General features: G+C 35.6%; 8 protein-coding genes and 2 non-coding genes across 12 annotated transcripts in view; 5 read left to right on the forward strand and 5 right to left on the reverse strand.

The window, feature by feature from the left end:
* Positions 1 to 475: 475 nt before the first annotated feature.
* LOC108194731 (uncharacterized) lies at positions 476 to 1,705 on the forward strand. Its single transcript, XM_017361674.1, has one exon. It carries the CDS (start codon positions 476 to 478, stop codon positions 1,703 to 1,705), a length of 1,230 nt encoding a protein of 409 aa, XP_017217163.1.
* A 6,026-nt stretch (positions 1,706 to 7,731) lies between these two features.
* Positions 7,732 to 15,512, forward strand: LOC108195870 (protein ESSENTIAL FOR POTEXVIRUS ACCUMULATION 1). Of its 2 annotated transcripts, none has more exons than XM_017362875.2 (11): positions 7,732 to 8,114; positions 8,765 to 8,824; positions 8,938 to 9,011; positions 9,483 to 10,340; positions 10,440 to 10,533; positions 10,656 to 10,793; positions 10,870 to 11,664; positions 11,763 to 13,961; positions 14,044 to 14,113; positions 14,564 to 14,721; positions 14,913 to 15,512. In XM_017362875.2, exons 1-11 carry the CDS (start codon positions 8,039 to 8,041, stop codon positions 15,242 to 15,244), a joined length of 4,854 nt encoding a protein of 1,617 aa, XP_017218364.1. In that variant the 5' UTR covers positions 7,732 to 8,038; the 3' UTR covers positions 15,245 to 15,512. The 2 variants fall into 2 exon arrangements, with proteins under 2 accessions (XP_017218364.1, XP_017218365.1); XM_017362876.2 differs by having other exon boundaries at positions 7,886 to 8,114; positions 14,916 to 15,397.
* A 1,839-nt stretch (positions 15,513 to 17,351) lies between these two features.
* Positions 17,352 to 18,389, reverse strand: LOC108194732 (transcription factor PCF2). The gene has a single exon (XM_017361675.1). The coding sequence runs from the start codon at positions 18,387 to 18,389 to the stop codon at positions 17,352 to 17,354; it is 1,038 nt and encodes a 345-aa protein (XP_017217164.1).
* Positions 18,390 to 27,860: 9,471 nt separating this feature from the next.
* LOC135147935 (uncharacterized) lies at positions 27,861 to 31,501 on the reverse strand. Its single transcript, XM_064081992.1, has 4 exons — positions 30,018 to 31,501; positions 29,189 to 29,903; positions 28,362 to 28,891; positions 27,861 to 28,317 (listed from the first exon to the last, which is right to left on the reverse strand). The coding sequence occupies exons 1-4, from the start codon at positions 31,499 to 31,501 to the stop codon at positions 27,996 to 27,998; spliced, it is 3,051 nt and encodes a 1,016-aa protein (XP_063938062.1). The 3' UTR covers positions 27,861 to 27,995.
* Positions 31,502 to 45,093: 13,592 nt separating this feature from the next.
* On the reverse strand, positions 45,094 to 46,449 carry LOC108194733 (uncharacterized). Its single transcript, XM_017361676.2, has one exon. It carries the CDS (start codon positions 46,447 to 46,449, stop codon positions 45,094 to 45,096), a length of 1,356 nt encoding a protein of 451 aa, XP_017217165.2.
* On the forward strand, positions 46,115 to 46,221 carry LOC135148152 (small nucleolar RNA R71). The gene has a single exon (XR_010286044.1). It is a non-coding gene; the product is annotated as a small nucleolar RNA R71 (small nucleolar RNA).
* Positions 46,450 to 51,236: 4,787 nt separating the features above from the next.
* LOC135147615 (transcription factor TCP15-like) lies at positions 51,237 to 52,387 on the reverse strand. The gene has a single exon (XM_064080746.1). The coding sequence runs from the start codon at positions 52,340 to 52,342 to the stop codon at positions 51,308 to 51,310; it is 1,035 nt and encodes a 344-aa protein (XP_063936816.1). The 5' UTR covers positions 52,343 to 52,387; the 3' UTR covers positions 51,237 to 51,307.
* Positions 52,388 to 58,019: 5,632 nt separating this feature from the next.
* On the forward strand, positions 58,020 to 58,093 carry TRNAV-AAC (transfer RNA valine (anticodon AAC)). The gene has a single exon. It is a non-coding gene; the product is annotated as a tRNA-Val (tRNA).
* Positions 58,080 to 65,781, forward strand: LOC108196888 (peptidyl-prolyl cis-trans isomerase A1). The gene is made up of 7 exons (XM_017364367.2): positions 58,080 to 58,238; positions 58,362 to 58,571; positions 58,660 to 58,810; positions 58,903 to 58,991; positions 64,703 to 64,757; positions 65,170 to 65,255; positions 65,407 to 65,781. The coding sequence occupies exons 1-7, from the start codon at positions 58,215 to 58,217 to the stop codon at positions 65,557 to 65,559; spliced, it is 768 nt and encodes a 255-aa protein (XP_017219856.1). The 5' UTR covers positions 58,080 to 58,214; the 3' UTR covers positions 65,560 to 65,781.
* Positions 65,782 to 68,767: 2,986 nt separating this feature from the next.
* The window catches only part of LOC108196385 (ACT domain-containing protein ACR4), a 2,939-nt gene continuing 45 nt past the window's right edge, over positions 68,768 to 71,661 (reverse strand). Inside the window, exons 1-7 of one of the 2 annotated variants that reach the window (XM_064081319.1) lie at positions 71,508 to 71,661; positions 71,366 to 71,411; positions 71,144 to 71,258; positions 70,993 to 71,060; positions 69,863 to 70,474; positions 69,449 to 69,553; positions 68,768 to 69,357 (exon numbers count right to left, since the gene is read on the reverse strand). The exon at positions 71,508 to 71,661 is cut by the window's right edge and continues 45 nt beyond it. In XM_064081319.1, coding sequence (XP_063937389.1) covers positions 69,013 to 69,357; positions 69,449 to 69,553; positions 69,863 to 70,474; positions 70,993 to 71,060; positions 71,144 to 71,258; positions 71,366 to 71,411; positions 71,508 to 71,581 — 1,365 coding nt within the window. In that variant the 5' untranslated portion in view covers positions 71,582 to 71,661 and the 3' untranslated portion in view covers positions 68,768 to 69,012. The remainder of the gene's footprint in view (positions 69,358 to 69,448; positions 69,554 to 69,862; positions 70,475 to 70,992; positions 71,061 to 71,143; positions 71,259 to 71,365; positions 71,412 to 71,507) is intronic. The other variant, XM_017363648.2, reaches the window with a different exon arrangement.

Genomic DNA, 71,661 nt, shown 5'->3' on the forward strand with positions numbered 1-71,661 from the left:
ATTTTATTTTTAATAATACATTATTAATACATGTATATTAATATTCAAATCTACACATTCGGTTCGGTTCGGATTTATCGGTTGGTTTGGAGGTAAAAACCGAAACCAAACCGAAATAATTAGGTTTTTATAATTTGAAACCATAACCAAACCAAACCGTTATTAAACCGTTAAATTCGGTTTGGACGGATTGGATCGGCCGGTTTCGGTCGGTTTGGAGAATTTTTGCTCACCCCTACTACGAGCCATCCGCGCCAAAGCCCCAACGTCTAGAACATACGCGAGTCTACTGGAGTTCCAAATGCGTCTTCTGTTTCCCGAAACTTCTAGCACCTACCAATTCCTTCACCCAATTTCCGTCAATTCCTATAAATATCAGTTGCAAATTCTAATCCACATCAACAACACAATCAAAATATCAATCAGAGCGTGTACAACTTACTTTAAACATCATCTTCAACCTTTATCATCATCAATGGCAAGCCCATTTTACTCCGGCTACTGGAACCACCCTAATGAGCCACGCTATTCTCCTTCTTCTATTCCGCTCAAGCGCAAGCCTGAGACTGCGTCTCCCAAGGTCATTTCTATTCCTGTCCACTTTGTCGACTCGAAAAATAACCGAGTCAAGACTGGTTTGAACAGATCAGATGCTGCCTTGAGGATCCAGAAGGTGTTCAGAGGCTTTTTGCTTAGGAGAAGTGTCGACAGAATTGTTAAAATTAAAAACGAGGTCGAGGAAATAGAGAGGAGAATTGCGAAAAAAGAAACTGTGGAATTGATCCGTAAGGATTCCAAGGAGCGGCTGAGGATTAATGAGACGCTGATGGCTTTGCTATTCAAACTTGATTCGGTTCGCGGAATTGATTTTGGTGTCAGGGATTTGAGGAAACGCGTTATTAAGAAAGCTATTGCGTTACAGGAGAAAGTCGACGCACTTGTTGAGCTCCCATCGCAATCATCACACGAAGAAAATGAGGCCGTGGTGGATAAGGATGATTCTCCGGTTTGCGATGAGGAGATGCCAATTGAGAATCCTCCTGCTGCTATTTCAGCTGATATTATGCCAATTGAGAACGCTCCTGCTGCTATGTCGAACGATGATATGCCAATTGAGAATCATGTGATGCCAATTGAGAATCCTTCTGCTGCTATCTCGGCTGAAGATATGCCAATTGAGAATGATGTGATGCCAATTGAGGTCTCTCCTGCTGCTGCCTCGGTCGATAATATGCCAATTGAGAACGAGGAGATGCCAATCGAGGATGTGATCGACTCGATGGATCAGTCACAGGACTTTGAAGAGGAAGGCAATTGTGTTGTAAAGGAGGTTATTGAGGACTGCAACACAATGAACTCAAAAACTGAAATGCAGATGCAGATGCACGATGAAGAGGCGGATGATTGCAGCGAGGGAGTGCAACCACAGGCAGAGGAGGATACTGGAGAAGTCACGATGGGAGATCACGAGAAGACTGTGATTGAGGAGGCAGGAGAGAAGAAGAGCAACGAGGACTTGCAGAGTCAGATGATAAGGATGATGAGTGAGCTGGTTGAGAAGAATGAGCAACAAACTCGGATGATCAACTCCTTGACTCACAGGGTTGGACAGTTAGAGAAGGCCTTCTTGTGCGATAAGCTTCGCAGGAGTAACAAAAAGAAGAAGCGGCAGCACGATGCAGCTGCAGATGAAAAGCAGCCTTGAACTGCAGTAGTAATAGTTCTCTCATATGTTTTCTTTGTTTATGCTTTTTGGTCTAGTTTGCTGGTGGCTTGCTGCCATGTAATTCTGTCCTTGTTTTTTCTCATGTAAACTGCAGATTTGGGAGTTCATTCTATCAGGTTTGCCTTCAAAACATTTTCATAATCAACGTCTTTTTTCTGGCAGAATGTAACATAATTACAGAGAAAATGTTTATGCAAGTTTGTTTTGCAACGAGGCGAACAAAACAAATGAAATACTCGATACACGTACCATACAGCCGATAACATCAACTACAAAGGGGAAAGAAATTTATCAAAAAAAAAAAAAAGGGGAAAGAAACAAATCTGAGCAAGTCCAATAGGTTACTTATATGAGCTCCTAAACTCACATTTAGGTAATGAACCAAAAAAACTACTCCAACACTCTCCTAGTGAGCTCCTAAATCACTAGCACATGCTCCAATATGCTAGCCATTACCTATTTTTAAGTAACCTCTAGCCATTACCTATATATTATTTATGAATAAAAAAATGATCTCTCTCCTTCTTTCTTTGTCTTTTTCCTCGCATTCTCATTCTCATTCTCTCTCCCAAATTTATTATTAAAATAATCTTAGGAGAACAAATATAGGGATTGCTGTTGGAGTTGACACTAAAAATAGATTACTTAAATCACTAAGAATACCAACACTGTCACTACCTGCTAGCTGCTGCCATAATACTCCCTCTGTCCCCTTTATATGTACATTTTGATTTTGACCGGTTAAGTGGACTATATTTTGATTGAAATTTACTTGGATAGTATAAATGAAAATAAATATAAAAATTATATCATTAAAAAGTATTCCTTCTGCCTCGTAATAAGAGTCATTTTAACTTTTTACACGTAATTTAAGGTGTAAAAAAACACACCTCTACATATTATTCAAATTTTCTTTTTCTGAATAAAAATTTAATATATTTTTGTTCAGAATAAAAATTGAAAAATAATATGGAGATGTATGTTTTTTGCACCCCAAATTAGGTGTAAAAAATCAAAACGACTCTTATTATGGGACAGAAGGAGTATATTTAGTCTATTTTAATATGTAACCTTGAGATTTTGAGAATAATAAATAGATAATTTGTAATTTTAGTCAAAAATTGTTCAATTTCACTTTTTGAAAATCAAAATGGACAAGTAAAAAGGACGGATGAAATATCATTTATATAAGAAGGATATCAACATCATACTTTTGATTAAGAATGTCAAAATAATTGGGAACATCCAATATTCGTTTTAAATATATGTATTCATATCCGAAATATAATTTTCAATATTTATTTAATATATATGTATTCATATCCGAAATATAATGGATATTATCAGTATTTAAAATAAAATGGATGTTATTAATAACTGCATCCAAGAACTTTTTATACATACACAGATATACACGTATCTGTATTCGTTAATATTTGATTTCAAAAATAACAATCTATATATACTCTCTCTGCTGGGATATAATAGTCGACTGATCTTTTTTCGCGTACTTTTAAGAGTTTTGACCACACATTTATAAATATTAATTTTAAAATTTTCTTTTTGTGAATAAAAGTATGATATTAATATTTTTATTCACAAAAAAATAAACCTATATCCTTTGAAACTAGTATCATCACAATTGGCATTCACATAAACACTATTTATCGCCCAATGTTCAAAATTATTAGTTACATTGACTGATATTGGAGCAACAAATGCACCAAAAATATGAACAATATTTTGTTGTGAAAGGTGAACTCTTGCGGCATCTGTCGCCGTCCTAAAATCGGTGCAAGTCCCATAGATCTCTAAAATATCATATAAATCCTTCTCAGAAAAACTATAAAAACCCGTACCAAGACAAACAAAAATCTCAAAACAAAATACACTAACATCCCAAAAAGATGGGCACGACTAACAATCCCGATAACAACATACTCAGTACGATCTCAACCAAAAAGATTAGATCTAGGTTCCTTTGAAAAATGATAATTAAAGAGAATGGGAGTGCGGGTGGGCTTAATCAGTGAGGGGATGAAAATATGGAAAACAAAAGTAGCGACTAGAATTCTAATTACGAGATTTGACTCTTAAAACTAGGGATAGGCGGGGCACTTCGGGGTTAGGGAGTGCTATCCCCACCCCGATCCCCGAATTCAATACGCATCCCCGATCCCGCCCCGAACCCTGAACGAGGATTTTTTTCCTCCGCTCCGAACGGAGAACGGGGATCCCCGTTGGGATTCAGAGAATTTTATATTTTAATAAAAAATAATAACTTTAAAATATATAATATAATTTTTAATAAAAAACAAACTACTAACTCCTAATATCGGGGCGGGGAGACACGAAACCCCGCCCCGATCCCCGAATTTATTACAAAATTTTCCCCGTTACTCGCTCCGTCCCCGAAAAATTTCCCGAATCCCCGACCTGAACGGGGCGGGGATCGGATCTGGAGCGGGTGAGCCGGGGGTGAATGCCCATCCATACTCAAAATGGTTAGTTAATTTGTTGTGACCAACTTTTTAGTTAAGTTGAATTAGGATTAGATTTGAATTATTAATTTTGTATAATTGCAGTTTTCTTAGGAGTGACATGCTATTTTAGTTATGCTCCTAACTTATATAACATCCATCCTAATGATTATAATAATATATATAATTTTATGTTATATTTTAATAATTGGTTGATGTTAAAGAAATCTTTTAGTTAAATTAGATTATGATTAAATTTGACTTAGTTTTAAATAGTAGTAGTTTTTTTAGAAAAGATTTGTTATTTCAGTTATATTCCCGGCTTATATAAAATCCACCGGGATGATTATAAATATTATTTCACGTGTATATATTATTCTCTATTATATTTATACACACGTAGAAAAAACCTACAAATTGAGATACATATTGTGTAATTAAGATTAAATTCCGATATAACACGTGACACCTTTTAAAATAAAATATTATAAGTGATGTGAACTACATGTACATAAGTAAACTTTTACTCATATGAAATTGATTGTTACTATTTATTAAGGTATTCACTTGCCATGTTTTTTTATTAAAGTATTACTTCGTGTTTTTTATCTGTGTCCAAATATTAATCAATGTTCATGTATCCTCAATTTTTAATATTTTGATAGTTAAATATGAATCGTGCAAGGACACTTTGTATTCGAATCAAAGTAACATATATGAAAGAGTAACATATATGAAAAGACAGTAATCAGTTATAAGAGAAAAAAACATGTTAAGATATTTGTTTTGATGTATTTCTAATTCCATTTGGATAGATTGAAGATATGGGAAAAAATAAAAAATGAATTTCATATATATGATTCATCTCATAAGTATCTAATATATTAGCATTATATACAACCAAGTCCGATTCTCGCTCATTTGACTATTTTACCTTTGAATGAAGACGATTCCTTCTTTTCATTTGTTCTTTAAGTGTTTCTAATGTGTGCCAAGGCACACAATAAACACTAAATTTGACGAGTTTAGTGGATTTTTATTGGTGGAATTGATGTAAATGCAGGGGTCCATTCATATTTATGATTGGAAGATCAATATAAATGTACAAAACTCATGTAAGTTAATGCCTAAAATGTGTCCATGCACACATCATAGAGAACCGTGTTCTTTATATATAATTAGTTAGTACTTATCGTCAACCTTCTATTCATGTGGCAAGAGTAGTTTAATTTTAAAGCCCATTTATCTTCATTATTAACACAAGCCCATTTTAATATCATTTGTAATTTCAGTCACATTTTATCCACATATGACTATGTTTTTTTCCTTCAAGAAATATAGGCAAAAATTGACGTCATGGTCATAATTTTAACAAAGTACATGTAATGGTCAATTAAACAACTTTGGGATTCAATTTTTTCTTTTATGTTGATAATGGTAGCAACTTCAACAATCTACATACTTGCATACACATATGAAAATCACCATTAATATGATATTCTGTGACTTTGCACATGTTATTAGCCAAGCATGACAATATTGTTGTGTGATAGATGTTTGAAATCTGTTTAAATGATAGTACATGTTCATAAATGATAAAATATCTTTCTTTCTTCTCATCTCCGTGACTCCGTTATTACTCATCATCGGATAAAGAGTGAGTATAATATAATTCCAATATTTTTTAAGATATCAAGGATTGAGCCAAAAAGTCTATCACAAACCGTTAAAGTCAATAACACCATCAAATGACTTTCTCTATCATAATTTAAATAAAAAAATTAAAATATCACATCGTGAAAAGATGATTTTTTTTATCACTTAATTTTTTTAATACACAAAATTATATCCCAATATAATAACTAGTGGATCCACTAACACTATATAATTTTTAAAATTTCAAAATGAAACTTATTCTTCCGGTCACTAAAGTGTTGTCAAATGATTGGAAATAATAGTAAAAAGGTAGCGTAATACGTTAAACTCATAGTGCCAAAGAATCATACGTTATCTTTACGACAAACGCCAGAAAAGTTCATATAACAACAATGTTGAATGTGTTTTTGAAAAATACATAATATTTTACGTAAACATAAGAATATCTTACATAAATAAAAGAATATCATACGTTATATGGTGACAAAAAGGTCCGGTTTTTTTGGATTTGATATTTTAGGTATCTTTTAAAATTTATGATATAGCGGCCAAATACACAGTACGTCAAATTCAACAAAGATATCCAATCAAATTTGGAAAAGTGTATAATTATAAAAGGAAAGACTTAGGGGTAAAATTGAATATTTTTTATAAATTAGATGATACGTCGAGCATGCTAAGATTTTGTAAAAGAACCTTTTAGTTTAAATAAATGAAAATATTTGTAAATTTTATTACTTTAGTTTATTTGAATTCTTATAGTACTACGTAGATTTTATATCATAAATTTTGGAGGCATGTTTAATTTAAATTCTTATATAATAATAAATATTTATTTTTAATTGATTTAGCTTTACGAATAGTCTAATTAGACAAGTTGATATGACTTCAGTGTTAGAGTTATCCCTTTGTCATCACCAAGGTCTTGAGTTCGATTCTCGCCTATATCTAACATAATATAGAACATATATCACCAATTCTATAAGAATGAACAATTTCATAAAGTTAAAAAATCTATTAATTTTTAAATATAAGCGTAAATTATTAGATTTGAAATAATCTTTGATTGAATATGACTATATGTCTAAGATTAATTTAGAATACAATTTATTTAACGAGATTTTTCTCTTAAAAATCTCAATCAAATATGACAAAATTTTAATATACTTTTTAAACTTTAAATTGAATAAATCAAAATTTCTTAAATTCTCAAAGTTCATAAAAGCCTAAACTTAAATACACTTCTTAAAATATGACGATACACTTTTACATTATTCTTATAAATCATTCTTTATTTTCATAAGATTGGTCGTATTTTAACAAAATGAATTTTTAAAATTGAAATATATTTTTTAAAAATTTCAAATTAGCAAATCGCAGTTCAAACCGGTCAATTCCTTCGTCTTGTTTTTAATACAAAAATTCTTTACAAGTTAAAAAAAAGAGATTTCAAAACTTAATACCGTGTCGGGTGATATATATTATACTATCAAAACTAATCATGTTTGATTATTGTTTAGTAATTTATTAAATTGATTTTTTTTATATCTATAATTGTTATTAAAAGTTTACGTTTCGAATCACATCCATAACATATCAAAATATTTATATTATAAAATAATAAAAAACAACAAATAAGATTAGAATCATGGAATAACATATTAAAATTATTATGTATATATAAATTAATTTCTAAAAGTATAAATATGATATATTCCATATTTTATTTTAGTATTATTGATAAAAAACGAATAATTTTTGTACATAAAAATAATTAAAATGAATGAAAATGAGTGCATATCTTATTTGCAATGGGATACCTAAATAAATCTATAAAATGAAAAGGGGGCACAACACAATCGCATCGCTTGAGAAAATTTGGAAATTGTTGGTTCCGAGTCTGACCACCCAAACAAACAAAGCAAACAAACCCTCCTCACCCCTTTCTCTCTTCACCTCTTTCGCAAGTGCCCTCTCTCTCCCATAGCTCCCCCTCTCTCTTCTTTCAAACCCTAACATCTCTCTCTCCATCTCTCTCTCTCTCTCTCGCTATCTCTCTCACTATTCAAGCTCTCTCTCTCTCTCTCTGTCTCTCTCTCTCTCTCTCTCGTTATCTCGATTCTCGATTATTTATTTTCTCGATCTCACTCGCGAGTAATTGATTCTCGACCGTTCGATGGCTGAAAGAAAGCTCAATCTCCCCGACGATCTCCTCTCCTCCAAATCTGCCGATCAGTCCTGGATCCCTCACGGTATTCTCAATCTCATTCTTTTACGCCTTATCTTATTTTTGTTTTTCAATTCGATTCAAATTAATCTAGTTTTTTTGATAGATTTGATTATGTTATTGATTTTACTTGTCTGTTTATTGATCTGCTTGCATTTGACCTCTCTGAAGCTACTTGTGTTTATATTCAGATTACAACTCTACTAATTATAGATCAGAGAATTGTTTTTTGTCATCTTGACTTTAATCTCAACAATTTACTTCTGTGCATTTTGAGTTTGATTTACTTTCTTGTTTTTAAATCTATTCGATTCAGATAAGGTTGTAGTCTTCGAGTGTCGGAATTACTTTTGTTTTTATTGTCTCTCTCTTAGTCAGATATGTTTCTTGTACTTTTTTTCCTTTCATTTGTGCATCAGGTAGTAGTATGTTTGTTAAGGAAGTATGTTTCAACTGCTAAATGATTTTAATGTTGTAGCTTATAAGATCCTCTCCCTCACTAATATATTGTTATGTGACACCTGGTTGATAATCTTTTCAAATTACTTATATCTCCTTCACTTTGTTCATTTACCTTCGTATAATGGTTCATATAATGTTGCCTTTAATGCTCCATATGCTTTATTCCTGCTGGGAATCCGACTGAATTGTTTTTTTAAATTGACGAAATAACAGTTGAAGCTTCTGGAGGGAATGCAGATGAAAAGATGTTAGGGATGCTTGATGAATCAAAAGGTGAGTTGTAAACTGTTCTATTGTTATTGTATCTGTATGGTATGTATTCAGAGTTTTGAAGCAATTAATTTTGGTGCTATAACTGATGATTTTTTGCTATCATATGCCAACAGATCTATTGGTATCTGAAAGCAGCATTCCGTTGTCTCCCCAGTGGCTTTATGCTAAACCAAGCGACACCAAGATGGTCGGTACCTATTTTACATGAGCAATTATAACTTCTTGATTAGATTTAATGATTTGTATTCTAATGGGCACAATTAAAGTATCGTACGGTTTTGAAGCCGAGCGATTCAAATTATTATCTTTTCTACCTCCTGGTGAATATGATAATATTCAAAATATATGATAGTTTATACTATTTTTTAATATCCCTTGTGCCATGTTTCTAGTTTACAAGAGGTAATTCTTTTGTTGTTTCTCCTGCGTTGAGCCTTTAACTGACAGTTCCTGCGATGCTGCTTTTGATTTTTCCCCCCCTGTATGTTAATATATATTAGTTCTTGTGAAATCATCAAGCAGCAGTCCAAAGTTTGATCTTGGCCTTGTATGATAATCTGATTTTGGTCATTAGTGTATCATTTAAGTAATTACTTTAACTCTTTTGACATCACATTGCAAGAAACTGATCATGATCCCACAATTCATGTATTTACAGGAAATGCGGGCACCTAGCACTTTATCACTTGGAAATTCTGCTGATGCCAATCAAAAAGAAGCTTGGCGTCCAGAGGGAGCTGATGAAAAGAAGGATTGGAGAAGAATACCGACTGATGCTGATAGTGGGCGACGCTGGCGTGAGGAAGAAAGAGAGACCGGCTTGCTTGGTAGAAGAGATCGCAGGAAAACTGATCGTCGTGTAGAAAATGCTCCTGGACGAGAAAGCCCAGATAACAGAACTGTGCCTGCAGCTGATAGGTGGCATGATGTTAATAACCGTGGTGCCAGTCACGAAGCTAAGCGTGATGGCAAATGGTCATCAAGGTGGGGTCCTGATGACAAAGAGAAGGAAGCTCGAACTGAGAAAAGAGCAGATGCTGAGAAGGAAGATGTTCATGGTGACAATCAAATGAATGTAAATAACAACCGTGCAGTTTCTGAGCGTGATGCAGACGCGCGTGACAAGTGGAGGCCACGTCATAGAATGGAGGGAAACTCTAGTGGACCAGGTTCTTACCGTGCTGCACCGGGGTTTGGACCAGAAAGAGGACGAGTAGAGGGTTCAAATGTGGGGTTTGCAGTTGGACGTGGGAGGGCTAGTGCAGTTGTTCGCCCTCCCTCTTCTGGTCCCATTGGTGATGCAGATTTTGACAAGGAGAGAAGCGTACCTGGGAAACTAAGCTTTTCACGTGAGGCGTATTGCTATCCGAGAGCAAAGCTTCTTGATATATACCGTAGACACCAGCATGATCCGTCTTTTGCTACCATGCCTGACAGTTTGGAGGAAATACCTTCTGTAACACAACTAACTACTGTTGATCCACTAGCTTTTGTGGCTCCTAGCATAGAGGAGGAGGTAAGGAACATTAATCTATGGAAATTTCTTTGATTTGTGGCCATGCTTGTGCCTTTTGTATACCATTTACTGTTCTTAATAGTAATGAACTTGCTGCAGGCCATTGTTGCTGATATATGGAATGGAAAAGTTATCAATAGTGGCTCATCATATAATGCGTATAGAAAGGCTAAATCAAGTGAGAATTCTGGTGGTAAGTAAACTATATCCTTTGTTTCTGTATCTGAACATTCCTTACTGCCCATCCACATTATTTCTGTTTTGGTGGTTATAACATTTTTTCTCCAACATTTTCTGTTCTGAATATGTTTGCAGATGTAGTAGACTTGGAAGATACCACTAGTAAACAGGGTAGTTTGCCTGTGAGTATATCAGAGATGCTGGTCGATTCCTCGGAAAGATACCAAGATGATGATGTGAATCAGGCTGACGATGCTAGATTTTTTCCCAATGGTGAGTGCTATAACATTGAGCTTTAAATTTTGTGATATACAATTCATAACTTAGTAAAAAATGTGATTTGCTTCAGAGGGAGATGTTCATCATGATATGGCACGGAAGACTCCCATGACTCTCGAGGGGATAGGTTTGGATAAAATTACATCGAAAATGTCAATCAGTAATGATAGCAGTCGTGCTCAAGAATTGAGTGATGCTTACCAATTCGCTTCTCATATGAAAAATTCTGATTTAGCTTTCGCCAAGCATCCTCTTTTCGATGGAATTGAATCCAACTCTTCACTTAGCAATGTTACTACTCTTGCTGTTGATCTAAGCTCGTCACATGATGTTAAATCCTCAGAGCAGTATTATTTTGGCAACAAGCAAGTATCAGAAGAAAGACCAGACTATAGTGAATATCAGCTGGAGAGGATTACCCCACCGGAGGAGTTGAGCCTTTTCTATTGTGATCCTCAGGGAGAAATTCAGGGGCCTTTTCTTGGGGTAGATATAATTTCATGGTTCGAACAAGGTTTTTTTGGAGCAGACTTGCCTGTGCGCTTGGCAGATGCTTCTGAGGAGACACCTTTTCGACAATTGGGTGATGTCATGCCACACCTACAAGGTATGACCGAGTATGCCAGTAACCCAGATAGAAGCTCTAAAGTAGAAACCTCTGGAGCATTTGAGGGGATGTTGGATGCCAAGTTATCAGCTTCTCTTCCTGTACCTGAAATGATGGACAATCCACGATGGCAAATGTCTGATTTTGATGGTATCTCAGCAAATAATGTGCAGTCAAGAATGTCTGAGCATGAAGGTTTATTGGACGTTCCTTATTCTGAGGGTCAATCCTTTCAAGAATTTGTTGCTCAAGACGAAGGTTAGCATTATTTAATTGTTATTATTGTTTGTCAAGTCAATTAAGTAGCTTTTGTAGTAGATCTTGGGTCAAATATATTTTTCCTTTCATTCTCACAGAAATAGTTTTTCCCGGACGACCTGGAAGTAGTGGCAACCCTGGGAGAACATCCAGGGGTGCAGGTGATCTCCCTGCAAGTATGTTTGGTGAACCTTCTGCAAAGGAGTTGTTAGATTCTCGCATGCAGAGCTCCAAAAGTAACCAGTTGCATCCATTTGGGTTATTATGGTCTGAACTTGAAGGAACATATTCGAGGAATGATAATAACTCAAATATGCCTTTCAATGGTGGGATTCAAGATCAGCACATGAACTCTATTGGTCTAAGGGGTGCTTCTTTAGCTTCAGCAGATTCGACTCATGGTGCTGATTCATGGCCTGATGCTTATAGAAGCAACATGCCGTCTGAAGCAAACATGTATCACGACGTCATGGATGATATACAGTTGTCACGTTTTGATCAAGAATCAAAGCGCTTTGATTTAGCAGAAAATCTTTTACCTCAACAATTTCAGCAACATCATCTGCAACAACACAATATGTTATCTCATGGACACCTGAATGATCCGATCCTGGAGCGAGTTTCAAATAGGAACATGATGCACCAGCAGCAGTTGGCGAGTCAAACAGGACAAGATCTGGAACACCTTTTGGCACTGCAGCTTCAGCAGCAACGACAACTTCAGCTTCAACAACACCACCAGCTGCAGCAGCAACAACAGCAGCAAATTCTTCTAAAAGAACAGCAGCAGACACAAGCCCGACATCAACTCCTTGAACAATTGTTGCAGAATCAAATGGGTGAACCTGTTCGTGGGCAGTCTCGTCTTGATGCTGTAAGGTCTATTAATGCTGTAGATCAAGTTTTGTTAAATCAGCATATGGTAAATGAATTACAACGTCCCCATCACCTTTCAAGTAATGTGGATCCATCTATTGAGCATCTTATTCAAGCTAAATTCGGTCAAACAATGCATCATGGACATCAACAAAGTGATTTGATGGATCTTATATCGCGTTCAAAGCATGGGCAGATGCAGCCTATGGAACATCAAATCCTTCAAGAGCAGCTGAACGGACGGCAATTGGCAATGGGTTTGAGGCAGCGTGTGGAGATGGAGGAGAGACAGCGTGGTTCTGCCTGGCCTGTTGATGAGTCTATCCAGTTCCTCGGTAATTCTGGCGGTGGTGCTCATCGTTCGGGCTCTGCAGGAATTGGACAATTAGAATTTTACCAACAACAACAAAGACCATCTCCGGAGGAGCATATGAGCAACCTTGAACGGAATCTTTCATTGCAAGACCGAATTCAGCGAGGTCTTTATAATCCGAGCTTAATGCAATTTGAGAGGTCAATGTCTTTGCCTGGCGGTGGTCCTGGAATGAGCCTGGATATGATCAATTCAATGGCTCGTGGTCAAGGTTTGGGTATGCAGGAACCAAGTGCGCGAATGCAGCCTGCTGGCCAAGGTCCTGGGTTCTCTGGTGTCTACTCCCACCAATCTAGCCATCCTTCATCTGCAAATTTGTTCCACCCTTCTCATTTGGATGCCGTCGAGGGACAGTGGTCTGAGAATAATGGTCAACCACCTAGTGACTGGATGGATTCTAGGATTCAGCAATTACAAATTAATGAAAGGCACAAAAGGCAATCTGAAGCTGGAAGGGCTGCTGAAGACCCAAGTTTATGGATGTCGGCCGGAAGCAGCGATGATACATCAAAGAGGTTGCTTATGGAACTGCTTCAGCAGAAACCAGGTCACCAGCCTACTGAGCAATTAGATGCAACTGGGGTATCCTATGATAAAAGGCTACCACCTTCTAGTCACTCAAATCATTCATTTAATCTTCTGTCAGATCGAGAACCAGATCTGAATCAACCATTTGCCATGGGTTCTTATGGTTCTAATTCAGGTGGGCCACTGCATAACAAAGTAATTGAAGAGCAGGTTGGTCTGGAAACCACTGAAAGGTTCTTGCTTAGATCTAATTCTGGAGCATTAAATGATAGAGCTCAATACTTTTCTGGTATGAATGAGAACTCTCAGGCAATATACCCAAATGCAAACATGACTGGCAAGTCTTCTACCGATTTTTTAGATTTGGAGCGAAAAATGCATGGTTCTAAGAGTGAAGTTGGAACAAGGAAAATATCTGCATCAGAGTCTAGTGATGAATTTGTTCAGCATGAAGGGGTGGCTGCTAGCAATCGTGGTGATATGCCGAATAATGTCATGAGTAGGCATACTTCGCAAGCTGGTACTTGTAATCCCTCTTGATATGTACCTAGTGGTTTCCATCATTTTTCAAGCCTTAATTTCTTTGCTTAACTTTGTTCCAGGTGCGGCTGCTGGCATATATGATAACAAAATGCAGAGGAGCAGCTCTGTTGGAGAAGATGTTAAAGATAGGTAGGATATCTACCTGAAAAGTTCACTAGTTTAATATTTAAGAGTTTTCCTACAATATTACCCTTGCGACCTGGGCAAGTGAACACACAAAAGCAAAATGTGTTGATGAATAAACTTGTCGCCTGAATGCTCATATATAAAATCTAATCATAAAGGCATTTATTGAAGTATATATAAAATTGAAGCATATCTGTAGTTTACTTGTAAAAGTTGAGGTGTTGGGGAATATGTTTGAGGGACTGGTTTTATTTGTTCGCAAGCCTCAAACAAGGGATAACATGTGGAGGGATAACATGTGGATAAGCCATGTCTGAAAATTGAGCCAGAATCTTGTATCCTGTACTATGATTTAGGGCATTGGTTTATTCAGTTGTGCTTGTATATGCTCATTGGTCTAGTGCGTGCCCATTTTTTCCAACTAATAAAAAATTATTACTTCACTCTTTATAGGATGGCAGCTGTGCCCTTGAAAAGACAGGAAAATGTGTTGTCAAAACGACCGCCTGTTTCGAGGGCTGCTTCGTCTCAAGAAGGTTTATCTGAACTGGCTTCTGAAACTATTGTCAGAGGAAAGAATATACTGGGTGGTAGTACACTGCCATCTGAAGGTATGCTATAGTTGAATAATTTGTAAACATTTTACTAATATGGGAATCTATATTCCGGTTGTCAACTGGAGATGAGTTAGTTTCTGTACCGAAACTCAAAAAGGGGGCCCAGAAAACAAGTAATGACTAGGATAAGTGCGAAGTAGATTAATCATGTGGATTGGCTAACTAGAAACCAACTTTAAATTCAGCAGGTAGACGGGAGGCAGGGGGGAATCCACCTAACCAGACTGCTGAGATTCTGTCCTCCAAGAAAGATGTGCGCTACAGGAGAACCTCGTCTTGTGGGGATGCAGATGTATCCGAAACGACATCATTCAGTGACATGCTTAAAAGCAATGCGAAAAAGCCGCCACAACCAGAGAGTCATGCTGCTGCAGCTGCTACAGAATCCTCTGAAGGGGGGCGTAGCGGCAAGAAGAAAGGGAAGAAAGGGAGACAAATCGATCCTGCTCTTCTTGGTTTCAAGGTTACAAGCAACCGTATCATGATGGGGGAGATACAACATGCAGATGATTTGTAACTTCTGTTTTGTACAGTATGTAATCCCGGCTAGTCTATTTTGTTTTAGTTCTAAATCATAGATATTGTTTTCTTAGAGGATCTGGTATGAATTTGATGTAGTTAGAAAAAAGCACATGGGAAAGGGTGCTAATGTTATTATCATTTCATATCATATTGATGCTAGTTTAGAATAAAGTGAATAGAGTTATCATTACATGTACACAAGGTTTTGGACTCCTAAGTGGCTTTCAAGTGGCCTTGTTATCACTTGGCCTCTGTTTTCAGCATTATTTTGTCTAATTTTATTGGAATGTTGTGTTTGGTTGGGGTGAATGAAGATGGAGGTAATGGAATGAAATTTGAACTATACTGTAATTAGTTTAATAGTTTCGTTACGTTCACTGTTTCATTTTTATCACCTTTAACTAGAGTTCAAATCCTCCATTTTGCATAAAGAATGCTCCCTGTCTTCTTATACCTAATTTCTACTCAATTTTCATCATACAAAATTTATTTATTTTTTCAGTTTTTTCTTGCGTCCTATATTATTTCTTTTTATTTTCACTCCCTTCATTTTGTTCCATTTACTTCAAGTCTCCAACCAAACACAACACAAGATTGAATCCAGAAAGTTATTATGTCAGTTCGGTTTGTGTTAGAAATGTAATTTTTTTTAAAATGCTGGATTAAACAAGCAATAACTATTCATGAAGCGGGTACTTGTATTTACATATACATTTTCTTCAAAATATCGTTTAAATGTTCTCTTTATGAGAACAGACGATTGTAAATCACTGTTTGTTCGACTCGATCATTGGTGTAGATACCTATGGCTTTTTATTATTAGATTAACACTTTTGTTTCAAAAAAACTATGCAAGGTAATTTTGATCGTCAATGTTCAAAATTCCCATAGTCTTGGTATGTACTAGCCGATTTTTGATTCTAAACCCAGATTACAACGAGCTCATGTAAAAGATGGAGGTTTGGTGCTGAATTCTCTCATAGTACATTACTCAGCCCTCCGAGCTCCCTTTCTCCTCGATCCATTATTCAAAATGTAAGACATGCGCTAACAATTCGTCACGTCCCTGACATCCTTGTTATAAACCACTCCAGGTACGTCCGTGGCCTTTGTTATCTCTGATTGCATATTGGTTTGGGAAAGATAAGTGGTGCTACGTTTAAGTGCAGTTCCTTGTGACTAGAACAATTCACGTCAAAACAAGCTTATAAATTTCGATTCCAATCTCGATCAGAAACAATAGACATGGGGAGTCCTGAAAGCACACAACTTCTGAGACAAACACTCTTGCCACTGAAAGGTAATATTTTTACTTCATGCTGAAAAAAGGTAATATTATTACTTATATTCATTATTTCACACAAAATGAAAAGTACCATTACGATTACTACCATGTCTAGAAACTTTAACAGAATATAAAATCCAAACCAAATAGAAATAATTGTTGTTGGATATTTTAGTGTAATTGAATTAACTAGTTGATCAATGTGATCATAATATTACATCGGACAAGTCAGGAGAGTACGGAGTGTATGCTTAGTTTGAGTTTATTATGATTATTAGTGCTTATGAAGCATGTTCATCGGCATTAGACACATCTATTGGAAAAGTGTCTATTGGCATTAGATTTGTCCATTGACATTAGACACATCTATTGGGATAAGATGTGTCTATTGCCATTAGACAAATCTATTTGGATTAAGATGTGTCTATTGTCAAAAGACACATCCGTTGACATCTATATATAGATGTTGTATTGATCATTTCAAGAGCGATGGTTCATTTGAAATACACAACAATACACATTCTCTCTTCTTGCAGAATTTCTGACTTTATCCGATTGAATTATTTGGTGAACCACAAATAACTTCAATCTGAAAGTGTTCACACGACTTCAGAAAAATCCAAGTTATCACCAAATTCTACAACAATTGTGCATCTAACTTATGAGCTTGACCAGAATGGCAAAGAGCAAACCAAACAATTGGAAACTTTAAAAAGAAAATAACAAAACAACGACAACTTTTATTGATGGTTTTTCAAAATGCTATAATTTTTTTTGAGTTCAAACTAACATTCCACCATCTCTAAACTCCAAACAATTATATTGCATCATCACCCGTAGGGGGCACCACACTGGTTGATGAACTCGCAAACTGATCAACTTCAACTCCATCTGACTGTGCCAGGTTCTGCATTTCTGGCGGAACAACATTGAGATCCAATGCTGCAGAAGAACTCAATGGATCATTTCTTTCAACCTCTTCCCACACTTCTGGTGGAAAAACAAACGGGAACATCATTGTGGTAGAACCGCCCGAATCAGGATTCGCTCCATCTCCTCCTGCATGTAAAAAAGTAGGAAACTCCTGCGGATAGACGTTCGGGACCTCCATTGCTGATTGATTCAAAGGAATATTAATTTCAACATCGTTCACAGGTTGTGCATTATGCATTCTTGGAGAAATAACATCAGGAACCATCATTGCCGATGAATTCATTGGAGCATTCAATACAACTCTTTCTGCCCCTTGCATATCAAATGATTCTGGATGGTAAGCAATTGGAAGAGGCATAGTTGTTGATGAAGTTGGGGGAAGATTTGCTTCGAGTCCTTCCACATGCTGATAATTCTGCATCATAGGCGGATAAACATCGGACATCATTGTTACGGGGGGATTCATTGGATGATTCACTTCAATTCTCGATGGATCCACATTGGGAGCCACCGTTGTGGATGAACTTGGAGAAAAAACTGACGTTGATGATGATGCAACACCATACAAGCACGATATAGACTGAGCGGGCACCGTTCCTGTCCCAGTTGCCGCGATGATTGAGGGCTCAGCCTGGCGGAGGAGCCACTCAATGGTCTCTCCGTGCGTGCGATGGCAGAGTTCGCGAGTGAGTTGAAAAATGCGAGTAGCACATAATGTTGGTATGCGAACACGACAATCACGCCCGTGAACTTTTGGCTGGCGGTCCTGAGCAATGTTATTAGTAGTAGTTGAAACAAGGGAAATGTTTTGGGGCATTGAGGCCTTAAAAGAAGTAGTTGGCCTGGGGGAAAGAGGGGTGTGCTTTCTAGCTGAGGTGGACTGGCTACGACTAGGAGAGCTAATTGCCATTGATATGGTCATTGTTGGAGATAAATATGGAGATTTGTTAGCAACTTAGGATGTGTGTTTTTTGCGGAGGAAGATTAAATGGTATATATAGGATTGAACATTGGTATGGACACTCTTGAAATAAGTGAAACGTATGATACAAAGATATCATATGCTAATTATTTTACGGTATATTGGTCACGATATATTCCAAAATTATTACAATTGATGGCAGTTGTGGTTAACGTCCGTATCTTGTATTATCTTGAAATACAAAAATAAAAGTGATTTGCAGCTGTCACATTTATCTTGAAATACAAAAATAAAAGTGATTTGCAGCTGTCACTCTAAATGTGTATTCTAATTATAACAGTTCGTGACTTACAGCTAACATTTGAAAATTTTTCACACATAAATCTGATCCTTAATTGGTATATAATCTAATATATGTCAAATATATATATATATATATATATATATATATATATATATATATATATATATATATCAATAGAATCCAAATCAAGTAGAAATAAGTTTATATAAAAAAAAATTATATGACAAAAAAAAAGATCACAAATATTTAGTTCATATCTATCTTTACATAAGATATGCCTTCTTTGCGGAGGAATATATATATGATTGAATATTGTTATGTACACTCTTGAATTGAAATAAAATGAAACGTATAATATAAAGATATTATGTGCTAAATAATTTACAGCAGAGTCAGCATATATTCCAAAGGTATTAAAATTTATAGCAGTTGGAATACAAAAATGAAAGTGATTGGCAGCTGTCACTCTAAATGTGTATTCTAATTTGTGACTTACAACTGGCATTTCAAAAAATTTCATACATAAGTATGATCCTTAATTATCATATAATCATATAACATGTTCCAGAGAGAATCATTAGGGAGAGAACCCTTAAAACCATCTCTTTATTTCTAGTATTAGTTAGGGTTCTGCAGCAGAACTTCAAATGAAAAAAAGCATTAGTTAGGGTTCCGCAGTAGAACTTCAAATGAAAAAAATGTCTTATTTATGTATTATGTTTTAAAATTACTTTTGAACACACACAACGATGCAAAAAAAAGATTTAGATCCTGAAAATTTATGAAAACTATAGAGTTCTGCAGCACAACATATGAATCTATTTTTAGCATTGGTTCTCTCTTGAACGCGACCCTCTATAATATATATGGTCATATTCCACATAGAACCATTAGGTATAAAACTCTTATAACACTTACCTTAATTCTAGTATTAGTTACGGTTCTGCAGCAGAACTACACATGAAAAAAAATGTCTTCTTTATATATTATATTCTGAAATTACTTTTGAGCACACACAACGATGCAAAAAAAAACATGTATTTATATTTAGATCCCGAAAATATATGTAAAATATAGGGTTCTGCAGCAGAATGGTTCTATGGTTCTATTTCAAGTATTGGTTGTTTTTTGAGCGCCCCAATTTATTCAATCTATGATATATAATTTATCATTAAAATGTAATGAATCTATCGCGTTGGATTTTATTTGGCTTCTGTAATATTTGAATTGGGGCTGGTTGGATTTTAAAATCGAGTTGATAGACTTTATCAAAAATTACCAAATCTATATATTTAACATCCCGACTTTTCGTAATATTAATTCTAAATTCAAAACAAAAATATCACACAATTTATTAATCCAAATTTGTGTTATAAATATAACGATTACAAAGGCGCAACTATCAATCATTATAATAAGCTACATGAAATAAAATATGGGTCATGTTGAAGAGAGAATCATTAGATAGAGAACCAATATAACCCTTACCTTATTTCTAGTATTAGTTAGCATGGATGAGCGCGGGGGCACTTCGAGGTCGGGGAGTGCTATCCCCGCCCCCGATCCCGAATTCAATACCCATCCCCGCCCCCGCCCCAAACCCCGAACGGGTTTTATTTTCCTCCCCGATCCCTGCCCCGAACGAGGAGCGGGGATCCCCGCGGGGATTCGGGAAATTTTAGTTTTTAATAAAAAAATAATAACTTTATAATATATAATATATTTTTAATAAAAACAAACAAACTACTAACTCCTAATATACTAATAATATAATATTATTTTATATTTTCAATATCAAATCATATTAAAATTGATTTATAATATAAATAAACGACAATTTAAAATATATTATATCACAATATATTTATTATCAATCAATAAAAATAAAGATCATTTTTTTAATTATATTATAAAAATTATCTATTTTTGATAATATATTTAGTAATATATATATATATATATATATATATATATATTATAGTAAAGTTCTATGGAGACCACTTTTTTTGGAGACCGTGGAGACCGTTTATGTTCTGCAAGTAAAATATGCATAAAAATATTAAAAAACTCATAATTTTGCAAATCATGTTGTACAAAGATCATTATATCATTTAAAATCTTGAATATCATGTATGTTTTGCTTGTAGAATATTATATAATATTTTATCCTGCGGAATATGTTTAGTTTGCAGAACATTTGTTCAATTTGCAGAACATACACATTCTACTTATTAAACATAGATGTTCATCAATAATTTTAATGAATTGGTGATATTTCTTCACAAAATAATGTATTGTGCAGTATTTTGATTTGCAAAATTATGAGTTGTAGTAGTGTTTTTATGTAATATTTTACTTGCTGAACATAAGTGGTCTACACGGTCTCCAAATAAAATGGTCTCCATAGAACTTTACTCTCTCTCTCTCTCTCTCTCTCTCTCTCTCTCTCTATATATATATATATATATATATATATATATATATATATATATATTATATTTATGTATATACACAATCGGGGTCGAGGATCGGGGCGGGGAGATATCAATCCCGACCCCACTCCGATCCCTGAATTTTATTATAATACTTTCCCCGATCCATGCCCCGCCCCCGAAAAATTCCCCGAATCCCCGACCCGAACGGGCGGGGATCGGATCGGATCGGGATCGAGCGGGGCGGGGTGAATGTCCATCCCTATTAGTTAGGGTTCTATAGCAGAACTGCACATGAAAAAAAGTCTTATCTATGTATTATATTTTGAAATTACTTAGGAACAAACACAATGATGCAAAAAAACATGTATTTAGATTTAGATCCCGAAAATCTATGTAAAATAGGGTTTTGCAGCGGAACCTTAGTGGTTATATGGTTTTATTTTAAGCATTGGTTCTCCCTTGAGCGCGACCCATAAAATATAATCCACAAAGTCAAAATTATTAATCAATAAATAACTCTTACCATTGTATCATTATTCTGATTTCCACAATCTTATATCTTACCTTTTGCGACACTTTGCCAGTGACCGCCAATGACCGATATCTTATACTTTACGCCACACATTCCAAAGTGACCAGGATTTTATACTTTACGAGTTTACTTTATACTTTTTCGATCGGAATCTTATTCTTATACGATTGAGCTAGTTTACGTCCCTCGTCAAGTGAAATCGAAACTTGACAAGGTATTCTATGTGTTCCAAGAATGTGCGCAAACTAGTTCTATATAACACACTTTCCCGGATCTTATGCTTTATGTGACTAAGACCGGGGATTCACCCTAAGAATTTTCTTACCAATAACATATCAACAACATATTCTCGATAACTAAAATAAAGATTTGAGCACAAATAATCTAACAATATAAAGCACGTTTGCAACGAGAAGTTACATGCACAAATATTTGAGAACATGTAATCAAATCCAGCAGGTAGACGAGAAGCCAGGAGGAATCCACCTAACCAAACTGCTGAGATTCTGCCCTCGAAGAAAGATGTGCGCTATAGGAGAAGCTCGTCTTGTGGGGATGGAGATGTATCCAAAACAAAATCATTCAGTGACATGCTTGAAAGCAATGCGAAAAAGCCGCCACAACCAGAGAGTCATGCTGCTGCTGTTGGGTATCACCCCAATAGGAATAGAATTCTGATTTGAGTTAGAAATTAGAATTGGATTAAGATTATGATTAGGTATATTAGAGTTAGATTCTGATTTGTCTAAGTTTGATGGCTATATAGTCATATTGTTTGATAGGTATGCTTGAGTATAGGTAGGCTTGAGTATCCTAGTTTGTTGGATTGTATTATTGATAACGGTTTTGATTAATAATACAAGTGGGGACGTGGATTTTCACGTCATATAATTTTGTGTGTGTGCGCTTTGTATAAGAAGATTGATCTCGTATATTATTCCTAACAAGTGGTATCAAGAGCTCAGGTTCATGATAGATAAGATGGGAGGAAAATTCGAGATTGAATTGTTTGATGGCAGAAACAATTTTACTTTATGGCAGAGCACAGTGAAAGATTTGTTAATTCAACGAGGATTATATGCAACTCTCGAGGATAAGAAGACCGCTGATGTGGATAATACAAAGTGGGAAGATATGAAATTACGTGCTGCGTCAACTATCCGGTTGGCTCTTGCACCGGAAATCAAGTATGATGTTCTTGAGGAGAATAACCCTAAAAATTTGTGGGAGAAGTTGACAAAGACATATCACTCAAAGTCTTTGGCCAACAAGTTGTTTCTCAAGAAAGATTTGTTCGGACTTAAGATGGAAGAAAACGGAGATTTGAGAGATCATCTAAATCGTTTTAATGGGTTGATCAACCAGTTGAATAATTTGGATGAAAAATTAAAGGATGAGGACAAAGCCATTCTTTTACTTGTTTCCCTACCATATAAGTATAATAATGTGATTACTTCTTTAATGGTTGGGAAAACGAAGTTAACTTTGGATGAGACTACTGTTGTTATTCTTGAAGCTGAAAGATTGATGAAGCAAGGATCGGGTGATACATCGGACGGAAGTGCACTTATGATGGATGCATATAACAGGAAAAAGAAGTTTGATAAGAAACATAACCCTAATATCAAGTGCTTTTATTGTGAAGAATTGGGCCACCATCAATTCATATGTCCGAAAGCAAAAGAAGACCTAAAGGAGTTAAAGAAAATTCGAGAGAAGGGTAGTGCTTCGCTTGTTGAGACGGTTGATGATGCTCTTTTGGTTCAAGAAGACAAGGGATCAAAAGAAGTATGGATACTTGACTCGGGATGTTCTCATCACATATGTGCTAGGAGGGAGTGGTTCTCGTCCTATAAGGATTGTGAGGGAAAGATGATGGCTTTACCAAATGGTAAAACGATAAAAGTTACCGGCGTTGGTGAGATAACAATGAGACTTCATAATGGTCGTATTCAAAAATTAGCTTAAGTAAGGTATGTACCGGAGCTAAATCAAAATCTAATTTCATTGGGTAAATTAGTTGATTTAGGATGTACTGTTATGATGAAGAACGGTTGTTTGGAGGTCACCAAACAAGAATTGGTGATACTCAAAGGTTGGAAGGATAAGAGAAATCTTTTTATGCTAGATGGAGAGGTTGTTACTCAAGGGGAGGCATTGGCGGATGGACGTCAACGTCTTCATTGTGATCGTTAAAAGATTTTGAAACCGTATTGGGTTGAAGGGGAGGATTGTTGGGTATCAACCCAATAGGAATAGGATTCTGATTTGAGTTAGAAATTAGAATTGGATTAAAATTATGATTAGGTATATTAGAGTTAGATTCTGATTTTTCTAAGTTTGATGGCTATATAGTCATATTGTTTGATAGGTATGCTTGAGTATTGGTAGGCTTGAGTATCCTAGTTTGTTGGATTGTATTATTGATAACAGTTTTGATTAATAATACAAGTGGGGACGTGGATTTTCGCGTCATATAATTTTGTGTGTGGGCGCTTTGTATTAGAAGATTGATCTCGTATATTATTCCTAACAACTGCAGCTGCTACAGAATCCTCTGAAGTGGGGCATAGCGGCAAGAAGAAAGGGAAGAAAGGGAGACAAATCGATCCCGCTCTTCTTGGTTTCAAGGTTACAAGCAGGGCCGGCTCAATCAAATTTGGGGCCCTAAGCAAAACTTAAAAATGAGGCCCATTGTTGCGTAAAATACTAATGTGCAAGTGTACACAATCGCAAACAAGTAATATAGTAATAAATACCAGATATCGTTCCTCAATGACTATTTAAACGTATCAATCACAAATAAAATCTAACAGTCTAGCTATCGAACACACAATAAATTGGTGATGGTTTTTATACTAAAACTAAATTTAACCAACTAAAATTATACTAAAGAGCTTAAAGAGTTTCAAATATGAGAAGATAAGTCAGGATAATTATTTCCCCCTAACACAAGAATATCGGCAAAAGAGTCACGAAATATTGCAGCAAATCACAAATTACTAGCTAGAATTCAATGGTCATAGGCTTCTCTCGAAATCACTATGGTATAATTCCTACAATTAAACCAACATATGTCTATGCCAATTTAATATTCGGAATCCAAATAAGCATCAATTCACAAAGCTATGCATGGTCACAATATATGTCTATACCGTAACTAAATTATAATCAAAAGATATAATCATGCACCATTCAAGTCTTGTGTCAATTAATCATAACCCTCTCAGTATTATAATTAACTCAATAACCCACTACAGTTGATCAGACAATAGCAAGTATTAACATGAAAAACACTTGAATGAGTAAACCACAAAATTGCATACAATACTATTTAACAAAACACCAAAATCCTCATGCTAGGGTTCCATAAAAATCCCAACTTTATACAATTAGTTCATACTCAACATCTCAAAATCAACCAACGATGAAAAGAACATGTTCATAAGAATAAGAGTTAGGGAGAGAAATCTAAACAAAAAGATGAAGAAACAAATCCACTGAATGTCTTCAATGGCTGAAATCTCTTCCGTCTTGCTTCTTCTTTTCTCTCTATGCTTGTGCCTCCCTTCTCTATCTCGTACCGTGTCTCTTTCTAATTAGGTCTCAATACCAAACCCTAATATCTATATTAAAAGTATTTTTAATGAATTAATGAAAATACAAGGAGATTTCCGAATCAGAATAGAATTCCAAAAGAGGAAATTCGCTGTTGACTTTTTGACTCTGATTCTGGGCTGATTAGACTGGGATAAAAATGCAACTCCACCTCTGAATTAAAGGCCTTGTTCTAAGCTTCGCGTGGGCTCTTGAATCACCTGATTTGAACTTCTAGAACTCCAGATATGGCCCAAACAGTGAATGCTGCGCAGCTAGCTTCAAAATCCGAATTTTATTCGAATTAAACTCCAATTCTTTCTATTTAAACTCCAATCCATATTTGATTAGAATTCCTTGCATCCTACAATAAAACATTAATATTTATTAAATAAAAATCAAATTAAATACAAATAACTAAAATATAGGGACAATATTAAGATAAAATGCACGCTTATCACATCCCCACACTTAGCATTTTGCACGTCCTCGGGCAAAGAAAAAAAATAAAAAACTATGTCTAAACTAACTAGTACCACTTCCGTAGGTGATCACGATTGCATTTGGAATATGCAATAAGCCCTTTAAACCCCTAGACAGCTCTAGTGGACGAGTAAGGTCTCGTGAGGGTTTGTAGTGAATATACCCACAAAATCCATTTTTTTTGTGTGCCAAGTCTCAAATATGCAACATACATGAATGCAAACTATATGAATATATCACAACTTCAATCATGCAAGTATCAACCTTGTTAACATATAATCCTCAGAAAATGCAACAGTCAATGTATTCATCTATCTCACATATTAGTCATGCTACTCTTTCATTGCAAGTGCGGAGTGCATCGTGTGTGGTCAACATGCTCCTTAGTGAAACAAAATAGAGACCAACAAACTTCAACAGAGTCTTAACCATAAGTCGTTAATCAGAATAATGCTTAAACACTCCGTTACATTAGTGTCAAATCTCGCTTAGGGTCACCTAGGAACTTCTATGCATCTCTTATATTTTTTTTCACTTCCTATTATTTGGTGTGTATGTGCTCGGTCTAAGGTCGGGACGCTTCTCAGGGTAAGTGAGTTACGACCACCATAAGACTTCACCAACCAAATTGTTCACACATGCGAATTAGGTGGCTTATTTGACCGTGCAATGGTTGAGATCCCTAAAGATTTATGCACTAATACCCATTTAACGAGTGTTAGGTCAGCAATCCCAAACCATAAAAGGCTTTAGGTTACTAGGCACAAAATCCCCTCAGACTTAATTACTCAAGTATTAATGAGCCCAACCTAGTCAATTATACCACCATTTTTTTTTTGTGAACTTTATTGCTACTATTTTTTTTCTTTTTCTTTTTTTCTTTTCCTTTTCTTTTCCTTTTCTTCTGTTTAGAAAGTCATGTATATCCCAAAGTTCCCCCTTAAGAATTATAGACTCTAAGCTCCAAAGAGAATAATCAAAATTCTACGCCCGGCTCATAGCTAAAACTCAAGAAATAAGCTGGTCTAAAATCTTGTCTCTAGAGCATTATATAGTATAATTAAATCCGCACAAACAACTTCTAAGCAAGCACAACATCACATATAATCAAGATTACTGACCAAGACATTATGCAATATAAATAATCATAGGATGTCAACATGATATAACAAACTTTCATGGAATTATGAAAATGCAACCAAAAAAGAAAGAAAAATGCTCTACTAAAAAAAATATGCATCTATATGCTCTACAATTAATGAAACTAATATGAATTTCTAAAAATGAGACAAGGCAATATAAAATTAATATAAAAAAATTAAAAAAAATCTAACTATTTTTTTTTTGTTTTAATTTGAAAACCCCTCCCCACACTTAAGTGGTTCATTGCCCTCGATGAATTAATAAATATATTATAATATAATAGAATAGAATTATAATAGTAATAATTAATAATAATAATCTAAAAAAAAGAAGAAAAAAAATTAAGAAAGAAAACTCCCCTTGAAAATTGCCGCTTGAAGATGATTTGTTTGTGACTGAGTTATTCAGCTGGCTTACTAAATAGGAAAGGGTGCATTTCTCATACAACTGCTCTGGTTGGAAGAGTGGTCCACGTTGTGCACTTGTATCATCTAAAGGTTGTGTGTTTGATTCCCAGCTATGACTTTCCTTTGAGTAATGCGCTCGTGAAGAGGAGTTAGCGCCCTGAAGCAGAACAGACTCAAAATGGATGGATGGACTGAAACGCGGGTCAATAATGGGCCTGGACTAGATGGGCCGCGCAGCCCAAGTGGAGCAGAGTAATGCGCTCGTGAAGAGGAGTTAGCGCCCTGAAGCAGAAGCCTTAAACGGCAGTGTGATAAGATAAGATTGCTGGTATTGGTAGGCTGCCTTGTGTGCGCAAGAGGCAGGAGCGCTGCACCGCCGAGCAGGAAATAGAAATTGCCGGTTACATCCACTGCTTTATTCCCGGAAACACACCTGTTTTTTTTTTCAAAAACAATTCTTCCAAAATTTAAATAAAACACTGAGTGTTTTAAATAAATTATTCTCTCAGCTAATGAATTACCTGAAACACTTCATAAAAATTCATCAAGGCATCTTGTGGGAGTAAAAAAATAAAAATAAAAATTCTAAGATCCTAAAATAAAACTGCAAAAATGTATTATATAATATAATTAACTTACGGAGACCTTGGGTTGCCTCCCAAGAAGCGCTTTACTTTAACGTCTTTGGCTAGACGTACCTTCTTCTCAAGGCTCCACCAAATCAACAGAGGTCTTGTCACGAGCAACTTGACCTCCCCAGTAATGTTTCAACCGTTGTCCGTTCACTTTAAATTCACCCCATTGATTATCGCGCAATTCTACAGCTCCATAAGGATACACCTTGATGATAGTGAAGGGTCCAGACCACCTAGATTTCAACTTACCGGGAAATAATTTTAGCCTGGAGTTGAATAATAAGACTTGTTGCCCCACCTCAAACACTCGAGATTGAATGTTTTTATCATGCCATTTCTTTGTCTTTTCCTTGTAGAGCTTAGCATTCTCATAAGAAAAAAATCTGAGTTTTCTAACTCATCAAGCTGTAACATTCTCTTTTCACCGGCTAGTTGCATGTCAAAATTTAAATTTTTCAGAGCCCAATAAGCTTTATGTTCAAGCTCAACTGGTAAATGACACGCCTTCCCAAAAACTAAGCGGTACGGGGACATACCCAACGGAGTTTTATAAGCAGTGCGATAAGCCCAAAGAGCCTCATCCAATCTTGTAGACCAGTCCTTACGGTTCGGATTCACAACCTTTTGAAGAATACCCTTGATTTCTCTATTGGACAACTCAGCTTGCCCATTAGTTTGAGGATGATAGGCTGTGGCCACTTTGTGTCTCACATTATACTTAGCCAATGTATTGGACAACAATTTATTCACAAAGTGCGTACCTTCATCACTGATGATTGCTCGTGGAGTTCCAAAGCGAGTGAAGATATGTTTGTCCAAGAACTTGACGACAACCTTGGCATCATTAGTGGGATAGGCAGCAGCTTCCACCCATTTAGAGACATAATCAACTGCCACTAAGATGTATTCATTTTTATAAGAAGGAGGAAACGGGCCCATTAAATCAATTCCCCACACATCAAACAACTCTACCTCAAGAATATTTGTCCACGGCATCTCATTCCTTCTTGATATATTTCCAACCCTTTGACAATGATCACATCTAACAACATAGGCATGAGCATCCTTAAATAAAGAAGGCCAAAAGAAACCAGATTGTAGTACCTTCGCAGCTGTGCGTTGTCCACCAAAATGTCCACCAGAAGGAGATGAATGGCAGTGGAAAAGAATATCTTCTACCTCATAGTCGGGAACACATCTTCTTACCATCTGATCAGCACCTTGTTTGAACAAATAAGGCTCATCCCAAAAATAAGATTTCATGTCATGTAAGAATTTCTTCCTTTGTTGGCTAGATAGATTTGGTGGCATCAATCCAGTAGCTAGATAATTAGCAAAATCAGCATACCATGGAGTAAAATCAGAGAGTTGTACCTTAAACATTTGCTCATCCGGAAATGTCTCTTTGATAGGAATCATCGAGGAAGGTTCATCAATGTACTCCATTCTCGATAAATGGTCAGCCACATGATTTTCCACACCTTTTCTATCTTGTATCTCGATATCAAACTCCTGAAGTAGAAGCACCCACCGAATCAACCGAGGCTTTGCGTCTTTCTTTGCAATTAAATACTTAATTGCTGAATGGTCAGTGAAGACAATCACTTTCGTGCCAACCAGATATGAGCGAAACTTGTCAAAGGCAAATACTACGGCAAGAAGCTCCTTTTCAGTCACCGTGTAATTCAATTGAGCTCCAGTCAAAGTACGACTTGCATAATAGATAGGATGAAATACCTTGTTCTTTCTATGACCCATGACTGCTCCCACGGCATAATCAATAGCATCACACATTAATTCAAATGGCAAGCTCCAATCTGGTGCAATGATAATAGGTGCAGAAATCAACCTTCGCTTTAGCTCCTCGAAAGCCTTTAAACATGCTTCGTCAAAAAGAAAAGGAGTATCATTCTCCAATAACTTGCAAAGAGGCTTAGAAATTTTGGAGAAGTCTTTAATGAACCGTCTGTAGAAACCTGCATGCCCAAGAAAACTTCGAATGCTCTTAACATAGGAAGGAGGAGGTAACTTTTTGATGACTTCAATCTTCGCCTTATCAACTTCAATTCCCTTCCTTGAAACTTTATGCCCCAAAACGATTCCTTCCTTCACCATAAAGTGACATTTTTCCCAATTGAGTACAAGATTGGTGTATTCACATCGCTCCAAAACCTTCCCCAAGTTATAAAGACAATCATCAAAAGAATTCCCAAATACTGAGAAATCATCCATGAATACCTCTAGAAAGTCACCAACCATGTCTGAAAAGATAGCCATCATACATCTTTGAAAAGTTGGAGGGGCATTACATAGCCCGAATGACACCCTTCTGAAGGCAAAAGTACCATAAGGACAAGTGAAAGTAGTCTTGTGTTGATCTTCGGGAGCAACTGTTATCTGATTATAGCCAGAGCACCCATCAAGAAAACAATAATACTCTCGTCCAGCCAGTCTATCTAACATCTGATCAACAAAGGGCAATGGAAAGTGATCCTTTCTGGTGGCTTTGTTCAGCTTCCGATAGTCAATACAAATTCTCCAACCGCTGACTGTTCTCGTAGGGATCAACTCGTTATTTTCATTTTTTATCACCGTGATTCCACCCTTCTTAGGCACACACTGAACTGGGCTCACCCATGCACTATCCGAGATCGGATAAATAATTCCAGCATCTAGCCACTTAATTACCTCTTTCTTCACCACTTCCTTCATAATAGGATTCAGTCTGCGCTGGCCTTCAATTGAACCTTTCGCACCATCTTCTAACAAGATTTTATACATGCAAATAGAAGGGCTAATACCTTTGATATCTGCAATACTCCACCCAATAGCTTTCTTGTGATTCTTCAGAAGCTCTACCAATTTCTCTTCTTGAGCAATAGATAATTCAACAGAGATAATAACAGGCAAAGTGGAAGAAGGTCCCAAATAAGCATATTTCAAATGAGAAGGAAGATCCTTTAGTTCTAACTCTGGTGGTTCATCAATTGGTGACTTAGGAGTCTTGAACTCCCTTGACGACAGATCCAAGGACTCAAAGCGTCCCCTAGTTCTTGTAACCTGTGAATTAGCTTCTAGCCAAGCTAAGAGTTCAACATTATCACCTTCCTCTTGAGAAATATTCAATATTAATTGCTCCAAAGGATCATGAGAAGAATTAGAGTCTAATTTATCAGAAATTAGCTCATCAAATATGGTGATAGCTGAGCAATCTTCTACATCATCAGAATATTTCATTGCTTTAAAGACATTAAAAGTCACCTTTTCATCTTGAACTCTCATAGTTAGCTCTCCGTTTTTCACATCGATTAGAGTTCTTCCCGTAGCAAGAAATGGTCTTCCCAAGATAATGGGAACCTCTCGATCAGCCTCATAGTCCAACACGATGAAATCAGCAGGAAATATGAACTTGTCTACCTTGACCAGAACATCTTCAATCTTTCCCTCTGGATGAGCAAGAGATCTATCAGCTAGTTGAAGAGTGACAGTAGTAGGCCGAACTTCTCCAATCCCCAATTTTCTAAACACCGACATAGGCATCAAGTTTATGCTAGCCCCCAAATCACATAATGTCATCCCACAATAAGAGTCACCAATAGTGCAAGGAATAGTGAAACCTGTGGCGCCCTCCAAACCCGGGTCAGAAGTTTGGGGTCCACACCATCACATAAACCTATAATTAATATAATATATGCAGTGACCCTTAACTGTCCATGGATCGCAACAGGTTAAAGTATAAAACAAGCCACAACATAACTTTAATTATTACAAACCCAAATCCCAAAATATAAACTTAATTCTTACAAGCTTACACATCATTTGTGTCTTGTTATTCAAACTAGTACATATATAAAAAGCCAAGTGCTGCTGATAGCTCTCTCCATCTCTCAGCCTGGAATCCTGGCCTTACCACTAGCCTGAGGGTCATCGTTACCAACTTTCTCTGCCTTCACTGGAAAGAACATAAAGTATCGCAAGAGTGAGCTAACAAGCTCAGCAAGTATAACAATATCAATTTAAAATATTAATCATAAGCTGAAGGAAACCAGTGTCTCATGGAATCAATCTCAATATCAAAATTTGTTCTTAGAATATTGATTAGAATTGGATATTAGATTTATTTTTAAAAGAAATCAAAGGTTAGGCTGCTGATCAGTCAGACACTAACCCCGAGCAGGTCCCACCATGCTCGTTTACTGGATCCAAGGCACACATTGGCCTAAAGCGACCACTCATCTGGTCTGACCATTCATTTGGTCCAAGTTTAGAAAACTATCCAATTCTATCACAATCAAGATGATCAACAATATTATTCAATAAAATAGAAACATCAACATCATAAATGAATTTTGAAGCAGAAGCAGACTACTATTCAAAGTGTCTCAGATGGATCTCAAAGGAAGAATGAGAAATCACTTCATGGTTTAGCAAAGAATCAAACATTGCCTCATAGGATGGCAAAGCATATCAAAGTTTAGTGTTTATATGAAGAAGGGTTCTAGGTTCATAGAAAGAATCCAAGTATAAATGAATGCTTTTAAGATCAAGAAACTGGGGTTTATGGAAAGAATCAATCAACTGTAAAGTATATGTCATAACAGATGTTATTTGGGGTTGATCAACTGGTTAAGGTCTGAAAGATGTGTGATTGATAACTGGTTGAGGTATTGAGGGTATGTTCTTGAAATGAAATCAGGTTCTTAGGGTAATCATCTAGAAGTTTTAAAAATTGAAGGTTTACAATTGAAATAGGTTTCGTAGCAGGTATCAAAGAATCGGGTCAAAGGTTCAAGAATCAATAAAGTAAATACTCCATGTTATAATTCAAGGAATCTGGTTGAAGGGTCAAAAATCACTAGGATAAATAATCCATGTTATAATTCACTAGATCATAGTGCTTAAAAAAAACTTCGCTAAATAATCACAACAGATACAGTAGATATCTGAAGGAAAGTCTCAGGGAACTTGCCTTATATAGCTGATCTCAAGTTTCAATTACACTTGCTCGCTATACTACTCTATCGCCACTTGCTTTTCCTTTCTACGTCTCGCTTCTTCTGCTAATCACAACAATTCTTTATCAATATATAATCTCATACTATTCTTATTATCACATCTTCGCAACGAGTTTCTATCTACCCTTCGTTTCACCCAAATCCGACTTACGGATTAAAATATATGCCAAAACAATCATATAAGGTTCACATAGGCATGTAACACATCCATCAGATATCATATAACACATATCAAATAAGATATTCAATAAAATTTATTTTCCAAAGAAGGTTTGAAGTCAAAAGGAGTTTTCTGGCATTTGATATGGATTTTAAAACATTTTTCGGAATTAAAACGGGTCAAAGAATCATTTTATAAATAAATAATCAATTTTGGATACTCAAAATCAAGTCCGAAATCATTTGAAATCAATTAAAGAGCTTCAAACATATGTTAGAATAATATTTCAAAGCTCGAAACTATTTTTCGGAATTTTAAAATCATTTAAAATAATTAAATCTAATTAATAAATCAATTAAAATTAATTAATAATTAATTAAAACAATTAATCAATTAATATTTAAATTAATTGACTAATTATAAAAATTAATTACTAATTAAAATTAATTAATAAATTAAATCAGAATTATTTTTGAATTAATAATTAATTAAAAACTATTTTTGAAATTAAAATAAATGATTTAAAATGATTTTTGAAAATAATTTGAAAAGGTTTATTTTGTAACTTTTTGAAAAGTATGGCAGGGTGCTGGATGTAAGGTTTTTAAACCTTCAGGGTCTGCAACGCAACTTTGAAAACCCGGGGGACTAAAACCCACCATCTCCGAAACGTGGGGGATCAAACGGTAATTTTACCGTCGTCGCCACCCCACGGCCGGAGACGGCGTCGGGACTCGTCCCCCGTGCTCAGATCACCACCAAATACTCCAGATCACTAGTAGTACTCACCCTTAACACTCCTGCACCACCCAATCACGCAACCGTTCTCCACTGTGGCCGGAAAATGAGAACGAAGCTCGCCGGCGGCGAGCCTCATTTCCAGATTCCGGCGAGCTATACACAGCTCGTTCGGTCGATTTGAACACCTGTGCATACTCCCCTCAACACACTCTTTCTAATGGTACTATCCACATCAACCCAGATTCAGCGGATCGAAAAATCCGGCCAAACTCAAACTTTTCCGGCAACAAACTCAAGAACACCAAGAACACATTTTCAATAATCAAACTGACTTTTCTACATGTTATTGAACTCCAAATCAAGCATATAATATATGAAAATGCTCACAATTCAATTCTCTACAACATACAATCATCAAAACACATCCATAACTTCAAAATCAAAAAGCCCTATTTAAAGCTTATTTAATCCGAATTTAAAATCAAAAAATCCGAACCCACCTGATGATTCTGCACTGATTCTGAGGTTGGATTATGATTCTACTCGCCAAAACCTTCGATTTGGATACTTGAACGCCAAAATCCGAGTCCGATAACGCTTCCAAATCTTCGTTTGAATCTCAAGAACACGAAGAACACTCTCTCGATAAACCCGTGTTTAACTGAGATTATGATTTCCCCAAATGAAATAAAGTGCGGTTAAGGCTATTTATAGTTATGAAAATTAATACCCCTTTGGATCATATATGACACGAAAATACAATGTTTAATAGCTTTATATTAATAAAACAGGTCCAATCGGTACCGGTTTTCGAGATAACTATCAAAACGGGGCTTTTTAGTCAGTCATTAGTATGCGGGTCCCATTGCAATTATTACAAGATAAGGATGAATATAATAATCAAAATATCTAGTTTCACGTTTATCGAGACAACCAGATAATTATCGATAATTTAAAATACCGAAAAACTCCGCCGGACCGGTTCTGGAACAAACCGTACTCCGGATCGAAAAAGTCAAAACATGAAAAGTGTTCGGAATATTCAAATTAAGCTAAAGGTGAATTTTGTTGAAATTTTCGGGAAGTAAAATCTCGGTACCGTTATAGGTTGACGGTTTTCGTAAAAATCAAAATAATTAATAATTAAATGTAATATACGTAATTAAATCCATAAATCAAATATAAAATCATACGACAATACATAAATCGATATGAAAATATCTAAATAAACTATATTTCGTACTGAGCATATAAAAATTGGTATTCCTCAAATTTAACCAGAAATACGTAACTAAATTAATAGAACAGGAACCAATTAATTCACAGAAATTCACATAATATTCATATAATATTCATTAATCATTCAAATAATTACACGGATAATCCCAGATGTTACATTCTCCCCCCTTAAAAGGATTCTGTCCTCAGAATCGCTTAGGTGAACAAATGAGGGTACTTTTCACGCATATCACTTTCTAATTCCCAGGTTGACTCTTCAACCTTTGGGTTTCTCCACAATACTCTTACTAAGTTAACTACCTTGTTTCTTAACACCTTCTCTTTTCTATCTAGGATTTCCACTGGCCTTTCTACATACGATAAATCTGCCTCGAGTTCTACCGGCTCATACTCTATCACATGTTTCGAATCTGGATTATACTTATTAAGCATCGATACATGAAAGACGTTATGAATGTGCTCCATTTGCGGGGGTAACGCCAATTCGTATGCTACTTTGCCTACACGCCTCAAGATTTCAAATGGCCCGACATATCGGGGACTTAGCTTGCCTTTCTTTCCGAATCTGGATAGCCCTTTCCATGGTGATACCTTCAGTAACACTGCTTCTCCGTCTTCAAATTCTACGTTCTTCCGGAATTGGTCTGCATAATTTCGTTGACGACTTTGTGCTGCAATTAGTCGTTTCTGGATAATTTCGACAACTTCCTTTGTTTGTTGTACTAATTCCGGTCCAAGTATTTTGCGTTCTCCGACTTCATCCCAATATACTGGTGATCGACATTTGCGTCCGTAAAGAGCTTCATAAGGAGGCATCCCAATACTTGCGTGATAACTATTGTTGTATGCAAATTCCACCAAGGGTAGATGTTCGTCCCAATTGCCTTTGAAATCGATTGCACAAATACGTAACATGTCCTCGATCGTCTGAATAGTTCTCTCACTCTGGCCGTCTGTTTGTGGATGATATGCCGTACTCATATTCAATTTAGTGCCTAAGCATTCTTGAAAACTTTTCCAAAATCTCGAATTAAATTGTGGATCTCTATCTGATACAATGGATACGGGGACTCCATGACGAACTACAATCTCTTTCAAGTACATATGAATTAATTTATCCAAAGAAAATCTCTCATTGATCGGAAGAAAATGAGCTGACTTGGTTAATCTGTCCACTATAACCCAAATGGCATCATGGTTTGCTTTGGTCCTTGGTAATCCTACAATAAAATCCATAGCAATATGTTCCCACTTCCATTCTGGAATCTCTAAAGGTTGTAATAATCCACTTGGTCTTTGGTGTTCTGCTTTCACTCTTTGACACGTATAGCATTTACTCACCCATTCTGCAATCTCTCCTTTCATGTCTGGCCACCAATAGTTCTCCTTTAAATCTCTATACATCTTAGTGCTGCCTGGATGAATTGAATATTTGGAATTGTGTGCTTCCTGCAATATGTCATTCTTTAACTCTGTCACCGGTGGAATCCATATCCTGGAAGAAAACCTAAGAATACCTTGATCATCTTTCTGTGTACATAACTCCTCCCCTACTAACTTGTTTACATCCTGATCCATTACCTCTTCCTGACACTTCTTAATCTTTTCTAATAGCTCTGGTTGGAAGGTCATGGTATGCACTGCTATCTCTGATGGTTCATGAATTCTTACCTCTATTTCCAACTTTTGGAACTCTTTATACAATTCCTCTGGCACAGTCAATACGTTTAACCTCTCCTTTCTACTTAAAGCATCCGCTACAACGTTGGCTTTTCCTGGATGATACTTAATCGTACAATCATAATCCTTAATCAACTCTAACCATCTTCTTTGTCTCATGTTCAGCTCCTTTTGAGTAAAGATGTACTTCAAACTTTTATGATCTGTATAAATCTCACATCTTTCTCCATACAGATAGTGTCTCCATATTTTTAATGCAAATACAATAGCTGCTAACTCCAGGTCATGAGTGGGGTACTTTTGTTCATGAGGTTTAAGTTGTCTAGACGCATACGCAATAACTTTATCATGTTGCATCAATACACATCCTAATCCTTTATAAGAGGCATCACTATAAATCACAAAATTTCCTTGATCATCTGGAAGGGACAATACTGGTGCTGACCCTAATCTTTTCTTCAACTCCTGAAAACTTTCCTCACACTTCTCATCCCATATGAACTTTTCATTCTTTCTAGTTAACTTAGTCAGTGGGGTTGCAATTCTTGAGAAATCCTGTACAAACCTTCTATAATAACCTGCTAACCCCAAGAAACTCCTGATCTCTGTGGGGGTTCTTGGTCTTTCCCAATTCATTATAGCTTCAATCTTTGCTGGATCTACCTTTATTCCTTCACGACTCACTATGTGTCCTAGAAATTGAACTTCTTGTAACCAAAATTCACATTTAGAAAATTTTGCATATAACTTCTCCTTTCTTAGTATCTCTAAGGCTGTTCTTAAATGTTCCGCATGCTCCTCAGCTGTCTTAGAATATATCAGAATATCATCTATAAAAACAATCACAAACTTGTCCAAATACTTCTTAAAGACTCTATTCATTAAATCCATAAAAGCTGCTGGTGCATTCGTTAACCCAAAAGCCATCACTAAAAATTCATAATGACCGTACCTTGTTCTAAAAGCGGTCTTAGGTATATCCTCAGATTTGATTTTGAGCTGATGGTATCCTGACCTAAGGTCAATCTTAGAAAAATATTCTGCTCCTTTCAACTGGTCAAACAAGTCGTCAATACGGGGTAAAGGATATCTATTCTTGATAGTAAGCTTATTAAGCTCTCTGTAATCTATGCATAACCTCATACTCCCATCTTTCTTTTTTACAAACAACACTGGTGCTCCCCATGGGGATACACTTGGTCTGATCACTCCTTTTTCCAATAACTCTTGTAATTGTTTTGCCAATTCTTTCATCTCTACGGGTGCCATCCTATACGGGGCTTTGGATATCGGCTCCGTTCCAGGTGCTAAGTCAATTGCAAATTCTATCTCTCTATCTGGAGGAAGTCCTGGTAACTCATCCGGAAACACGTCTGGAAATTCATTCACTACAGGGATATTTTCAAGTTTTACTGGTTCTTGACTTTTATCAATTACATAAGCAATATAGGCTTCGCATCCTTGACGTAACATCCTCTTTGCTTGAATCATGGTTAAGAACTTCTTTACTTGCTTTTGTCCTCTAAACGTTATTACCTTGTCGTCTGGTGTCATTAGTGTTACTTTCTTATTTTTACAATCTATCTGCGCACTATGTTTAGACAACCAATCCATCCCTAAGATTACATCAAATTCCCCCAACTTGAAAGGTATCAAGTCGGCGCAAAATTTACTTCCTAAGATCTCAACTTCACAATTAGGGCAAACTTGATTAACGGAAATACGATCCTGATTAGCTAGCTCTACATTCATAGCCTCATTCAACAATTCAACCGGACAATTCAACTTATCAACAAAAGCTTGAGAAATAAATGATCTGGTGGCTCCGGAATCAATTAACACCTTGGCATTTAAAGAGTTTACATTAAGCGTACCTGCCACCACGTCGGCATCCTGAATAGCATCCTTTACTGACATATCAAAGACTCTTGCCCTAGGAGGCTCATTCACTTCTGGAACAGTTGCCATGATTCTAAGTGCATTACTAACTGGGGTTGATGTTTTGCAATCTCTAGCCATATGTCCCTGCTTTCCACATTTGAAACATGCATATCCTATAGCTGGAGCTTTGCTTGTTGAGCTCTTATTCGCCTGATCTCTTATTGCTGGTTGGTTCTGGCATTCTCTAGAATAATGTCCTTTCTGGTTGCACTTAAAGCACACTATGTTCGGCTTGTTGCACACTCCTCCATGTCTCTTGCCACATATCTGGCATTCTGGTATAGAAGACCTCTGCTGATTGGCCTGATTTCCCATAATGAAACGACCACCTTGTCCACTACTGCCTATAGTCTGCTTCTTAAAATTGGAACTCCTTCCTGCTTGAAATTTCCCTTTCTTCTGGAACCTCCCCTGATGGGATGGCCCTTCTCTATTGTCTGGCTTTCTCTTCTTATCCTCTTTAGACTTCTGAAACAACTCATTTTCAGCCTCCGCAATCATTGCCTTCTCAACCACTGCCGCATAAGTCTCTAATTGCAAAATAGCTAATTTGCTTCTAATCCAGGGTTTCAGACCTTGCTGGAACCTCTTCGCTTTCTGCCTATCGGTCTCTACATAGGTTGGCACAAACCTAGCCAATTCCGCAAACTTATTCTCATACTCAACCACAGACATATTTCCTTGTTTCAGCTCTAAAAAGTTCAACTCCATTTGGTCTTGAAGAAACCTAGGAAAATACTTTTCTAAAAACAATTCCTTAAACCTCTCCCAAGTAATCTCAACCGTACCTTCCATATTCTTCATAGATTCCCACCAATACGTTGCTTCATTCTTTAAGTAATGACTGGCAAACTTTGTTTTCTGGTCCTCACTTGCTGGAACTAATTCAAAACACTTTTCCATTTCTTTTAACCATGTTTGGGCTGCAACAGGATCTGCTGAGCCCTTAAACTCTGGAGGATGAACTGCCTGAAAAGTTTTAAAAGTTACCCTAGGATTCTCTTGATGTTGCTGTTGTCGGCTAAGATGAGCAGTTTGTTGTGCCAAAATTTGAATTAGTTGGGCCACAGCAGGATCTACTGGGCCTATGTTGACATTCTGGTTATCATTGTTATCATTGATGCTGTTGGTGCCTTCAGGATCACTGTTGGCACGAGTATGTCTTGTTGGAGGCATTCTGTAAAGAAGAAACAATTTACTTAGTCGTTTTAAATCAAATTCTCTTTTATAAAAAGTTTTTAAGAATACAGAGTTATACATTTTTGAAAACATTTTTGAGATTGTTTAACTAAATAAATTGCATGCTTCTTTACAGAATGTAAAGCAATAAAAGAAAGGGTGCAATATTATCACAGGAGTTTATGATCGGTACTGAAAGTAAAGTAAATTAGAGCAAGTGCGATAAAGTAAAGGACAAAACTGTAAAGTAAAAGATGCTGATATATATAAGTCAGTGCTGGAGATACAAGCGTCAAGCGCTTCATCAAAAGTAAAGTACAACAACAGCAACAACAAACCTATCCTCTAGTCAGCTCGGCTAGTCTATATATACGTGTCAAAATCTGCTGACAACCACACAACATATCTATCATCTAGTCAGCTCCACTAGTCTATATATACATGTCAAAATCTGCTGACCTGATACATACTACTCACTACACACTGCATCATACACACTACTCACTACTATACTGATCATCTCCAACATCTGATATACTCCAGACCTATAGGAAGTCTGGTCCTCCAATAACCTCTAGCTGCTCCAAGACCCAACGAGCCCAATCTATAACATCCCCAGGGGTACCAAACTCCGAAGTAGCTCCATGTAGTCTTGCTGCTGCAATCCTCCGGAAAACAAAGATATCCTCTCTCAACTGTCGCTCTCCCCTGTTAGGATCTAGATCCCTCATCGCCTGTGTCAACTCTCCAATCTGGCCCAACAGCTCCTCTCTCTCCATCAAGAGTGCCTGATAATAGTGATAGGGTACCGAAAGAGGGGAACACGGATAAGAGGGTCCGACACCTGAAAATCCAGAAGACTCATGCTCTGGTGGAGGTCCACGGATAGGAGGTCGTATAAGGGGAGCAGGTGGGGACATCACAGGAGCGGGCGGGGGTATAGCCCTAAGTGGTATAGGTGCAATAGGGGTCTGTCCACTACGAGGGTATCCAGGTGGACGTGAAGGTCCAGCTACAGGTGGGGGTGTAAGTGCCCTGGGTGAAGATACCGGTACAACTCCAGGACGGAGTGGAAGTCCCTCAACCGTCGACTCTGAATGATCCGAATGAACCGGGGTACTGGGGCCTGACATGTCCGATAATCCTAGAATCAACATAAACAACACGTATAAGAATCTGTATCCACTACCAAAATCAACCCTAAATCTTTTACGAATTATCCTCAACCTCTCAACGTTCTATCTACCTATCACTCATTTCTAGTCCTAATCTTCTACCCAACCTAACAATCTAGGCTTGTTTCATTGACTTAAACCTGTCGCTCTGATACCAAACCTATGGCGCCCTCCAAACCCGGGTCAGAAGTTTGGGGTCCACACCATCACATAAACCTATAATTAATATAATATATGCAGTGACCCTTAACTGTCCATGGATCGCAACAGGTTAAAGTATAAAACAAGCCACAACATAACTTTAATTATTACAAACCCAAATCCCAAAATATAAACTTAATTCTTACAAGCTTACACATCATTTGTGTCTTGTTATTCAAACCAGTACATATATAAAAAGCCAAGTGCTGCTGATAGCTCTCTCCATCTCTCAGCCTGGAATCCTGGCCTTACCACTAGCCTGAGGGTCATCGTTACCAACTTTCTCTGCCTTCACTGGAAAGAACATAAAGTATCGCAAGAGTGAGCTAACAAGCTCAGCAAGTATAACAATATCAATTTAAAATATTAATCATAAGCTGAAGGAAACCAGTGTCTCATGGAATCAATCTCAATATCAAAATTTGTTCTTAGAATATTGATTAGAATTGGATATTAGATTTATTTTTAAAAGAAATCAAAGGTTAGGCTGCTGATCAGTCAGACACTAACCCCGAGCAGGTCCCACCATGCTCGTTTACTGGATCCAAGGCACACATTGGCCTAAAGCGACCACTCATCTGGTCTGACCATTCATTTGGTCCAAGTTTAGAAAACTATCCAATTCTATCACAATCAAGATGATCAACAATATTATTCAATAAAATAGAAACATCAACATCATAAATGAATTTTGAAGCAGAAGCAGACTACTATTCAAAGTGTCTCAGATGGATCTCAAAGGAAGAATGAGAAATCACTTCATGGTTTAGCAAAGAATCAAACATTGCCTCATAGGATGGCAAAGCATATCAAAGTTTAGTGTTTATATGAAGAAGGGTTCTAGGTTCATAGAAAGAATCCAAGTATAAATGAATGCTTTTAAGATCAAGAAACTGGGGTTTATGGAAAGAATCAATCAACTGTAAAGTATATGTCATAACAGATGTTATTTGGGGTTGATCAACTGGTTAAGGTCTGAAAGATGTGTGATTGATAACTGGTTGAGGTATTGAGGGTATGTTCTTGAAATGAAATCAGGTTCTTAGGGTAATCATCTAGAAGTTTTAAAAATTGAAGGTTTACAATTGAAATAGGTTTCGTAGCAGGTATCAAAGAATCGGGTCAAAGGTTCAAGAATCAATAAAGTAAATACTCCATGTTATAATTCAAGGAATCTGGTTGAAGGGTCAAAAATCACTAGGATAAATAATCCATGTTATAATTCACTAGATCATAGTGCTTAAAAAAAACTTCGCTAAATAATCACAACAGATACAGTAGATATCTGAAGGAAAGTCTCAGGGAACTTGCCTTATATAGCTGATCTCAAGTTTCAATTACACTTGCTCGCTATACTACTCTATCGCCACTTGCTTTTCCTTTCTACGTCTCGCTTCTTCTGCTAATCACAACAATTCTTTATCAATATATAATCTCATACTATTCTTATTATCACATCTTCGCAACGAGTTTCTATCTACCCTTCGTTTCACCCAAATCCGACTTACGGATTAAAATATATGCCAAAACAATCATATAAGGTTCACATAGGCATGTAACACATCCATCAGATATCATATAACACATATCAAATAAGATATTCAATAAAATTTATTTTCCAAAGAAGGTTTGAAGTCAAAAGGAGTTTTCTGGCATTTGATATGGATTTTAAAACATTTTTCGGAATTAAAACGGGTCAAAGAATCATTTTATAAATAAATAATCAATTTTGGATACTCAAAATCAAGTCCGAAATCATTTGAAATCAATTAAAGAGCTTCAAACATATGTTAGAATAATATTTCAAAGCTCGAAACTATTTTTCGGAATTTTAAAATCATTTAAAATAATTAAATCTAATTAATAAATCAATTAAAATTAATTAATAATTAATTAAAACAATTAATCAATTAATATTTAAATTAATTGACTAATTATAAAAATTAATTACTAATTAAAATTAATTAATAAATTAAATCAGAATTATTTTTGAATTAATAATTAATTAAAAACTATTTTTGAAATTAAAATAAATGATTTAAAATGATTTTTGAAAATAATTTGAAAAGGTTTATTTTGTAACTTTTTGAAAAGTTTGGCAGGGTGCTGGATGTAAGGTTTTTAAACCTTCAGGGTCTGCAACGCAACTTTGAAAACCCGGGGGACTAAAACCTACCATCTCCGAAACGTGGGGGATCAAACGGTAATTTTACCGTCGTCGCCACCCCACGGCCGGAGACAGCGTCGGGACTCGTCCCCCGTGCTCAGATCACCACCAAATACTCCAGATCACTAGTAGTACTCACCCTTAACACTCCTGCACCACCCAATCACGCAACCGTTCTCCACTGTGGCCGGAAAATGAGAACGAAGCTCGCCGGTGGCGAGCCTCATTTCCAGATTCCGGCGAGCTATACACAGCTCGTTCGGTCGATTTGAACACCTGTGCATACTCCCCTCAACACACTCTTTCTAATGGTACTATCCACATCAACCCAGATTCAGCGGATCGAAAAATCCGGCCAAACTCAAACTTTTCCGGCAACAAACTCAAGAACACCAAGAACACATTTTCAATAATCAAACTGACTTTTCTACATGTTATTGAACTCCAAATCAAGCATATAATATATGAAAATGCTCACAATTCAATTCTCTACAACATACAATCATCAAAACACATCCATAACTTCAAAATCAAAAAGCCCTATTTAAAGCTTATTTAATCCGAATTTAAAATCAAAAAATACGAACCCAACTGATGATTCTGCACTGATTCTGAGGTTGGATTATGATTCTACTCGCCAAAACCTTCGATTTGGATACTTGAACGCCAAAATCCGAGTCCGATAACGCTTCCAAATCTTCGTTTGAATCTCAAGAACACGAAGAACACTCTCTCGATAAACCCGTGTTTAACTGAGATTATGATTTCCCCAAATGAAATAAAGTGCGGTTAAGGCTATTTATAGTTATGAAAATTAATACCCCTTTGGAACATATATGACACGAAAATACAATGTTTAATAGCTTTATATTAATAAAACAGGTCCAATCGGTACCGGTTTTCGAGATAACTATCAAAACGGGGCTTTTTAGTCAGTCATTAGTATGCGGGTCCCATTGCAATTATTACAAGATAAGGATGAATATAATAATCAAAATATCTAGTTTCACGTTTATCGAGACAACCAGATAATTATCGATAATTTAAAATACCGAAAAACTCCGCCCGACCGGCTCCGGAACAAACCGTACTCCGGATCGAAAAAGTCAAAACATGAAAAGTGTTCGGAATATTCAAATTAAGCTAAAGGTGAATTTTGTTGAAATTTTCGGGAAGTAAAATCTCGGTACCGTTATAGGTTGACGGTTTTCGTAAAAATCAAAATAATTAATAATTAAATGTAATATACGTAATTAAATCCATAAATCAAATATAAAATCATACGACAATACATAAATCGATATGAAAATATCTAAATAAACTATATTTTGTACTGAGCATATAAAAATTGGTATTCCTCAAATTTAACCAGAAATACGTAACTAAATTAATAGAACAGGAACCAATTAATTCACAGAAATTCACATAATATTCATATAATATTCATTAATCATTCAAATAATTACACGGATAATCCCAGATGTTACAAAACTCCCTGGATCTTTCATCTTTGTAGGCAATTTATGTTGCAAGAATGAGCTACACTCCTTCGTTAGAGCTACAGTTTTAAACTCCCCCAGCCTTCTCTTCTTTGTAAGAATGCCCTTCATGAATTTCACGTAATTAGGCATCTGCTCAAGAGCCTCTACAAGTGGAATATTGATGTGAAGCTACTTCAAAATATCAAGAAATTTCTTGAACTGAACATCCTGTTTTTGCTTTTGAAATCGCTGAGGAAATGGAGGTTGTGGCTGAATGTGTGATTTCTCAGATGTAGCCTTTGGTGGAGATACCTTGTCGTTTTCGCTTTCCTTATCATCACGAACTTCCTCATTGCCACTAGGTACAACAGAATCATCATGTTTGGCATCATTAGTAGTGTTCCCCAAAACTTTTCCGCTCTTCAATGTCATGGCCTTACAATGTTCATTCCCAACACCCTTAGGCTTTTCGGTGTCGCTAGGGAGAGTACCATGTGGTCGATTCCTCAGCTCATTAGCTAGTTGCCCAACTTGATTCTCTAAGTTTCGTAAGGATGCCGCTTGACTTTGGACCAGAGCTTCAATCTGAGATCTACTAGCTTCATTCTTGATGATGTACTCCTTCAACATATTTTCAAGTGAATTAGACTGAGGTGCTTGTTGAGAAAATCCGGGTGGATAATTGGACTTTACATTGCTATTTGAAGTTCCAGAATTTGCCCCTTGATTGCTCCAAAAAAAATTAGGATGTTGCCTCCATGACTGATTGTAAGTATTCGAGTAAGGGCCACCCTTATTTTGATTTCCCATGTAAAAGACAGATTCTGGATTTGAAGGACAACTATCATAAGTATGAGCCTCACCGCAAAATACACAAGAAACATTCTTGGTTTGATTAATCTGTGAACTGAGGGATTGCTCCTTAGATTGATTACTGCCCATGCTCAGATTCTTGAGCATATGCTCCATAGATGCTAGTTGAGCCTTCATCGAAGTTATAGAGTCCACATCATAGATTCCAGCTACCTTTTTACCTGTTTGAGCTCTGGAAGATGACCACTGATAGTTGTTGGTAGCAATTGTCTCAATAATTTCATAAGCCTGATTATAGGACTTAGAGAGAAGAGCCCCATTTGCTAATGCATCCACCACCATCTTTGTTTGAGCATTGAGACCATTATAAAAAGTCTCCATCTGAATGCAATGAAGAATACCATGATGAGGACATTTTCTGAGTAATTCTTTAAATCTCTCCCATGCATCATATAAAGATTCATCATCCTGCTGTTGAAAAGAATTGATCTCATTCCGGAGCTTTGCATTCATATTGGGAGGAAAATACTTGCTCAAGAACTTTTCTGTCAAATCATTCCATGTTGTGACTGATCCTGCAGGTAAAGAATTTAGCCAGGTTCTAGCTCTATCTCGCACAGAATAAGGGAATAATTTCAAGCGCAAAGCATCTTCAGGTACTCCTTGAAATTTGAAAGAATCACTGATCTCCATGAATAGACGAAGATGAAGGTGAGGATCCTCTGTAGGCATCCCGCTGAATTGACCAATAGTCTAAAGCATTTGGAACATGACCGGCTTCAACTCAAACTGTGTTGCTTGAATATCGGGTCTTATGATCCCCGAATTTAATTCTTCGAAATGGGGTGCCGCATATTGCCGAATAGCACGATCTTTATCATCCACAATAAATGCACCCGCTGGAATGTCTCCATTATTAACGTTGTCACCCATAGCTACTTGTGTTTGCTTGATCTTGCGTTGTGCTTTTCTTCTTCTATTGAATGTTCGCTCAATTTCAGGATCAAAGCCAAATACCACTGGGTGTCTTTTGCTCATGCACAAAGAGACCTGATGAACACAAAAAAAAATTACTCCCGTTAGAACAGAAGTAACAAAAAAACCAAACTGTAAGAATATCAAATTCGCAATTAATAACTAAAATAGTCCCCGGCAGCGGCGCCAAAAACTTGTTGCGTAAAATACTAATGTGCAAGTGTACACAATCGCAAACAAGTAATATAGTAATAAATACCAGATATCGTTCCTCAAGGACTATTTAAACGTATCAATCACAAATAAAATCTTACAGTCTAGCTATCGAACACACAATAAATTGGTGATGGTTTTTATACTAAAACTAAATTTAACCAACTAAAATTATACTAAAGAGCTTAAAGAGTTTCAAATATGAGAAGATAAGTCATGATAATTACTTCCCCCTAACACAAGGATATCGGCAAAAGAGTCGCGAAATATTGCAGCAAATCACAAATTACTAGCTAGAATTCAATGGTCATAGGCTTCTCTCGAAATCACTATGGTATAATTCCTACAATTAAACCAACATATGTCTATGCCAATCTAATATTCGGAATCCAATTAAGCATCAATTCACAAAGCTATGCATGGTCACAATATATGTCTATACCGTAACTAAATTATAATCAAAAGATATAATCATGCACCATTCAAGTCTTGTGTCAATTAATCATAACCCTCTCAGTATTATAATTAACTCAATAACCCACTACAGTTGATCAGACAATAGCAAGTATTAACATGAAAAACACTTGAATGAGTAAACCACAAAATTGCATACAATACTCTTTAACAAAACACCAAAATCCTCATGCTAGGGTTCCATAAAAATCCCAACTTTATACAATTAGTTCATACTCAACATCTCAAAATCAACCAACGATGAAAAGAACATGTTCATAAGAATAAGAGTTAAGGAGAGAAATCTAAATAAAAAGATGAAGAAACAAATCCACTGAATGTCTTCAATGGCTGAAATCTCTTCCGTCTTGCTTCTTCTTTTCTCTCTATGCTTGTGCCTCCCTTCTCTATCTCGTACCGTGTCTCTTTCTAATTAGGTCTCAATACCAAACCCTAATATCTATATTAAAAGTATTTTTAATGAATTAATGAAAATACAAGGAGATTTCCGAATCAGAATAGAATTCCAAAAGAGGAAATTCGCAGTTGACTTTTTGACTCTGATTCTGGGCTGATTAGACTGGGATAAAAATGCAAGTCTACCTCTGAATTAAAGGGCTTGTTCTAAGCTTCGCGTGGGCTCTTGAATCACCTGATTTGGACTTCTAGAACTCCAGATATGGCCCAAACAGTGAATGCTGCGCAACTAGCTTCAAAATCCGAATTTTATTCGAATTAAACTCCAATTCTTGCTATTTAAACTACAATCCATATTTGATTAGAATTCCTTGCATCCTACAATAAAACATTAATATTTATTAAATAAAAATACAATTAAATACAAAATAACTAAAATATAGGGACAATATTAAGATAAAATGCACGCTTATCACCCATACATATTTATATATAATTTTTTTGATGTAATATAAATTTACTATTATAAAATCCTTACCTCAATATTGGTTGTTGAATGATGAAGATAAGAAATGTACTAAAAACTAAAAAAGAATATAATAGTTTGGTATCTTACGCTAGAGCCGTCGAGTAGCCTTTAAATATATAGATCGGATATCCGATCCGACCCGATCCGATCCGTGGTTAAATAAATGGATATGGATCCTTATTAAAAAAATCCGATTTGCTAATAATCCGATCCGATAATAATCCGGTCCGATAAAGAATGGATATGGATATGGTCAAATCCGATCTGTTAACGATCCGATCCGATTCATGCTTAACTATATTATATATTTTATATTATATTGTATTATAATATAATATATTGTTATTAATATATTACATACAAAATAAAAATTTCTAAAGATACAAGACAAAACCCTAAATCATATTTTCTTATAATCGATCAGCCGCTCCTAAGTCTTGACATGGCTCTCACTCTTGTTATCCGGTTAATCTAATAATCACTTTTTTTTTATGTAGAGTGAGTATAAACACCGGAGCTAACTCTTCCACTTAAAACCTCCTCGATCGCCTGGTTCCGTATTTAAGACATGTTTATCGATTTTAATCCATATTAATAGAGGAGCAAATCATAATCTGCTTCCTCCAAAAGTATTAAGCAACTTATTTACTTGATAAATTCTGTGTTGAAATTTTTATAGGAACATTCAACAAAGTTTTTATTAAATACTGCTTTATTAGTTTTTTTTACCTATTACGCTAAAGTTTATGAATTAATATAGTTAGAAAATATCACTTTTTTTTTGTGTGGAAGTTAAAACATTGTTCACGGTGAAAAAATATATTTCATAATTTTTAGTGGATCGGGGCTCCGATCCGATTATCCATGATCCGAGTGGACCGGATATGGATTGACTTGTAAAATATCCGACTTCTGATCCGATCCAATCCGAATCTGATAAATTTAAATGGATTAGGATATGGATTTAGCTAGAGCCGATCCAAATCCAATCCGTTTACAGGCCTGTCGAGGAAGAGTTGTGAACTGATGCGCACACACAGAAAGCTAAAAAGACAAATCGAAAGTGTAATTTTTTGTTCTTAATATTTTATCATTTATATAGACAGAGAAAAAAAAGACTTTAGTAACTTTAATATTGATAATTAACATTTACTTTGACAAACTTGATATGACATTTAAATAGAAAAAGTATTTATGACACATACTTGTCTTTATATTTCTTTCACGTCTGTTACTATTATTTTTTATATTTGATTCTATACATTTTGTACGTGAAATATATTAATAAATGGAATAATATTTTCATCACAATTATTCGTGATATATATTTTAATTTTTTTGAACAAATATTTATAAAAATATGATAAATATTATCATAGAAACATGATAAAATAATTTTTATTTCAAAAAGATTTTAATTAAATGATAAATTATTTAATTATTCTAATTTTTAAATAATAAGTCATTTTTTATTATTAATTAAATATATTAAAGAAATTAAAATTGGTTGATATAATTTTGTTTTCAATAAATTTTTGAATAAAACAAATATTAATGTTTGTGTATGCATATATACAAAAGGGTTTTTAATTTTTGGGAGCCCTTTTTTGTTTGAGGGCCCTAAACAACTGCTTAGTTTGCTTTAAGGTAGAGCGGGTCCTGATTACAAGAAACCGTATCATGAGGGGGGAGATGCAACATGCAGATGATTTGTAACTTCTGTTTTGTACAGTATGTAATCCCGGCTAGTCTATTTTGTTTTAGTTCTAAATCATAGATTTTTGTTTTCTTGGAGAATCTGGTATGAATTTGATGTAGTTAGAAAAAAGCACATGGGAAGGGTGCCAATATTATTATCATTTCATATCATATTGATGCTAGTTTAGACTGTAAATAAAGTTATTATTACATGTGCACAAGGTTTTGGACCCTCAAGTGGCCGTGTTCTCGCTTGGCCTCTGTTTCCAGTATTAATTTGTCTAAATACTGTAAGTTTGAGTGTAGAAAGTTATTAGAGTAGGTCCAATATTTTCTAGTTCAAGTACTAAATATAATCTAAAAAAATTTGTTCATAGTAATTTCGAACATATTTAACTAATAATTTAGGTGTCTTCTCTCGGTGATACAATGTATTACAGGGATTTGGTTGAATCAATTTCTTTTATAAAATGTCCTTAATTATAATAATTTTTTTAAATGCTGGATCAAACAAACAATAACTATGCAGCGTAATTTGCATCGTCAATTTTCAAGACTCCAATAGTTTTGGTATATACACAGTAGAATTTAAATTCTAAACCCAGATTACAACGAGCTTAGGCATGAAAAAGACGGAGATTTGAGGCTGAATTCTCTCACGGTACATTACTCAGCCTCCGAGCTCTGTTTCTCTGCGGTCCATGATACAATTAAATTACAAAATGTGAGACATGCTCAAACGGTTCGTCAAGAAAAAAAGATTTGTTAAACCAGGATCACTACTAAACCACTCCAGGCACGTCTGTGGACCTCGGTTATCACTTCTGATCGCATATTGGTTTGGGGAAGATAGGTGGTAAGTTTAAGTGCAGTTCCTTGTAATTAGAACAGTTCACGTCAAAACAAGCTTATAAATTCTGACTCCAGACTCAATCAGAAACAATAGACATCGGGAATCCCTGAAAGCACACGAACTTCTGGCACAAACACTCTTGCCACAGAAAGGTAATATTTTTACTTTATAACAAAGAAAGGTTATTACTTATATTCACTATTTCACATAAAATGAAAAGTACCATTATGATTACTACCATATCTGGTAACTTAAACAAAATATATAAAATCCAAATTAGATAAAAATAATTTGTGCATCTAACTTATGAGCTTGACCAGAATGGCAAAAAGCAAACCAAACAATTGGAAACTTTAAAAAGAAAATAACAAAACAACGATAACTTTCATTGATGGTTTTTCAACATGCTATGAATTCAAACTAACATTCCACCATCTCTAAACTCCAAACAATTAAATTGCGTCATCACCGGTAGTGGGAACCACCCCGGTTGATGAACTCGCAAACTGATCAACTTCAACTCCTTCTGACTGCTGCAGGTCATCCATTCCTGGCGGAACAACATTGAGATCTATTCCTGCAGAAGAGCTTACTAGATCATTTGCTTCAACCTCTTTCCACACTTCTGGTGGAAAAACATACGGGAACATCACTGTGGTAGAACCACCCAAATCAGGATTCGCTTCATCTCCTCCTGCATGAATAAAAGTAGGAAACTCCTGCGGATAGACGTTCCGGACCTCCATTGCGGATTGATTCAAAGGAATAGCAACTCCAACATCGTTCACTGGTTGTGCATTATGCATTCTTGGAGAAAAAACATCAGGAATCATTGCAGATGAATTCATTGGAGCATTCAATACAACTCTTTCTGCCCCTTGCATATCAAATGATTCGGGATTGTAAGCAACTGGAAGGTGCATAGTTGTTGATAAACTTAGGGGAAGATTTGCTTCGAGTCCTTCCACATGCTGAGAATTCTGCATCATAGGCGGATAAACATCGGCCATCATTGTTACAGGAGGACTCATTGGATGATTCACTTCAATTCTTGATGGATCGACATTGGGAGCCACCATTGTGGATGAACTTGGAGAAAAAACTGACGTTGATGATGATGATGTAACATCATACAAGCACGATATAGACTGAGCAGGAACAGTTCCTGTCCCAGTCGCCGCAATGATGGATGGCTCAGCCTGGCGGAGGAGCCACTCAATGGTCTCCCCGTTCGTGCGATGATAGAGTTCGCGAGTGAGTTGAAAAATGCGAGCAGCACACAATACTGGTATGCGAACACGATAATCACGCCCGTGAACTTTTGGCTGGCGCTCCTCAATCCTGTTATTAGTAGTCGAAACAGGGGAAATGTTTTGGGGCATTGAGGCCTTAAAAGAAGTAGTTGGCCTGAGGGAAAGACTGGTGTTCATTCTAGCTGAGGTGGACTGGCTACGAGCAGGAGAGCTAATTGCCATTGATATGGTCATTGTTGGAGATAAATATAGGGAGATTTGTTAACAACTTAGGATGTGTGTTCTTTGGATGTGTGTTCTTTGCGGAGGAAGATTAAATAGTATATATAGGATTGATCATGGGTATGAACACTCTTGAAATAAATTGAAACGTATAATACAAAGATATCATATGGTAATTATTTTACGGTTTATTGGTTACAATGTATTCCAAATTTATTACAATTGATGGCGGTTGTGGTTAACGTCCGTGTACTATATTATCTTAAAATACAAAAATAAAAGTGATTTGCAGCTGTCACTCTAAATGTGCATTGTAATAATAATAGTTCGTGATTTACAGCTGGCAGTCAGAAAATTTTTCACACATAAGTTTGGTCCTTAGTTGGAATATAATCTAATATATATATATATATATCAATAGAATCCAAATTAAGTAGAAATAAGTTTATATAATTGTGTGATCAAGACTATGAAATTTAGATCAATTCTGTTTTTACATAGGATATGCCTTCTTTGCGAAGAAAGATTAGATAGTATATATAGAATTGAACATTGTTATGTACACTTTTGAAATAAAATGAAACGTATAATACAAAGATACCATGTGCTAATTAATTTACTGTATATTAGTCATCATATATTTCAAATGTATTAAAATTTATGGCAGTTGTGGGTAACATCCGTAAACTGTATTATCTTGGAATATAAAGATAAAAGTGATTTGCAGCTGTCATTTTCAAGGCGTATTCTAATTATAATAGTTTGTGACTTACAGCTGGCATTTGAAAAATTTTCATACATAAGTATGATCCTTAGTTGGCATATAAACTAATATATATTATGTATGTGGGTTGTGTTCCACCAAGAATTTTAGAATCCTTAGCCGATTTTTATTTATAACTAGGGTTCTCTAGTAGAACTCCAAATAAAAAAATGTGTGTTCTTTGCGGACGAAGATTAAATGGTATATATAGGATTGAACATTGTTGTGGTCACTCTTGAAATAAATTGTAACGTATAATAAAAGATACTATATGATAATTGTTTTACGGTAGATTGGTCACAATATATTCCAAAATTATTACAATTGATGGCAGTTGTGGTTAACGTCCGTATACTGTATTATCTTGAATACAAAAATAAAAGTGATTTGCAGCTGTCACTCTAAATGTGTATTGTAATTATAATAGTTCGTGACTTATAGTTGGCAGTCGAAAATTTTTCACATATAAGTTTGATCCTTAATTGGTATATAATCTAATATATATATATATATATATATAGGGATAGGATCAAATAAAAACTTTTTTAAGTTACAAACTTACAAACTTTTTTTTATTCTCCTATCGTGTTAATCCTTAGTTATATAAAGTATTCATGTTGAAAATTTTTCAAAAAACATCACAATTTTTAAAAATAACGCATAAATAAATCGCGTTTTCAACACATTTATAACTGGGGTTCAACATCGGGTGTTGAACACTAATTATCATTGTGTTGAATATATCTAAAAATATGTTTAAACTATACCTCTAGGGTTTGGGTAGGGTCTAGAAACATAAATATTAGTTATATAACATGTTTACCTTAGTTCTTACATTTAAAAATTGGTTTATGTACTTCTCCACCACTATTTTAGTCAATGTTCAACAAAAAATGTTGAAAAAATATTGAACTCAAGTTATATATGCGTTGAACAAAAAAAGTTTGTAAGTTTGTAAGTTTGTACCAGAACCCTCCCCTATATATATATATATATATATATATATATATATATATATATATATATATCAATAGAATCCAAATTAAGTAGAAATAAGTTTATATAATTGTGTGATCAAGACTATAAAATTTAGATCAATTCTGTTTTTACATAGGATATGCCTTCTTTGCGAAGGAAGATTAAATGGTATAAATAGGATTGAACATTGTTATGTACACTCTTGAAATAAAATGAAACGTATAATACAAAGATACCATGTGCTAATTAATTTACTGTATATTAGTCATTATATATTTCAAATGTATTAAAATTTATGACGGTTGTGGGTAACATCCGTATACTGTATTATCTTGGAATATAAAAATAAAAGTGATTTGCAACTGTCATTAAAAGTGTATTCGAATTGTAATAGCTTGTGATTTACAACTGACATTTGAAAAATTTTCATACATAAGTATGATCGTTGGCATATAATCTAATACTAGCCTTTAACCCGTGCGAAGCACCGGCGGGTATACAACTCATAATTTATTATTTATAATTTTAATTTAATATTATTTTATTAGTATTTTAGTATTAATGAATTTAATTTTAATTAAATTATATTAACTAACTAATTATATTTTCTCGAAAAAATTCAGTTTTTATAATTTATCATCTATTTATAAATATTTTGTTGTTATTAATATGTGGATACTATATTTGTCGTGTAACGGATTAGAGTTAAAAAAAGTTATACGAAGGATCTCGTTCTAAAAAAAAGATATTCAAAATTGTATATTTATAACTTTATTTTTAACATCATTATAATTTTTTTCTGAAATATTATATGATAATGTATTATGATGAGTGTTTTTAGTATATGAAACTGTTTAACAATGTATGCACATGTTATAGAATTCTAGTTTCAGAGGGAGAGTACCAAGTCAAAAAAACATAACTAAGACATGACCATACCAAAATTTGGTACGACTACAAATTATACCCATGTTGGCTTATTATAGTATAGTATAGATATATTATGTATGGGTCATGTTCCACCAAGAATCTTTAAATCCTTAGTCTTATTTTCATTTATAATTAGGGTTCTCTAGCAGAACTCCACACAAAAAAAAATGTCGTATATATATTTGAATATTGAAATTATTTTTGAATACACACAACGATGCAAAAACATACACACGTATTTGGATTTTTATACTGAATCTCTATTTAAAATTTAGGGTTACGCAACAGAATCTTAATTGTTCTAAGGTGCCATCTTAAGGATGAGTTCACTATTGAGCACGACCCTGTGTGTGTAAATATATCAATAGAATCCAAGTCAAGTAGAAATAACTTTATATAATTTTGTGATCAAGAATGCGAAATGTTAGTTAATTTTATTTTTACATAAAATTTTGATATAATGTTTATGCTATAGCAGCTATTCATTTTCATTTACCTAGGTGTTTTACTTTACTTATATTTAAATATAAACACATAATTCTTATGTTATAGAATTTAACTTTTTTTTTATCCAAGTTATGATGCTGAATTCATATAGCAGATGAGCGATTTTTTAGGATACATTAAAAATATATTAAATCTCTAATAAATAATTTATCTTTAAGATGCAATTGATCTGTCGCGTAGAATTTTATTTGACTTCTGAAATATTTGAACTAGGGTTGGTTGGATTTTTAAATTGACTTGATAGACTTTCTTCCAAGTCTATATATGTAACATCCCGACTTTTTAAAATATTAATATTAAATTCAAAATTAAAATACAACACAATTTATTAATCTAAATTTGTGTTATACAATAACTATTACAAAGACGCAACTAACAATTTATAATCCACTTGTCAAACTTCTCTGAATCTAATATTATCAACTACAATGCACATGAAGTGGCTCTTATAGAAAATCTGAAATATTATAAGAATGAGCGGCATGAAAGACGAATATAAGATGGCTCTTTACGACCGAAAGCCTTGTAAATTACCTAAAAGTTTCCCCCGAATTTCAAGAAGATTGTGAGAGCTGGGAGAGTTTTCTCTAAGGCTCGAACAATAGCAAGACAACTCGTAATGAGAGTAAGTTCCATGAATGTTCTAAAACCATCTTTGGGCTCACATTGCATACTCATATTTTAAATTGATACCCTTTGATTATATGTCAATCATGCCTTCGACTTGTTTGTGCTTGCATATGAATATTTGTGCATTCTCATTATTATTATGAAGTCGTTTGAGGACTAACTTTATGTCAAGATGTAGCACCCGTCCTCCTCCATTTCACAACCGACGAGGATAATCTGATCGTGATTGGGGACACTACTACTAGACCCGCAAGACTCGTGGCTGCTATAAGGAGGCCGCTGGCTATCGACGATCCTAAAATAGTAGACTGACTTTGTGGTCCCAATCTAGAATGCCCTTGCGATCACCGCTACTTTTTATCCATGTTCGGGACCTTTAGGGCCTCCTTTATGCACCTATTCACGTACTCTCAGAGTGATTTATTCTTCCCTTGATAGAGGTTCATCGACTAGGTTGAGCTTTTCTCTTGCATTTTACTTTTAATAAATTGCATTATTAAGGCTTTACTCAAGCCCATAAACTAGGACATGAACTTTGGAGGGAGCCGACTATATCAATGTTGAGCCATCTGACTCAGAGGTTGTGGGAACGCTCTACACTTGATGGCATTTGGTCGCAACATGCATTTAAAAATCTCACGACATGATTTGCGGATCACCCGTTCCATCTTAAGTCTTGATAATGGGTAACTTGAACTAATGAAAATCATAACAAAAATATGATATGAAAAAGTTTAATTAAGCTTGAGACATGTGTCTCGCTCAAGTTTTTATGGTAGTTGTTCATTTGATTTTTAATATATTTTTAAATCTGTTCTAATAAATTTTCAGGATTAGGCAGGGTCGAACCGAGGAATCAGGACGACAGAGGATAAACTCTTACGGGGGTGTATTCGATTGGGATTTTAATGCATTGTTTTTAGTCTATGGATTTTAATGGATTGTATGGGATTTTGATTTTGTGCGGATTCTTGATGAAATGTCGCAGAGTTGATAGGATTTAGGTACAATGCTTCAAAATCCCATTGAATTTGGTAGGATTTCAAAAAACTTAAAATACACTGAAGAATGCCACAAAATCCATCATTTTATGAAATGAAAAAAAATCCATCAACATTTGAATACCATCAGATTTTAATGGATTTTAAACAATCCCAATTGAATACCATCGGATTTTAAAGCATAATTTAAAATCCCAATTGAATACCTCAAGATTTTAATGGATTTCAAACAATCCCAATCGAATACCCTCGGATTTCATGAATGCAAAAAAAATGCTTTAAAATCCCAATCCAATACACCCCTCTTAGTGCTTGTTTGGTTGACATCTAGATACGTGGGAAGTAGAAATTCCTAGAAAGTAGTATTTGATGAAACTGTTTGGTTGACATTAATCGGGGAAGTGTAAGTTCCTTGGAATTTTAAATGCCTACAAAACATAGGAAGTTATTGACCTAGACCTCCCTTGGTAACTTGCACTTCCTATCGGAAGTTAAAACCTATCTATCAACCAAACACAAATTTTAACTTCCCATTTATTATAATTTCTATAGTAATTTCAAATTACATAGGATTTAACTTCCTATTGGTAACCAAACAAGCACTTAAGCATTTGAGCTATCCAACCGTGCTCGGAAGCATATAATATGGGAGTGGAAATAATTATTATATCTATGAATAATGAATAATAAATTAAAAGCAGGTTAAACACAGGGGAGAAGTGATAGAATCATAGAAGGGACCTTAAAAGGCCTGGATAAAACACCAGTGTCAAACTTGTTTTTGAATTTGAAGTCAACAATTTATTCAAAAGGCCGAGACAGATGTAGGGTGCTCAATACCTGAACCAATAAAAAGCGAACGGAGGAAACATGTCAATATGGTTTCGTGGTGTAGTTGGTTATCACGTCTGTCTAACACACAGACGGTCCCCGGTTCGAGCCCGGGCGAAGCCAATCTTTTTTTGCGTTTTTCCAGAAAAACAATAATCACATTTCCATACACCAAGAAGGTAGTTTAATGTTATCTTCATCACTTTCTCAACTGCCCCTTTCTCATTAGACCCTTTTGACCAGGATGGCACTTCATCTCTCAGCTCTGGTAATTCAAAACCTCTCATTTATCGACTGTAATTTTTTATTTTTCATCTTGTTCTTATTATTACTGATCAATTTATTTAGTTGTTTTGCTCAATCAATATTGCTTGGTTTGCTTAAACTGTAGTTAAATGTTGGCTCCTTGTATTCAACTTCTCCTCCGAGAACCCAGTTAGTGAAGTCTTCGAAACTGGCTTCACAAAATGTTGTGTCTTTTTCGAGATTTTCGAGCTCTAGCTTCTTGTCTGCCTCTTCCTCATTGTTGGGTATTGCTCCCCTGGCTTCGTCAATCAGGACATTTACTCCACTAGTTTCCCCGGTCCGCGCAATGGCTCAGGTTTCTTTGGCTTTTCGTAATTTATGGAAATTTGGGAGTTTGTAATTATGTGTTAGGTGATATTGTGTTCTTTGTGTTTTCAATTTAGGACACTGAGGTGCAATCGAAAGTGACCAAGAAAGTGTTTTTTGATATTAGTATTGGGAATCCGGAAGGGAAGCTTGTTGGGAGGATTGTGATTGGTTTGTTTGGAGATGATGTGCCCCAAACAGCAGAGAATTTCCGTGCATTGTGCACAGGTTGTTTACAGTGGTTCTTGTTGTACTGATTTCCTATATTGTTATTTTACTTGATTCTTTAAACTTAATTAAGATTCGATTAATTTAATTAGGTGAGAAGGGCTTTGGCTACAAAGGGTCTGCATTTCATCGTGTCATTAAGGATTTTATGATTCAAGGAGGAGATTTTGACAAGGGAAATGTACGGTATCCTTTCTTTCTTAAATATATAATTATTTATACCAAAATGCGCTTCAGTTTATTTTGTGATGAATTATATAAATATATTTTTGGAGACCGAGATGATGCTCGAGTTCTTTGTCTATTGTAAATCATGTTTTCTACTGAACAAGTGTATCTTTTGAGTGGATTGTGATATTCATGTTTCTGAAATGATTATAAATAAATTTCAACAAAACAAAAAAAACATGTATGCATCTTTAGTGAGATACTGATGGATTTTTGAAGGATTGAATATCACCCTGTAAGTCGTAAAGGTTGGGGTGTAAATTTCTGAAGGATTTTTTTGCTCTCTTGTCCCCTTCTCATTATGCTATTGATATCGAGAATCCCACCAGGCACCAGTACTGAACCAACTTTGAAATCCGGGACAGCTGTTGTAACATAAGATCCTTCTGATTTGATAATTTAATATGAAATTGTTGGAGTAGTAATTAAATCCATATGGAATTATGTTCTTGTCTTTCGTTATGCTATAAAAGATGCAATATAACTGAATATAAAAGTGAGATATTTTAGTATCATGAGGACATGAAGCATTGAAAAAGCTTGAGGTATATGTTGCAATTATTTGAAAGGAAACTAGAGGGATACTTATAATATTTTAATATCAATATATGTTCTGCATTTGTGAATAGCAAAATACTTCTTTATGGATACCTGCTAACTCTTAGGACGAGAAGCAGGTCCCTTGCTTTTGGCAGGAATAGTTCCAGGGGCTTTGTTGCCCCTCGTTAGGCATGGAATTGGACCAAGGGTAATCTCCACGTGATGCTCTCTATCTACGATAATAATTTAGATTAGAGTACTGCACATATGCTATCCACAAGATTAGTACTCACTCTTTTGTAACGAAATCCAAGGTTCTTCGATTTGTTCAGATTCAACTCTTAAAATGACGCGGCTTCCCATACTGGGCCCATTTATTCGTTCAGTCAATAGAGACTTCATAATGGTCCATTTGAGCTCAACTGCCTTCCTCTCGTAAAATACGAGCACCCGGTCTTCCCACTTGATTTGACCCAAAGGGTTAGAGGACGCACTAAGCTTACTTCCAGAGATAGACCCCTATTGTCTTGGAATTAGGTGCCCATCTTTGACTTGGGCGTTTAAATCAGATCTCTATTTCAGTATAACTTATTTTGGAAGATCTGGGAAACTACCTAAATGGAGGCAAGTCCTTTTGGGTAAAAGGAATGGAAAAGGCAGTTAAGAGTACAAGCCAAGAAACCTTGTATCAGGTAAAGAGAAGACGGAGGTGTCGTGGTGGGATTGAAGACCCTGATTCAAGGCCAAAGGATTTCAAATTCAGCCATTTAATAGAATATCCACAACTTACAAATACAGCTCCATGAATCAACAAGAGGATGGTCGCATCTTACCCCGTACACGCGACTCTTACCGCATACGGCTCGCACAAATACTCCTAAATCCATCCGGCGCCTTTTATTTTAGTTGACTTCTTGGTGTCCAGTGTTTTCATTTCGTGAAAGTCCCCGGCAGAGGGAATGGCCAACCAGAATTGGTCTAATGTCTAGGTGCGTATGATGGTACACTGAGAGGAACTTGATGAGGGAGCACATAAAATAGATAGTTGTGCTTGCCTTCACTTAGAAGAGAGGGTGGCCTCTCTTGGGAAAGTCGGCCCTTTGTCTTAATTTAATATAGTGTAAACTAAATGTGTAAAGAGCTAAAGCAGCTGTTTTTAACCCTAGGCGCCTCGCATACAGGAACCAAGAGGTCGCTTATTCCCGATGGCGGGACCTTATGGGGAAGGGGCGAAGGGCGGGCCATTTGAGCTCATCTTATTTCCTGTGCCTTCCTCTCGTAAATTACTACCCTCGTAAAATAGGAGCACCAGGCTTTGCCCACCCGATTTAGACGCATTAAGCTTACTTGTAAGGATAGACCCCCATTGTCTTGGAATTAGGCACCTATCATTTGACTTGGGCGTTTAAATCAGACAACTGCCGGAGATCTGGAAAGCTATTTGAATGGAGGCAACTCCTTTTAGGTGGAAGTGGCGAAAAAGGCAATCTAGGATTCTAGAGTACAAGCTTACCTTTTATCAGGTGAAGAGAAGAGGGTGATGGGCGTGAAGACCCATTTTGATTCAGCCATTTAATAGAATATCTAAAATTTATATATACGACTCCATGAATGAGCATATGAAGGTTGCCTTCTTGGTCTTTGGCATCTTGATTTCGTGGAAGTCCCCAACAAAGGAAAGGATCAGCCAAAATTGGTCTAATGTTTGGGCGTATGACATTATACTAAGAGAACCTTGCTGAGTTAGAGCAGCTGTTAAAGTGGCTTGGCAACTCGCATATGGGTAGCAAGAGGGTGCTTAGACCTTCTCCAGTGCAAAGGCCTTTGGACAATTATTTTGGGGTCCACCAGCAAGCCAAATAGGCACCTGATGATTTCTACGCAAGAAGTGGCCAAATGCTCCAACGCAGGCCCGAAAATCAAGTGCCAGCTAACACTTCATTAAGTTATATTCTAATAAATAAAAATTCGGTGCAACAAACAATTATTTCAAAATTAATATTATATAATTGAAAAAGCTCACAATCAAATTGAACTACATAATTAAAAAAACATTACAAGAATACGAAAAATAAATAATAATAAACATTACATATTAAATAAATTAATTAACGATTATTATGAAATTGAGTGATATGCTCAATCAAATCAGCTTGTAGTTGGCGATGCTTCTGTCTGTCACGAATTCGAACATTATTTTGAATATCACTCCAATGCAATTCAAAATTCGAGTTCTTTTTATATTTAGTTGTGGAGATCATGAGCTGCTTCAATTATGTTGTCCATATTCAAACCACTTCCCGCTCTTCGTTTAGCTTGTTCGTAACATGACCCATATCGTTGAGCCCCTTCATTTATTCGTTGTCATCTTTTTTTCATAGCTCTAGCTCCTCTTTGATAAGCGCGGGATCACTTTCCTCACAATATTGACGAATTCGATCCCGAAATGCTTCACTTTTTTTTATCAACACCAATTATAGGATTAGTCGACACATTCAACCATGCACTAATTAAGAGTTTATCTTCCTTCCATTTCCACTGAGAACGTACATCTTCGACTTCGTTAACATCATCTTTAAGATCGATAATTTTTGTAGAATCGAAAGCAGAAGCTTGTGAGTGAGGAGAATCTACATTGGTAGTAGGCGTTTTTCGGGTTCCAATTTGTGGAAGAATATTTTGAAAATTTTGGGTAAAAGGAAATTGAGAATTGTGAGGGTACGTAAAATACGGATTTTGAAATGGAAATTGAAAATTTGGTGTATGAGGATTGTAACTTAAATTTTGTGGAGTTGAAAATGGAGAAATATCAATATTTGGATTTTGGACATATGGAAAATAAGAATTTGAAAACGAATATAAATATTGAGAATTTTGCGGGTTGGAATTTTATGAGTGGGAATTTTGTGGGTTGGATGATGAATAATTGTTTGGATTCATTTTTTTTGTTGGTAAAATAAAATAGGCAGAATTTTTAGAAGAGAAGAAAGTGTGAAAAAAATATGAGTGAATTTGGTATTTATAGTGTTTTTTTTTTTTGACGTTAAAAAAGTTACCAACGTTCATATTAACGTTAATATTTATGTTACATATTCAGAAAGAAAAAGTAGCATGCAGTCAGACAAGAATATGCAATGCAGGAGTATACAAATTAATTAAGCAATAAAGATGCCACGTCAAGCTAAAAACAAAAAAGTAAACACCAAAACCTGCAGTTGGCCACGGCCACCAAGTTGGGCTCCTGCCTAGCCAACTTTTTGCTACAACCCTTGTATCACTACACGGATCCTTCTCCCATTATCCAAGACACCACTCGGGCCTGCATTGGAGAAGGTCTTATGCCCGATGGTGGGGCCTTATAAGGAAGCGCTAGTCGCCAGGCCCTGGATGGGCTCGCAATGGCTACTTGGGCTCCAAACACTATCACCATTTTTTATCTCCATTTTCTGGTTCTTCACTGAGTTGTACGATTTTTACACGCTTGCTGCAGACAAATAAATGTTTGATGATGGTAAAAGCTTTGTAGTTCAAATAATTAGGCAAGAACGGGATATGAAAGTCAAATGAGTAGAGGTAATATTCAATTTTCTGCAAGTAGGTTGCAAGTTAAGTAGTGAATGAAGGAGAAGAGGCAACTTAGTAATTCGTTGCACCCAAACCTTGTCTACATGCAATGTGCATGATGGAATAAATTTATTTTATTTTTAAAACAATCTTAGTATCACATTATTGTTCCTGAACTTTATGGGGAGAACTGGCAAGAGTAGAACCGCAAGGAAGTCATTTTTTTAACGGAAAAAAACTAAAAGGGGATAAGATGAAATGGATAGTACTAATAAAATGTACTCCCTCCGTCCTGCTCATTGTGTCCTCATTTCTTGTTCCGCTTGTCCCAAAACTATTCCACATTTAGTAAATATGGTAAATCAAGTATTAATTATGTTAATATTTTTGAAAAAGAATACAAATTTTTGGTAATTAGCAGCTTATTTAACGTGAGTGAATAAAAGGTGGGTTTTTGATTGGTGACAAAAATAATGGGATGAAGGGAGTAAAACAAAACGATTTTGAAAATATGATACCTAACTTGATATTTGGCCTACATAAAGGGATTTAAACTGCAATTTCCTCTAAAAAGATTTCGTTTAGCTGTTTGTTCTATTCATTTATGCCATCATCAGTTGTGTTATTTAATGGAAAATTATTTATAATGAACTAAAAGACAAAGGGAACTATAGGATTATTACTCCATGGCTTTTGCTAAACATTTTGATTAGTTTTAGGGGAAAATCTCTTTTTTCCTTGTTGAATTTGTTATATGATTTCAGATTTGTTGCAACTTATTAGTTGTGATAAATTTTAACATTGTTCTTTTATGCAAAAGTTGTTGTTCTGTCCTCTGGCTTGTTCTTACTTTTCTATTTCCCAGACATGAAAACAACTTCACACATTAACAAAATAGAAGTCCCTTATAGAATTTTGTACAGAGATTAAAGCTTTTCCAGTGCCACAATCATTATGCTTAAAGCAACTGAAGTCCTAAATAGTTTCTCTTTTAGATATGGTGGGATTCTTAAAGCATGCAACATTATTTATATTGAATTTTTATTTCTTAAACTTTTGAAGATGTCTGCAACAGTTTGTTGACTCGTTGCAATCCCAATAGCCGACGTACTAGATTTTTGCTAAATAAATTACTAGTTTATTTTGATAAATTACAAATATGTTCGTTCAAGGGGAAACAGAGTGAGGAATTGAACCCATGACTTATGTCATGGAGAAGAGTTGCCTGTTCAACTGTTCCACTAGAATACTGTAATGCTCTCTACTTAGTTCCTTTAATTTTCAGGTCTTGAAATAGTGATCTACAATTGCCTGTTCGGCTGTTCCACGAGAATGTAATGCCCTGTAGTTAGTTACTAGTTCCTTTGATTTGCAAGTCTGGAAATATTGATCTATATTTAGTTATGTGTATCCTGGCTGGTAATTTTGTTGTCTGGTTCTTTCAAGACCAACAGTTACCTTTTAAGTATTGAAATTTTTTCGCTGTATATTGTTTCTTAGCAATCTTTATAACTTGCAAGTTTTGTCTAATATTCTCCATACTTTACTATTTTATTTCAGGGAACTGGCGGGAAAAGCATATATGGCCGCATGTTCAAAGATGAAAACTTCAACTGTAAGTTGGCCACTTCCTAGCATATGATCATTGTTGTAATGAAATTATAGGACCGATCTCTAATGAGTTTACAAGTACTCTCATTGTTGAGAAGCTGAAATTTTGAAGTGGGAGCAAAATTTTGCCACCGTGAATGGTATATTTTTATTGATGGGTTTTATTTGAATGCTTAATGACATAAGTTTTTACTATTTTTAATTTACAGACCGCTCATGTTTAAGATTAGTGCTTGAGTTATGATAGAGAGATACTTCATAAAAAATACAGATCAGTTTTTTGTTATAACATTTCTGGAACAACATTTATCAGAAAGCAGTTATCTTTCGCTTTGGGAATTAATATTTGCTCACTATTCAATCTTTTCCAGCAACTGTTATTAACTCGCAGTTCTCTTAAACATTAAAAATTGCAGTAATTCATACTGGACCTGGAACTGTTAGCATGGCAAATGCTGGGCCCAATACAAATGGTAGTCAATTCTTCATTTGCACTGTCAAGGTGAGTCTGCCTAAAGGACAGTTCACTGCCAGTTGTAGTGGAATGTTTTTGTGTGTAGATATTGTCAGAAACTTAATCTAGTGCTAGTAGACTTTTCAACCGGACCAGATTCTGAATTCATTTACGTGATGTTGGTATCTCGTAATTGCAGACATCATGGCTTGATGGGAAGCATGTCGTGTTTGGCCAAGTTCTAGAAGGCATGGACATTGTGAAGAAAATTGAGTCCCAGGAAACAGACAGGGGAGATCGACCAAAGTTAAAGGTTGTGATAAGTGATTGTGGAGAGCTTCCAACGATTTAAAGATTGATCGCAGTATTCAGCCATCCTATTTTTCTCTTCTGGTGAACATGTTGAGCAATTAGAACTTAGAAGCATCTAATGCCTGGCTAACCATCTGTATGGCTAGTATTTTGTATTTCAGGCTGTGTACCAGTTTATTGTCTCAATTATATCATGTTAAAAAAAAATTCAGAATCGAAGTTAAGTGTGCAATACTACATCAGAATTATCATTTTGCATGCATGGTCATTTCTCGACTTGTCGTGGACAAGACTTGCGCCTATGACCACTGAAAGTTGAGGGTCCCTGGATTTCAGAATTATTTAGATCAGAACTTTTGAAGAACATGTCACTGTATATATGAATCAGTGTCTTAAAATCAATTCGGACTTGTTGAGTAGTGGTGAAGTCCATTTATGATTATGGTTAGTGCTTGTGGCTGGTGCTCTACGAAGCCAATGAAAGCAGGACACAGAAGAAGAAGATGATAAGACTGCTAACACTGAAGGCAGAGGTAGGACAGAGATGCGCAATCACGTGGTTCGAGGAAGATCTGGGAGGATATGAGTGCATGTGACAATGGAGAGTAGACCAAATGCCAACCTTATTATTGTGGTCCTATATGACTCAACACACCAACCAAAGATGGCCCCTGTTGCTTGATAGAGACAAAGCCTCGCCCACACTGTGGGATGCTCGTGCATTGCATTATCAAGTGAAGCTAGTCAAGATCCCGGTTCCAGTTTAATTTCAAAATTCATTTTTTCTCGAATGATAATTTTAGCTAATAAGTAATTAAAAAAAAACCATTTTCAGCCCCGATGATAATATTTAATGATGTCTTGAATAGGTGGAAATGTGATAATTGGTAAACGACGAAAGGGGGTAAAAAAGGAAGACAGGGACGGATCGGTGCAGGTTAAGATTGCAGGCAGATTTGTTTGGGGGAGTGGGGCTCACAGTCACAGTGAGAGGTGGCTGAGTTGGTGAATGTACAGTCCGCACGCATTACATACTCCCTCCGTCCCACCCATTTCTTTACACTTTCCTTTTTGGGTGTCTCATTCAATTTTTTACATTTCAAAACTTACCAAAAATAGTCAATGGATCCTACCATTTCTCCACTTTTCTTTCTTTTTCACATTACTTTTACTCCACTATCTTCTTTTTATACATTAAAAATTAATGGGTCCCACCAATTTACCCATTTTTTTTCCTTTTTCCACTAATTTATACATATTTTTTAACCTCCGTGCCCAACCCATTCGATAAGAAATGGGTGGGACGGAGGTAATCACACTTTACATTGGTTTCATCATTCCCCTGATTAGATGAATGATGATGATGCACCTTATGATTATGCTAATCACTATTGTTTGTCGTTTTTGCAAAGACTAGAACCCATGATCATAATTATTCGCCACCCGAGTTATATTTATCGAGATTTAGCTATAATTTGAATAGATATCTGACTCCAAAGATTATCAAGCCGTTTTTATTTGACACGGTGACTAATCAAATATTCTCGCATTATTATTCCGTGACGAGTTCATTTTGATTTCGAAATTCTACTATTCTCATTGGGAGTGTTTTAAGGATGGGTATTCGCCCCGTCCCGCTCGACCCCGATCCGATCCCCGCCCCGTTCGAATCGGGGATTCGGGGGCGGGCCGGGGATCGGAAAACTTTTAGAAAAAATTCGGGGATCGGGGCGGGGTCGAGGATTGATGTCTCCCCGCTCCGACCCCCGACCCCGATTGTGTGTATATATATAAATAATAATATATTTATATATATTATACTAAATATATTATTAAAAATAGATAAATTTTATAATATAATAAAAATTAGAAAATGATCTTTATTTTTATTGATTGATTATAAATATATTGTAATATAATATATTTTAAATTGTTGTTTATTTATATTATAAATCAATTTTAATATGATTTGATATTGAAAATATAAATAATAATATTTTATTAGTATATTAGGAGTTAGTAGTTTGTTTGTTTATTATAAAATATATTATATATTACAAAGTTATAATATATAATATATTTTTTAATATATTCAATTCGGGGATCGGGGATACCCATACCAAAGTGTTTCGTCAGCCCCATACACATATTAAAAGTGGTGAACTTTTCGTTGGGGGAAATAAAACTTTTTTCTTGTACTCACTCGCACATAATTCCAAATGTTTTTCCAATTACTTGTGCCATAGTTGAGGTCGCACTTGGATGACTACCACCGCTTCATCTAGCAGCTGTCTTTTGCAGAACCTCTTCTTTGTTTAAGTTATCTATGGGGTTGTTTGGGCAAACTTAAAAAAAATGATTTCTTACTTAAACTAGATAAGTGGAGCAGAAGTGAGAAGTAAATAAGTGAATAAAGTGTTTGAAAAAGAAGCGCTGTGAGAGAGAAGATAGGATTCTCAGCTTCTTAGAAATGTTTCTGCTTCTTTACACAAACGGATCACAAAAAGCAGAAGCAAGCAGCTTCTGCTTCTGGTAAACAAACAGACCCTATATATGTCCGAGCTTCGGACATAATTATTAATGAGATAGAAGACCATAAAAATCTATCACTCGACTAAAAGTTGATTGTTAGTAGGTGTCTATACCAGAAATTTCGTTGGTTAATTATTTTTTCTTCAATATTTTAACATTGGATATACGAGTTATATGATGTTCAGATATCTAGTGAAATTCTGACACCTTACTCTAATATTTTTATATGTTTTAGATGGAACGATTCTCAACATTGGATATACTGAGTTATATGATATTCAGATATCCAGTGAAATTCTGACACGTTACTCTAATATTTTTATATGTTTTAGACGGACCGATTCTCAACATGATATCAAATCTCTCGTTTGACAGATATCTCAAATTCATCAATCCATCATCCTCAATATTTTCACATTATAATATGAACAAGAAGACATTAATTGTCCAAAAATGACCTATCATAATCACTCTTCAATCCAGAAAATGAGATTTCAAACGAGGAAAGTATTGAAATATAGCATAAGATCCCTTCGGAACCTTACTTTTTCTAACACTTTAGATCGATTGGTTTTTAACAGCTCCATGTGAGCATTTTAACTTCAAGAGCGAAAAAAGTTTAAATCCAATCACTCACGGCGATTTTAAACCAACTTTCCAAACAATTTGGAATCCTATCGATGAATCAAAAGCTGAGAAGCAAGCAGCACCAGGGATCCAGAAATTGAACTATGCTAGCACTTCCACATTATGTAAAAACACAAGTATTTGCTTATGATTTTTTACAGGCCTGATTCACTTGCGAATCTACAACAGCGCTATCTCTGATTATCGAAAGACATTTAGTAAATTTACATTCAGCTATAACAGAAAGCACTTCTGACTAAAAGCTTCCAGGATTTATTGTCTCTAGAATGACTAATGCCTGAAACGAGAAGCTTATATTTGCCCCATATCCTAATCAGGAACATGATTTTATCAAGCCCAAGTTATACAGAAACTTCTCTGAACTTGATCTGAAAATGTTACCTAAAGAGAACCTACTTGTCGGTTCAGCTGTTGAACTAGAGTGAGTGTCGTTCCTCACATGAAGTATTGACCTTCCTATTTCATTTCTCACCGCCTCAACAGTCTCGGGTTTCACTGGAATCCCCGATGGATCAGTTACATGGAAGACATTTACTGCTCGAGACCCTTTGGTTGTTACTTCAGCCCGGGCGACTGACAGGCCATTCTCCCTGAATATACGAGTTACATCTGATAGAAGACCCGCCCTATCTTCACAACAAAGTTCTAAACTTATACCCTGCAAGTATAAACATAATAGAACTTCATAAATACGCAACCTGCAGATAAACCAAAGGCTACATGGTGAATTACTAGTCTCAACTTTATACCTCAGAAGTTCGCCTCTTGATAGCAGCTTCCAAGCAATGAATTACTCTCTGCCTCTCTGCTTCAGAATTGATGGGGCACCCGTCAATATGCCTGATGTAGTATTCCTGTATTCAATGATTGGAAAACTATATAAAGAATAGATTCGATCATGACCACCACATCTCATCTGGAAGCAAATCTTAATTGCATTTCCGATTCTAAAAAGATAACCGAGGAGACTAATGCTAAAAGGGCATTTGAAATTATTATTATTTTCCAGCTACAGCCTAAGGTGAGAGGATTATGTTTCATTCATAGATCTTAACACTGGATAATTTTCAACAGAATGAATTTTGATTTATAGAAAAAGGTTTTCATCTCAATCAAATGACATGAAAAATTGTAATTATAAATTCACGGGCATTGAGGATAACCTGTGAAGCCTCCGGACCCTCTGCAACTATGGTGCCATGGAATACAACATATTGCATATCCGTCAGTGTGCAAACTGTATCAAAGATTAGCTTAGGACGGTCTGGACACCTCACGTTTACCACAGTATAGCCTTTATCTGCACAACCTTCTACAGTTACAAGAGGTTTCATGCTGTCACTCGTAGAGCCAAAGTCTGTATCATTTGTATCATAATCACGATCAGCATACATCAGTTGGTGTAGCCTCCTTTCAGTATGAGTTGAACCCACAGAGACAGCGGTGTTTGCTCCCCGCTTATCTCTATTCCCTTTCAGGACATAAAGGAGAAGTTGTTTGATGTCAGCAAGTCGACTTGAGTCCTCTATAGGCAATCTATCTGCTTCATCTGTGATGTAAAGGACCGATGCCACTCTTGAATTGTGAGTCCACACTTCTGCAGACTCCACATTACATTTAAGATCAGAAAGAACCGCAAACACCTCTGAAAGCAATCCTGGACGGTCTCTTCCAGTCAATTCAATGGTTGTGCGCCCTGTGCCAGCCTGGACACCCACAGCTCTTGTCAAAGAGCGAAAGCTGCGTCCCCTTGGTCCCAATGACTGTAACACGTACTTCAGTAAAAAACTAAAATTTGAACTCTGAAACAAATTTTCTAACAGAAAGTAACAGTGTTACAATTCTCTAATATTTTCATAGCACAAAAAGCAAAAAAACACAACTTTGTCTTCTATAATAGATTCATTGGGACTTCCTATCAAACATTATTCTGGATTCTCTCAAACAAGACCGAGAAACTAATGAAACGATAAATACTTAAAACCAACCTTATAGCCGCCATGTAAAACAAAAGAAAAAAATTCAGTTCACACATCAAACTATTTAGTTCACACATCAATATCAATCTGGTAACTGATTAAAAACGTTTGTTCATTACTTGTCTAATACCCCGCAAATTAGAAATCACTGTACTATTGAAAAGAACTTGCCTACAACACGTAAAATCAAAATTACAGTTAGAAACAGTGAAAGATTCTACCAGAGGTAACTGTCAAGGTATATCATAACAAAAACCACATAATCAACAATTTATCCTTGCTAAACAAGTTCAGTTCATGACAGAAAGCTTTACCTGCTGAATTCGCTCCGCGACATTATCATCGGAGAGCTTGTTCCCATACTGATCAGTGACATGAAAAACTGCATCAAAACCAACACAAAAATCAAATCTTGTTCTGCAAACAAGCCAACAACATAGGAAAAAAAAATCACAAATTTTATACCATCCATGAACCACTCTCCATCAGAAGAAATGTAAGCTCTCTTAATAATAAGATTCATATCAGTGAGAATCTGAACCACCTCCAACAAGCTGCCTCTTTTATTAGCACTGTCAACCTGAAATTACCAAAATCAACAAAAAATCACTCAAAATCAAGAAAATTACTTAAAACTCCCAAGAAATGGGAATAAAGCAGAACAAAAAGTAGTACTAGTACAAGTACCTTAATCAAAGTAGCTTTTCTATCAGAAGCATTATCTCCAGTAACCCTTCAACCAAAAAAGATTATAACTACAATTAGTACTAATAACTCTAACTATATTAATCATTTCACACCAAGAAAAAATTTTAAAAAAATATATTACCTGGGGGGGTTCATGCGAAGCACAAGCTTCTCAAACTCATCATCAGCGTTGAGTGAAGTTGACCAGTTATCCATTGTTGAGTTTTACAGAAGGAGAAAAATAAAACAAGAAACTGAGAGAGAAAATAAGAGAACAAGAGAGATTATATATTTTT

Source organism: Daucus carota, chromosome 7 (assembly GCF_001625215.2).
Source record: "Daucus carota subsp. sativus chromosome 7, DH1 v3.0, whole genome shotgun sequence".
In the NCBI taxonomy this organism is placed as follows: Eukaryota; Viridiplantae; Streptophyta; class Magnoliopsida; order Apiales; family Apiaceae; genus Daucus; species Daucus carota.

Excerpts from the sequence above, each read along its gene's own strand:
- LOC108195870 (XM_017362875.2), top strand. The coding sequence starts at position 8,039 with ATGGCTGAAAGAAAGCTCAATCTCCCCGACGATCTCCTCTCCTCCAAA. Across the intron at positions 8,825-8,937 it reads GATGCTTGATGAATCAAAAG|ATCTATTGGTATCTGAAAGC; the intron begins GTGAGTTGTAAA and ends ATATGCCAACAG. Across the intron at positions 9,012-9,482 it reads AACCAAGCGACACCAAGATG|GAAATGCGGGCACCTAGCAC; the intron begins GTCGGTACCTAT and ends ATGTATTTACAG.
- LOC135147935 (XM_064081992.1), bottom strand. The coding sequence starts at position 31,501 with ATGACATTATGTGATTTGGGGGCTAGCATAAACTTGATGCCTATGTCG. Across the intron at positions 29,904-30,017 it reads GTGAAGGAAGGAATCGTTTT|AGGTTTCTACAGACGGTTCA; the intron begins GGGGCATAAAGT and ends TCTTGGGCATGC. Across the intron at positions 28,318-28,361 it reads AAAAATTTAAATTTTGACAT|AAAACTCAGATTTTTTTCTT; the intron begins GCAACTAGCCGG and ends TTGATGAGTTAG.
- LOC108196888 (XM_017364367.2), top strand. The coding sequence starts at position 58,215 with ATGGCACTTCATCTCTCAGCTCTG. Across the intron at positions 58,239-58,361 it reads CACTTCATCTCTCAGCTCTG|TTAAATGTTGGCTCCTTGTA; the intron begins GTAATTCAAAAC and ends CTTAAACTGTAG. Across the intron at positions 64,758-65,169 it reads CAAAGATGAAAACTTCAACT|TAATTCATACTGGACCTGGA; the intron begins GTAAGTTGGCCA and ends TAAAAATTGCAG.
- LOC108194731 (XM_017361674.1), top strand. The coding sequence starts at position 476 with ATGGCAAGCCCATTTTACTCCGGCTACTGGAACCACCCTAATGAGCCA.
- LOC108194733 (XM_017361676.2), bottom strand. The coding sequence starts at position 46,449 with ATGCCTACAGAGGATCCTCACCTTCATCTTCGTCTATTCATGGAGATC.
- LOC108194732 (XM_017361675.1), bottom strand. The coding sequence starts at position 18,389 with ATGACCATATCAATGGCAATTAGCTCTCCTAGTCGTAGCCAGTCCACC.
- LOC135147615 (XM_064080746.1), bottom strand. The coding sequence starts at position 52,342 with ATGACCATATCAATGGCAATTAGCTCTCCTGCTCGTAGCCAGTCCACC.